At 46.6% G+C, this 71,890-nt stretch overlaps 3 protein-coding genes across 3 annotated transcripts; all 3 read left to right on the top strand.

Moving 5' to 3' along the window:
* The first annotated feature begins 48,506 nt into the window (after positions 1 to 48,506).
* LOC112670071 (olfactory receptor 6B2-like) lies at positions 48,507 to 49,445 on the top strand. Its single transcript, XM_025463811.3, has one exon. The coding sequence runs from the start codon at positions 48,507 to 48,509 to the stop codon at positions 49,443 to 49,445; it is 939 nt and encodes a 312-aa protein (XP_025319596.3).
* Positions 49,446 to 55,399: 5,954 nt separating this feature from the next.
* On the top strand, positions 55,400 to 56,338 carry LOC125753634 (olfactory receptor 6B2-like). The gene has a single exon (XM_049101287.1). It carries the CDS (start codon positions 55,400 to 55,402, stop codon positions 56,336 to 56,338), a length of 939 nt encoding a protein of 312 aa, XP_048957244.1.
* A 5,828-nt stretch (positions 56,339 to 62,166) lies between these two features.
* On the top strand, positions 62,167 to 63,105 carry LOC112670158 (olfactory receptor 6B2-like). The gene has a single exon (XM_025463825.1). It carries the CDS (start codon positions 62,167 to 62,169, stop codon positions 63,103 to 63,105), a length of 939 nt encoding a protein of 312 aa, XP_025319610.1.
* Positions 63,106 to 71,890: the final 8,785 nt, after the last annotated feature.

The following is a 71,890-nucleotide window of genomic DNA, read 5'->3' as shown; positions in this document are numbered from 1 at the left end:
TGAGATTAATGAAAATCAGAACACAAACACACCAAGACTTAGGAGATACAATGAAAGAAGGACTCAGAAATTTGCATCTTGAACACCAACATTAAAAAAAGATTTCAAATCAATAATTTAACTTTCCAGCTTAGGAAAGAAAGCAGAAAAAGAATACAAAACTAAGCTCAAAGGAAAGAGAACTAATGAAACAATAAAGTTTAGAGAAGAGATAAATGAATTGGAGGAGAGTAAAATAAGGCAGAAAATCAATGACACTAAAAGTTCTCTGAAAAGTTTAATCAACTTGAGAAACTTTCAACTAGATTGACAGAAAATGCCAGAAGACTTAAATATCTAAAATCAGAAATCAGGACGCCTGGGTGGCTCAGCAGTTGGGTGCCTGCCTTTGGCTCAGGTCGTGATCCCGGGATCCGGGACCAAGTCCTGCATCAGGCTCCCTGTGAGGAGCCTGCTTCTCCCTCTGCCTATGGCTCTGCCTCTCACTTTCTTAGTCTGTGTCTCTCATGAATAAATAAATAAATCTTAAAAATAAAATAAAATAAAATCAGAAATGAAAGAGACACATGACTTCAGACCTTACAGAAATAAAAAGTATCAGAAGAATATATTGGAACACTCATATGCTAACACATTAGCTAACCTAGATGAACTGAACCAATTCCTGGAAACACATAAACTAACATAAAGACGCAAGGAGAAATAGAAAATCTGAGAAGACCTATAACAAACGATTAAGTTAGTAGTCAAAAACCATTTCTAACAAATAAAGATTCAGGATCAGATGGTTTCAGCGGTGACTTTTACCAGTGAATACAAGAATTAACACTAGTACACACAAAGTCTAAAAATGTAGAGAGGAGAAAACATTTCCTAATTCATTCCATAAGGTCTGTATTGTTTCAACATTAAACTAAGAGAGAGATATTGCAAGTAAACTAAGCTACAGATCAATATCTCTCATGAATATGGATACAATTTACTTAACAAAATACTAGCAAACTAAATCTAGGAGAGAGAGAGTCAGAGACACAGGCAGAGGGAGAAGCAGGCTCCATCCTGGGAGCCTGAGGTGGGACTCGATCCCGGGTCTCCAGGATCATGCTCCAGGCCAAAGGCAGGCGCTAAACCACTGAGCCACCCAGGCTGCCCTAGAAGAACTTTAACGGGATTATGTAGCATAACCAAGTGAGAGCTATCCCAGTAATACAAGAGTGGATCAATATGCAAAAATCACTCAATATAATACAATATAATACACCATTCTCATAGAATTCAGGGAAAATAACCACATAATCATCTCAGTAGATATAGAAAAACTACAAAACATCACTCAACGAAATGAAAGAAGACCTACTAAAGAAATGTAAAGATATCCCATGTTCATGGACTGGAAGATTTGCTACTGACAAGATGTAGTACTTCCCATATTTATGTACATATTTAATTTAATACTATCAAAATTCTATTGCTTTTTTTTTTTTTTTTGCAGAAATCAACCCTGAATATCCAAAACAATATTTAAAAAGAAGAAAGTGGCACTGAGGGGGGCACTTGACGGGATGAGCACTGGGTGTTATACTATATGTTGGCAAATCGAGCTGTATTAAAAAAAAAAAAAAGAAAGGACAAAGTGGGACCCCTGGGTGGCTCAGTGATTGAGCCTCTGCCTTCAGCTCAGGTTGTCATCCCGGGATCCCAGGATCAAGTCCTACATCAGACTCATGACAGAGAACCTATTTATCCCTCTACCTATGTCTCTGAATCCCTCTGTGTGTCTCTCATGAATAAATAAATAAATAAATAAATAAATAAATAAATAAATAAATAATCTTTAAAAAGGCACTGAGGGGGGCACTTGACAGGATGAGCACTGTGTGTTATACGTTGTTTTTTAATTGGAGTTCAATATATGTTGGCAAATCGAACTCCAATAAAAAATATACAATACAATAAAATAAATAAAAATTTAAAGAAAGTAGGAGGACTAACACTTCCTGCTTTCAAATCTGACTTTGAAACAAAACTTGTGCTTGCATGAGGACAGACATGGGTCAAAGGAATGGAATCAAGAATACAGAAATAAACTCACACATCTGTGATTTTCACAAGGGCCCCAAGGGCACCCATCCAACAGTGAAAAAAGAGTCTTTTCCACAGATGGTGATGGGAAAACTGAATATTCACATGCAAAAGAAGGAATTAAAAACTTTACCACCACCACATACAAAAATTAACTCAGAATGGACAAAGATCCAAATGCAAGTGCCAAAACTATAAAACTACTAGAGGCGAAACAGACATCAGTATCAATTATTGTGACTTGGGATTAGTCAGCAGTTTCTTACATATAACATCAAAGTAGAAATATAAAAATAGGAATATTAAAACTAAAATAAGATATAATAGACAAGTTTAACTTCATCAGAATTAAAATCTTGTGCATCAAAGGACACTATCAAGAAGATGAAGAAAAAAACCTATATTATGGGAGAAAACTTCAACAAATTATATATCAAAATGGATCAGTATTCATGGAATATACAGAACATTTCCAACTAACCTCATGGAACACAGCATCCAACAGCTGGATGTACATTCTCTTCTCTCCTTTTTTTTAAAAGTTTTTGTTTAAAGTCAAGTGTAGTTAACAGAGTATAATATTAGTTTTATGCATACAATATAGTGATTCAGCACTTCATTCAACACGTGGTGCTCATCACAACAGGGGCGCTCCTTCAGCCTCATCACCTCATTCCTCTGCCCCCCCCCCACCTCCCTTCTCTTACCCTCAGTGTGTTCTCTGTAGTTCAGAGTCTGTTTTCTGGTTTGCTTCCCCTTTGTTCATTTGTTTTGTTTCTTAAATCCCACACATGAGTGAGATCATGTAATAACTGTCTTTCTCTGACTTCCTTCACTTAGTATAATACACTCTATATCCATCCATTCTATTTAAATCATAGGATTTCATTGCTTTTTTGGCTGAGTAATATTCCATTATATGTATATACCCCCTCTTCCAAATCCATTCATCAGAGGATTATGTTATTTTCAAGTTTACAATGAACATATTCACACATAGACTATATTCTAACCACTGAGCAGCTTTCAACACATTTCAAAGGATTGAAGGTGTATAAAGTATATATGTGTGCAATTTAAATTAATCCAAAGTTAAATCACAGAACATTTTAAAATCTTCACGTATTTTTTAACTAACAATGTAGTTCTAAGGAAGCCACGGGTGTAAACAATAATTTTCAAATTTAAAAGTTGCATAAGAGGAGTCACAAAAATAGTGCCTGGGGTGCATTTCAGTCTGCGTTTAAAGGGAAATTTATAGGCTTAAATCCATATGGTAGAAAAGAAGAAAAAACCGGAAATGAGCATTCATCTGAAAATATTATTAAAAGTTTAGTGAATGAAATTCCAAGGAAATAGAGTGGAAAAAGTAAAGAACAAAATTTATTAAATAGTAAATAGGCACACATTATAGAGATGTTATACCAAAAGGTGATTATTTGGGAAGACTGATCAAATGATAAGACTTCAAAGGGATGAAGGAGAAAAGGCAGCAATTACCGATGTCTGGAGCAAAAGGAGGATATCACTGAGATCCTAGAATTGGAGTGGATCGTGACAGAGTGTTTTCACAAACTTGAAAAGTTGATGACATTGGCAAAGTACTAGAAAGATATCACCCCCCACAACTGACCACAACTGACTACCCCCAATGAAGTAGAATATATGCGAGTTCCAGAGTTACTGAGAACTGTAATATGTACTTTAAAATCTTTCCATGCAAAAGATTCCAAGACCAGATGGCTTTATTGTGAAAGTAAATACTTCCACAAAAGATGACCAAATCTACTGAAATACTAATCTTATAAAAGATCTTCAAAACATTAGAAGAGGGACAACTTTCCATGTTTTCTTATGAGGCCCATGTAATCTTAATGCCTAAATCGAACAAGGATATTGTAAGAAATTTTTTTAAATTACTCTAACTCAATCACAGGCATATAGGCAAATTTACCAAAAAAAAATCTAATTAAGTAACATATAAAAATTATACTATGTCCAACACCAAGTTGTCTGTAATCCAGGAATGCATAAAACTGTTGAGAGAAACCAAAGTAGATTAAGTAACGTAGTGGGATTCTAGGTTCCCAAACCCGCACGCTCAATATTGCACAGATGCCAGTTCTCCCCACACTGAACTGAGTCAGTGTGATCACAGTGATTTTTATTTGCAGAATGTGAAAATCTGATCCTAAATGTGGAGTGAAATGTGCAAAAAAACAAGTATGTCCAAGACACACACATATATATATATATATATGTTTGACTTGCCAACATATAGTGTAACAGCCAGTGCTCATCCCATCAAGTGCTCCTCTCAGTGCCCATCACCCAGTCACCCCATCCCTCCCGCCTCCTCTTCCACTACCACTTGTTTGTTTCCCAGCTATAGGAGTCTCTCATGCTTTTGAGAAGGGAAACTGTGTAGGGATTTGCATATCAGACATGGACTCATGGAAGGTATAATGAAACAACGATGTTGGCAGAGGTTCGACCATCTGAGGATGGAACACAACAGAGAGCCTGGACGTCAACACCGTGGTTGTCTAGACACCCTGTTTACCCAACAGGTGGGTAGTCTATGGAAAAGTCAGAATACCTGGGACAGTTGATAGTCATAGTCTAAACACTGAGATTTGGCTCTTTCCTCATACTACACACAAAACTGTCCAGGCTGAATACAGATCTAGATTTAAAAGCAAAATAGTGAAGACAATAGAGAAGACCCTCATGACCCCAGCATGGGAAAGCGGGAAAGCACTTCCCAAATGTCCTGTGCAGGGAGCAAAAAGGAATAAAGCATAAAGGAAACACCTTGTAGATGGAACTACATGAAAATTGAGACAGTCTGCAGAGTGCGTAAAGGCAGAGCACAGCTTGGGAAGGCACACTGGAATACATGATGGGAAACCGACTTGTCTGCACAATACATAAATAATCCTTGACCCGCAAGAATAAGACAACCCCATAGAAATACAGGTGAGAGACTCCTAGAAGTGACAAGCAGAGGGGAGGAGCCAAATGTGCTGACACATTTGAAAATGTGCACAATCCTGCTAATCATCAGGATAAAGCAAGTTCCCACGTTAGAGATGTCCTCCTGCACACCCACCCAAACGTCTCAAACTAAGCAGAGGGGCAGTAACCAACGGTGTCAAGGATGGGAGCCACTGGAAGGGAGTGTAAATCAGGACATGTTTGTCATTTTCTACTGATGTGGAGGATCCCCGTTTCACCTGTGTCTTCACTTTCCCACTGGAAGTGTGCACAGGTGCACAGGGAGACCTCGGGGAGGCTGTTCTTGGCAGCGTTAGTACCATAGCTGGACTAGTGAGTTGTGGTGTGTTGCCTGGCGGAGAACTAGACAACAGTAAACAGGAAGCAGCATGATGCTGACCATGGACCACAGCCTGGTCACACCCCCTCTCACTGCCTGTGTCCCATCATATTGCACATGTTTGTTGTCATGTCTGCCTTCCTGCAGAGCCATGAGCTCCCAGGGCTGGACTTGGTCTACACTATTTCTGCATCCCCCACCCTGTGGCCATGTCCCTTAGAAGTGTGTGCTCAGTACTCTGGTGAGCTACAGATTTGAACCTGAGAAATGCACTTCAGGTCACAAGGGAGCCTGGTGCTGTCCTCTGATTACAATGAAAACCTTTCCTTTTAGTTGAAATGACCCTGAAGCCCAAGCCAGTGCTGTCCAGGGCAGGAGTGGGGTCACCACTTCAGCTGCTGAGGCAAGCCCTGAGTGCCTACTGTCTACCATAGCTCTGATGCCTCCCTTACACACACGGTGTCCTTCATACCCTGGACCCCTGAGGGATGGCTGTCTTGACCCTTACCTTTTTCAGGTGAGTCATGACTGCTCAATATCACAGAACCAACACCTGCTCTCCCAGGGTCCCGAAGCTCCTGGTCCACATCTGTGCAGATGATGATGTTAGGTGAGCATGGAGCACTCTCGCCCCTCCTCCTTCAGCTCTGGCTTCCCAAATAATGAAGAGAGAGTGGGGAGGGGGTAGGGTAGGGCCTCAGGGTCCCAGGGAGAGTCTGGCTGGGTGCTCCATGTTCGGGCTTCAGGAAGCTCCTAGATCTTGGTGGAAGCAGGGGACAGAGGGGTCTTGACTCACCTCAGCTTCCAGGTATTGTTGCTTCATCCAGGCAGCAGAGCAAGGACCTGTGCCTTGGGGTCACTGTGCTGGTAAGGTCTCTCTTCCTGCAGGACTGGGACTTGGAGACTTGATGGCCAATTAGGTGAGCTTGTTTGTGTCCTGGCCTCTGGAGTGCAGTGGGTCTCCTGGTTCTCCTGGGTACCACTGTCACTAAGCTTTGTCCTACCCACCCTCCTGACACAGCCAGACACCAAAGCCCAGAAACCTCTCTGGGCCCCAGAGTGTGAGCAGAAGAGGAAAATAGTGAAGGGTAGACCCTGTGGTCCAGAGTGGATTGTCCTCGCAGGCGTAGCAGGTGTGAACTCCTGAGCCCAAGTCATTTCATCAGTCCTTCCTCTCATTGCCTTAGTTATACCCATTCTTCTGTGAGCCCAAATGGTCTGTCAGGAAGCACTCCTCTTTGGGTCCATTTCTACTTGCCATTGGTTCGGAGCAGCAGAGCCTGATCCACAAGTGGGAGAAGACCACACTGAATACATTACCTTTCCTGGAGGAGCATCAGGTGGATGTTTCTTTTCAAAATCATAAAACCAAAATGTGTTTGAAAAATTCAAGTGACCAGAAAGTGTTTGCATGTAGTGAGGATGCCCCTCTGTATATCTTGATCATGCCCCAGCTCTGTGGGAGGTCTGGGGCATCCACCTTCACACCTGTTGGGAGAGAAGGTGGCCTGGGGGCGCTTGTGTCTTTTACTTAATTTGTTTATTTTTTCTTCTACAGAAATAGGATCACACCCCACACCAGGTCTGCATTTTTAATCTTTTTTACCAAATACTGTGCAATCGTCACCTCTTATGGCAGTGACATTCTCTTTCTGAGTCTTCAGTGTTCTGATGTGTGGGGGACAATGACTTCCTCATTTAACTATGTGAACGGATATTTAGGATGTGCATTTTTAAAATTTAAATTAGCCAACATTTATTATATCTTCTTTCAGATGTAGCGTTCAGTAATTCATCAGTTGCGTATAACCATCCGTTCTCATCACATCATGTGCCTCCTTAAAGCCCAGTGCCAGTTATCCCATCCCCTACACCCCTCCTGTCCAGCAACCCTCAGTTTTTTTTCTATAGTGAACAGTGTTTCTTGAAAATTTTATTCTGAAAAGAGCACTTAAGCTACTATCTACCGCTTAACAAATTTTAAGGGCACAATATATTATTGATTGTAGGTACAGCGTACAGCACATCTCTATGGCTTATTCCTCTTGTTTGAATGGAATTTATGCTTTGTTAATTAATAATTCCACCACCTTACTTTTGGCTACTGACATTCACTATTTGATTATATCGATTTGACTCTTTCAGATAACTCATCCACATGGAATCATACAATTTTGTCCTTCTGTGGCTGCTTATTTCACTTAGCATAATGTCCTCAAGGCTCATCCATGTTTTCAAAAGTTGCTAAATTTCCTTTTTCTTAAAGGCCGTGTAGTAAGTATTCCACTGTGGTTATAAACCATTCATGCATCCACAGCCAGTTGTGTTGCTTCCACCTCTTTGCCATCCTGAGTCGTGCTGCACTGAGTCTGGAAGAGCAGACACTTCTTCCAGATTCTGATTTCAGTTCTTTCCATACATTCCCAGAAATGGGATTCTTAGTCCCTATGTAGTTCTATTTTTAATATGTTGAGAAGCTTCTATACTTTTTTCATGGCAGCTGCACTATTCTGCATTCCAACCAACCATGTACATGTTCCAATTTCTACACATCTTCGCCTGAGTGTGTTGTATTTAAAAAAAATATTTTATTTATTTGTTTGGGATAGGGGGAGAGAGCCAGAGCAAGAGAGAGTGAGCACACAAGCAGGGGAGAGGCAGAGGGAGAGAGAGAAGCAGACTCCCTGCTGAGTAGGGAGTCCCACGTGGGGCTGGATTCCAGGAACTGGGATCATGACCTGAGCCAAAGTCAGACACTTAACCAACTGAGCCACCCAGTGACCCTGTTGTTTCCTTTTTTTAAAATAAAAAAACATCTTTGTGTATGGTGAAAGAGAGTGGTCTAGTTTCATTCTTCTTCATGTGGATGTCCAATGTTCCCAGCACCATTTATTGAAGAGACTGTCCTTTTTCCAGTGGATAATCTTTCCTCCTTTATCAAATATTAGTTGACCATAAAGTTGAGGGTCCACTTCTGGATTCTCTATTCTGTTCCATTGATCTATTGTCTGTTTTTGTGCCAGTACCACACTGTCTTGATGACCACAGCTTTGTAGTACAGCCTGAAATCTCGCATTGTGATGCCCCCAGCTATGGACATCCACATGCAGAAGAATGAAACTAGACCACTCTCTTGCACCAGACACAAAGATAAACTCAAAATGGATGAAAGATCTAAATGTGAGACAAGAGTCCATCAAAATCCTGGAGGAGAACACAGGCAACACCCTTTTTGAACTTGGCCACAGCAACTTCTTACAAGATACATCCATGAAGGCAAAAGAAACAAAAGCAAAAATGAACTATTGGGACTTCATCAAGATAAGAAGCTTTTGCACAGCAAAGGATACAGTCAACAAAACTAAAAGACAACCTACAGAATGGGAGAAGATATTTGCAAATGACGTATCAGATCAAGGGCTAGTATCCATCTATAAAGAACTTATTAAACTCAACAGCAAAGAAAAAGACAATCCAATCATGAAATGGGCAAAAGACACGAAGAGAAATCTCACAGAGGAAGACATAGACATGGCCAACACGCACATGAGAAAATGCTCTGTCACTTGCCATCAGGGAAATACAAATCAAAACCTCAATGAGATACCACCTCACCCCAGTGAGAATGGGGAAAATTAACAAGGCAGAAAACCACAAATGTTGGAGAGGATGCGGAGAAAAGGGAACCCTCTTACACTGTTGGTGGGAATGTGACCTGGTGCAGCCACTCTGGAAAACTGTGTGGAGGTTCCTCAAAGAGTTAAAAATAGACCTGCCCTACGACCCAGCAATTGCACTGTTGGGGATTTACCCCAAAGATACAGATGCGATGAAACTCTGGGACACCTGCACCCCGATGTTTCTAGCAGCAATGTCCACAATAGCCAAACTGTGGAAGGAGCCTCGGTGTCCATCGAAAGATGAATGGATAAAGAAGATGTGGTCTCTGTATACAATGGAATATTCCTCAGCCATTAGAAACGACAAATACCCACCATTTGCTTCAACGTGGATGGAACTGGAGGGTATTATGCTGCGTGAAGTAAGTCAATCGGAGAAGGACAAACATTATATGGTCTCATTCATTTGGGGAATATAAAAAATAGTGAAAGGGAATAAAGGGGAAAGGAGAAAAAATGAGTGGGAAATATCAGAAAGGGAGACAGAACATAAAGACTCCTAACTCTGGGAAACGAACTAGGGGTGGTGGAAGGGGAGGAGGGTGGGGGGTGGGGGTGAATGGGTGACGGGCACTGAGGGGGACACTTGACGGGATGAGCACTGGGTGTTATTCTGTATGTTGGCAAATTGAACACCAATAAAAAATAAATTTATTATTTAAAAAAATAAAATAAAATAATAAAAAAACATCCTGGCAGGTGTGAAGTGGCACCTCATTGTAGTTTCCATTCACATTTCCCTGATACTGAGAGACACAGAGCATTTTTTTGATATGCCTTCTGGCCATTTGTACATCTTCTTTAGGGACATGTCTATTCAAGTCCTTAACCCGTTTTTTACTTGGGTCCTTATGTATTTTTCTTTAAATTTTGAGTTGTAGGAGTTGCTTACATGAGGAGATTAATCCCTTATCAGATAGATGGTTTGCAAATATTTTCTCCTATTCCTTAGGTTGTTTTTGCATGCTATTGAATGTTTCCTTTGCTAGGCAGAAGCTTTTTAGTTTGATAGAGTCCCGTTTGTTTATTCTTTATTTTGTTGCATGTGCCAAGACTATTCCCATGGAGTTTTCCTTGTGTTTTCTCTTAGGAGTTTTACAGATAGGGGTCCTACATTTAAGAGTTTAATCCATTTTGAGTTTATGTTTGTGTATGGTATAAAATAAGGACCTAATGCATTCTTTTGCATTTTAGATACCTAACTTTCCCAGTTCCGTTTGTTGGAGAGCCTGTCCTTGCCTTATTGTGTACTCTTGTACAAAATGTCAAAGATCAATTGAACATACATAAATGGATTTATATCCAGGCTCTCTATTCTATCCTTTGATCTATGTATCTGTCTGTTTGATGGTATCATACTGTTTTGATTGTTGTAGCTTTATGGTACATTTTAAAACAAGAAACTGTGATACTTCCAGCTGTGTTTTTCTTTCTTTGTTTTTCTTTTCTCTTAAGATTGATTTGGCATTTAATGGTCCTTTGTAGTTCCATATGAGTTTTAAAACTGTCTTTTTTTATTTTTTTATTTTTTATTTTTTAAAGATTTTATTTATTTATTCATGAGAGAGAGAGAGACAGAGAGAGAGAGAGAGAGAGAGAAGCAGGCTCCATGCAGGGAGCCCGACGTGGGACTCGATCCCGGGTCTCCATATTCACGCCCTGGGCCAAAGGCAGGCGCCAAACCGCCGAGCCACCCTGGGATCCCCGTCTTTTTTTTATTTTTGTAAAATGCCATTGAGATTTTTTTGAAATATAATGAACATACAAGTGTTATGTAATTTTCAGGTGTATGATATAATGATTCAACAATTGTATGCATCACTCAGTGCTCATCACAATAAGTGTACTCTTAATCTCCATCCCCTATTTGAGCCATTGCCGTCTTCTTCTCCTCTCTGATAACCCTCAGTTTGTTCTCTATAGTTAAGAGTCTGTTTTTTCTTTTTCTATTTTTCTTTGTTTTGTTTCTTAAATTCCACATATGAGTGAAATCATATGGTATTTGTCTTTCTCTGACTTATTTCACTTGGCATTATATCTTCTGGATACATCAGTGTTGTTACAAATGGCAAGATTTTAATCTTTTTTATGTCTGAGCCTTATTCCACTATCTTTATCCATTTATCTATGAATGGACACGGGCTACTTTCATATCTTGTGGGTTGCAAATAATGCTGTGATGAATACAGGGATGCATATGTTTTTGAATTTGTATTTTCATTTTTGCAGGGTAAATACCCAGTAGTGGAATTGCTGGATCATATGTCAATTCTGTTTTTAACTTTTTGAGGAACTTCCATATTGTTTCCCACAGTGGCTGCATCAATGCAACAACTATGGATGGACCTACAAAGTATAATTCTAAGTGAAATAAGTCAGAGAAAGGTACCATATGACTCACTCATGTGTGGAATTAAAAACACAAAACAAATGATCAGCTTTGTAATATATTTTGAAATCTGAGATTATGATACTCCAGTTTTGTTCTTCTTTTTCAAGTTTGCTTCGCCTATTTGAGGTCTTTTGTGGTTCCATAGAAATTTTAGGATTATTTGTTTTAGCTCTGTGAAAAATACTGTTGGTATTTTGAAAGGGATTGCATTAAATCTGTAGATTTCTTTGGGTAATATGATCATTTAAACAATATTTGTTCTCCCAATACATCTTTTCATTTCTTCTTTTTTTATATTTTTTATTGGAGTTCAATTTGCCAACATATAGCATAACACCCAGTGCTTATCCCATCAAGTGCCCTCCTCAGTGCCCATTACCCAGTCATCCCATCCCCCTGCCCACCTCCCTTTCCATCACCCCTTGTTCGTTTCCCAGAGTTGGGAGTCTCTCAGGTTCTGTCATCCTCACTGATATTTTCACTCATTTTCTCTCCTTTCCCCTTTATTCTCTTTCACTATTTTTTACATTCCCCAAATGAATGAGACCATATAATGTTTGTCCTTCTCCTATTGACTTACTTCATTCCCTCCAGTTCCATCCATGTTGAAGCAAATGGTAGGTATTTGTCATTTCTAATGCCTGAGTACTATTCTAGTCCACAATAGCCAAATTGTGGAAGGAGCCTCGGTGTCCATGGAAAGATGAATGGATAAAGAAGATGTGGTTTATGTATACAATGGAATATTATTCAGCCATTAGATATGGGGTTAATATCCAAAATATATGAAGAACTTACGCAGCTCAAAACGAGAAAGAGAAAGAGAGAGAGAGAGAATTAATCCAATTTAAAAATGAGCAGAGGACATGAATAGACATTTCTCCAAAGAAGACATACAAATGGCCAACAGACACATGGAAAGATGTTGAACATCACTCATCATCAGGGAAATGCAAGTTAAAACAACAATGAGATATCGCCTCACATCTGTCAGAAGATGTAGAAAACAGGAACTTTCATGTACTGCAGGTGGGAACGCAGCCACTATGGAAAACAGTATGGAGGCTCCTCAAAATTTAACTATAGAACTACTAGATAATCCAGGAATTCTACTACTGAGTATTTAACCCCCACCCAAATGAAGACATTAATTTGGAATAGATATATACACCCCGATATTTATTGCAGTATTATTTTCAATAGACAAGATCTGGAAACAACCCAAGTGTCTACCATAGATGAATGGATAAGGAACACATGGAATAGGTATACAATAGAATATTACACAGCCTTAAAAAAGAGTGATATCTTGCCACTGAGATTTTGATAGATATTGCATTGAATCTGTAGATTGCTTTAGGTAATGCGGACATTTTTTTAAATAATAAATTTATTTTTTATTGGTGTTCAATTTGCCAACATACAGAATAACACCCAGTGCTCATCCCATCAAGTGCCCCCCTCAGTGCCCGTCACCCATTCACCCCCACCCCCCGCCCTCCGCCCCTTCCACCACCCCTAGTTCGTTTCCCAGAGTTAGGAGTCTTTATGTTTTGTCTCCCTTTCTGATATTTCCCACACACTTCTTCTCCCTTCCCTTCTATTCCCTTTCACTATTATTTATATTCCCCAAATGAATGAGAACATACAATGTTTGTCCTTCTCCGATTGACTTACTTAACAGTATTAAATCTTTAGTAAAAACCATATTAATATCTCACTTAGGTTTTTCACTATAGGATGTGAGTAGATGTATTTTGTCAAGTGAGAAAGTTTATAGAAAGTTTCATATAAATAATAGTTTAACTGTATCATCTAAATTTTGCTATTCAGAGTTTTCAGTACCATTTAGTTTTACTTGCTTAGGCTTTCAGTATTCTTTCTACTTTGACCCATGACTTATGAGGATGTGTCTTAAATTTCCAGATATTTAGGGGATTTTTAAATTTTTATTTTTATCCTATTATCTATCTATCTATCTATCTATCTATCTATCTATCTATCTATCTATCAATCATCAATCAATCATCTATCTTTACCTATCTATCTACACTTAGTATTTTGTTTTAAAAGGTTTTTTGTTTGTGAAAACTTTCCATCTATATTTATTAGTGAGTAGGGCCTGTGATTCTATAATGTCCTCATCAGATTTAGAAATCAAGGTTAAGCTGCCCTTACAAAATGAGTTCATTGGTATTACTTCCATTTCTATTTTCTGAAAAGGAATGACTATGCTTCTATCTTATATAGAAAATCACTGACAGAACTCTTTGCATCTATAATTTTTCCATGTGGAAAGCTTGGACTTTCAGAGTCAATGTCTTTATATAAAATTATTATTCAGTTTTTTGTTTTGTTTTTTTTATTTTTTATTTTTATTTTTTAATAATAAATTTATTTTTTATTGGTGTTTAATTTGCCAACATACAGAATAACACCCAGTGCTCATCCTGTCAAGTGCCCCCCTCAGTGCCCATCACCCATTCACCCCCACCCCCTGCCCTCCTCCCCTTCCACCGCCCCTAGTTCGTTTCCCAGAGTTAGGAGTCTTTATGTTCTGGCTCCCTTTCTGATATTTCCTACTCATTTCTTCTCCCTTCCCTTCTATTCCCTTTCACTATTATTTATATTCCCCAGATGAATGAGACCATATAATGTTTGTCTCTCCGATTGACTCATTTCGCTCAGCATAATACCCTCCAGTTCCATCCACATCAAAGCAAATGGTGGGTATTTGTCGTTTCTAATGCTGTGGTGTGTTTTTTTTTTTTAAATATCCCATTTGATGCTTCATCAATTTTGGAAAACTCAACTATTAGATATTCAAATATTGGTCCCAGCTCGTTCCTTCATTCCTTTATTTGAGGATTTCAATATATGTGAAGGCTTATTACCAAATCCTCTCTATCTCTTATTACTTTTCCAGTATTTTTGTCCTTTCATTTTTTCATGCTTTTAAGTATGAATATTTTCTTTTGATTGATATGGCAGTTTACTAAGTCTCTCTCCAGCTATGTTTAATCTTTGTTAATCCAATTCATTGCATTCTTGTTTGCAATTATTTTATTTTTTAATTTATACCTTTAATTCCTTGAACATACTTATTTTCAAGTCTATGTCTGAGATCTCTTTCTAATGTCTACTTTTTATTTTTCTTTTGTCACGTTTTTCTGAATGGCTCATTACTTTTGATTACATACTAGATAATAAATATTTTTAAAGGCAAGGGTAATTTAAGGCACTGGATGATGTTAACTCTCCTCTGAGAGAATTTCCTTTTGCTTCTACTCAGAAGTCAGACAAACAAACCTGACCACATTAATTCAATTAGAATCTAAAAAGATTTGGATCTGGAAAATGGTGTGAGACCTTGTGAAAGCTGGTCTACTAGGAACTTACTGCGATTTCTAGGATGTTGCCCTTCATACTCCCCCCTATTCATTGCCGATTTTTGCTGTCTCAGCCCCATGAGTCTGGCAGTCACTTCTCAGCATCTAAGCATCAACCTTAGTAGTTGACAACTTCCTCAAGGGAATTTTAATCTCACCTGTCTTGGCTTCATCTGTATTCCAATCTTTGCCCCCAAGGTCTTTCTGCCCTAGTTGGTGTCTAGTGCTTCCCAAAATTTTAAAAATAATTTAAAATACTCTATATTTCAGAAAGAGGGTGTGTCTGAAATACTTTTTCCCCATTGCCAGAACAGAATTCCTGTTATATCATTTTCCATTCTTTTCTTTTTGAACCTTTGATGCCATTTTGTTTTAGATTGTGTCTTGTGTACGAAGCATCGAAAAAAAAGTAGCATATTTTTCTTACCATTCTAAGAGCCATTTTCTCTGAAAAGGTAATTTATTACATTTATCTTTATTGCAATTTTTGATATGTTTAGACTTATAGCTCATGTATTTTCTTATGTGTTGGCCACTTTTCTTACCCTTTTTTGAAGAATTTCTGTACAAATTATTGATATTTTTCTTTCTCTTTTACTCTCAGTATTTGGAAATTACACGTTTATTTCTATTCTTCTAGTAGATACTCTTACATTTTTACTGCACATGTTAAAGTTATATTTTGTATTAATGTCTAGACTGAATCAGAATCTCCTTCCTCAAAGCCTGGGTAGCTCAGCAGTTTAGCGCTGCCTTCAGCCCAGGGTGTGATCCTGGAGACCCGTGATCAAGTTCCATGTCAGGTTCCCTGTGTGGAGCCTGCTTCTCCCTCTGCCTGTGTCTCTGCCTCTCTCATTCTCTCTGTGTCTCTCATGAATAAATAAGTAAAATCTTTTAAAAAAACAGAATCCCCTTCCTCAAGAGGCCAAGAGCATTAGAATATTCTTTCCCATAACCTCTCTAAATTAACATCATTTAGCATTTTAGAACTAGATTTCACTTTAAAAATAAACATTGTGTACATCCCGTATTAATGGTCATGAGGCTTAAAAATACATTTTACATTTTATTTTTTTACCATAATTTCTTTTATTGCTTGTTTTTATCTTTCTTTGAACCATTATTTTGCAGGAGCACATCACATAAACTATCTTGTTGTTTACTTGATAAAAACTATATACCAAATCTTGTTTGGGGAGTCTTTGGCTGCTTATACATGGCCATTCCTCTCTGGATCCAATTCCCACAAAATAGCACTTTTAACCTAATCCAATTCCCACAAAATGCCCTGCTATGCACCTTACTAAGATTGAGGTTGGTTTAGATTGGTTCAAAAGTAGATCCCAATCAGCGGGTGAAATCATGAAATTGCTTTCTCCTACTTGCATCTAAATACACTGGATTTAACACAACCCATGCCTACCTCCATAGCAATCTTCTCCTGTGTATTTCAAGGTTTTGATTACACTGTATTGGCTGCTCTTCACATCTTTTCCTTTTTGAAGTAATTCTTTAAAGTGCCTGATCACTGATTATCTTATTTCTGATTTTTGAGATTATCGTAGAGTTATTACATTTCCTATTCAACCATCTTGGCCCAATATAGATTTTTAGTAGTAGTATTTGTTTTGTAACAGTTACACCTATTATTTAGAGCTACACACTGGGCAAAGTGGTTTGTATTTCATCTTTTTTCCCTCAAATTTTTAATTAAATTCTACTTAACATAGTGCAATATTGGTTTCAGGAGTAGAATTCAGTGATTTATCACTTACGTACCATACCCAAGTGCTCATCACAAATGCCCTTGTTAATACCATCAACCATTTAACCCATCCCCCACCCATCTCCCTTCATCAACCCTCAGTTTTTTTCTCTGACTTTAAGAGTCTCTTATGGTTTGTTTCCCTCTCTATTTTTTCTGCTCGCCCCCCATACTTATCTGTTTTGTTTATTAAATTCCACATATGAGTGAAAGAACGTGGTATTTGTTTTTCTCAGACTGATTTAGCTCCATCCACATCATTCTAAAAGGCAAGATTTCGTTATTCTTGATGGCTGAGTAATATTCCATCACATCTATGCATATATATCACATCTTCTTATACCACATCTTCTTACCCATTCATCAGTCCGTGGATGGACGTTTGGGCTTTTCCATAGTTTGGCTATTGTTGATAATGCTGCTATAAACATTTGGGTGCATGTGCCCCTTCAAATATGTATTTTGGTAGCCCTTAGGTAAATATCTAGTCATGCAACTGCTGGGTCATAGGGTAGCTCTATTTTTAACTTTCCGAGGAACCTCCACACTGTTCTCCAGAGGGGGTGCACCAATTTGCATTGCCACCAATAGTGCAAGAGGATTCCCCTTTCTCTGCATCCTCACCAACATATGTTGCATCAAGAATTGTTAATTTTAGCCATTTTGACAGGTATGAGATGGTATCTCATCATGGTTTTGATTTGTATCTCCCTGACTATGGGTAATTTTGAGCATCTTCTCATGTGTCTGTTAGCCATCTGGATGTGTTCTTTGGAAAAATGTCTATTCATATCTTTTGCCCATTTCTTAATTGGATTATTGGATTTTGGCTGTTGAGTTTGATAAGTCCTTTACAGATTTTGGATACCAACCCTTTATCAGATATATAATTTGCAAATATCTTCTCCATAGGCTGCCTTTTAGTTTTGTTGGCTGTTTCCTTTGCTGTACAGAAGCTATTTATCTTGATGAAGTGCCAATAGTTCATTTTTGCTTTTGTTTCCCTTGTCTTTGGCAACATGTGTAGTAATAAGTTGCTGCAGCTGAGGTCACAGAGGTTACTGCCTGTGTCTCCTCTAGGATTTTGATGGTTTCCCGTCTCACATTTAGGTCTTTCATTCATTTTGAATTTATTTTTGTGTGTGGTAGAAGAAAGTGGTCCTGTTTCATACTTTTGCATGTTGCTGTCCAGTTTTCCCAGCACCATTTGTCGAAAAGACTGTCTTTTTTTTTCCATTGGATATTCTTTCCTACTTTGCTAAAGATGAGTTGACCATATAGGTGTGGTTCTATTTCTGGGTTTTTTATTCTGTTCACTGAGCTATGTGTTTGTTTTGTACCAGTACCATACTGCCTTGATGACTATAGTTTTGTAATATAGCTTAAAGAATGTAATTGTATGCCTCTGGGGTGGGGCCGCTGATCTGCTCAGCTCGGGTCCACCGGGCGGCAGGAGTATTACTCAGCCATTAGAAACGACCAGTACCCACCATTGGCTTTGATGTGGATGGAACTGGAGGGTATTATGCTGAGTGAATTAAGTCAATCAGAGAAGAACAAACATTATATGGTCTCATTCATTTGGGGAATATAAAAAATAGTGAAAGGGAATAAAGGGGAAAGGAGAAAAAATGAGTGGGAAATATCAGAAAGGGAGACAGAACATGAAAGACTCCTAACTCTGGGAGGCACAAGGGGTGGTGGAAGGGGAGGTGGGCGGGAGGTGGGGGTGACAAGGTGATGGGCACTGAGGGGGGCACTTGATGGGATGAGCACTGGGGGTTATATGTATATGTTGGCAAATCGAACTCCAATAAAAAAATATACCAAAATTTTTTTAAAAAATAGACTTAAAAAAAAAAGACTGCTTTTGCTGCATCCCAGAGGTTTTGGATTGTCATGTTTTCATTTTCCATTTGCTTTCATGTACTTTTTAATTTCTTCTTTAATTTCCTGGTTAACCCATTTCATTCTTCAATAGGATGTTCTTTTACCACCATGTTATTGTGGTCTTTCCAAATCTTTTCTTGTGGTTGACTTCAAGTGTCATAACGTTGTGGTCTGAAAAATATGCATGGTATGATCTTGATCTTTTTGTACTTGTTGAGGCCTGATTTGTGAACCAAGATATTATCTATTCTGAAGAATATTACATTTATTATCAAAAAAGAATGTATTCTGCTGCTTTAGGATGAAATGTTCTGAATATATCTGTTAAGTCTATCTGGTCCAGTGTGTTATTTAAATCCATTGTTTCCTTACTGATTTTCTGCTTAGATCATCTGCCCATTGCTATAAGTAGGGTGTTAAAGTCCTCTACTATTATTATCAATGAATTTCTTTATGTGTATTATTGATTGATTTATATATTTGGGTGCTCACAAGTTGGGGGAATATATTTTCTTTAAAAAAAAAGATTTTATTTATTTGAGACAGACAGAGACAACAAGCGGGATGGAGGACCAGAGGGAGAAGGAGAAGTAGGCTCCCTGCTGAGCAGGGAGTGCAATGTGGGGCTAGATCTGAGGACTCTGAGATCACAACCTGAGCCAGAGGCAGGTGCTTAACTGAGTGAGCCACCCAGGTGTCCCGGGGGGGAATATATTTTCAACTGTTAGATCTTCTTGATGGATAGACTCCTTAATTATGTTATAATACCCTTCTTCATATCTTGTTACAGTCTTTGTTTTATTTACTTTTAATATTTTATTTATTTATTCAGGAGAGAGAGAGAGAGGCAGAGACATAGGCAGAAGCAGGCTAGGGCTCAATCCCAGGACCCCAGGATCATACCCTGAGCAGAAGGCAGATGCTCAACTGCTGAGCCACCCAGGCATCACCAGTGTTTGTTTTAAAATCTAGTTTGTCTGATATAAGTATGACTATTCTGGCTTTCTTTTTCTGTTAGCATGATAGATGGTTCTTCATCCCCTGACTTTCAATCTGCAGGTGTCTTTAGATCTAAAATGAGCCTCTTGTAGGAAGCATATAGGTAGGTCTTGCTTTTTATCCATTCTGATGCCCTATGACTTTTTTAATAATAAATTTATTTTTTATTGGTGTTTAATTTGCCAACATACAGAATTACACCCAGTGCTCATCCCATCAAGTGCCCCCCTCAGTGCCCGCCACCGAGTCACTCCCACCCCCTGCCCTCCTCCCCTTCCACCACCCCTAGTTCGTTTCCCAGAGTTAGGAGTCTTTGTGTTCTGTCTCCCTTTCTGATATTTCCTACCCATTTCTTCTCCCTTCCCTTCTATTCCCTTTCACTATTATTTATATTCCCCAAAATGAATGAGAACATATAATGTTTGTCCTTCTCCGATTGACTTATTTCACTCAGCATAATATACTTTTGATTGGAGCATTTAGTCTATTTACATTCAGAGCGATTATTGAAAGATATGACTCTAGCCCATTGTGTTACCCATAAGTTGGTGTTTCTGGTGATGTTTTCTGAAACTTTATAGTCTTTGTTGCTTTTGGTCTTTTCTTCCCACTCAAAGAGCCCCGTTTAATATTTCTTGCATGGCTGGTTTAGTGGTCATGAACTCTTTTAGTTTGTGTTTGTCTGGGAAATTCTTCATCTCTCCTTCTATTCTGAATGACAGTCTTGATGGATAAAGTATTCTTAGCTGCATATTTTTCCCATCCAGTACATTGAATATACCTTACATTCGCTTCTGGCCTGCCAAGTTTCTGTGGACAGATATGCTTCAAACTTGATCTATCTTCCCTTGTAGGTTAGGGACATTTTCTTTCCTTGCTGCTTTCAGGATTCTTTCCTTGTCAGTGTATTTTGTGATTTTGACTATGGTATGTCTTGGCAACGGCTGACTTTTGTTGAATTGAATGCAAATCTTCTGCTTCTTGGATTTTGATGTTTGTGTCCTTCCCCAGATTAAGGAAGTTTTCAGCTATAATTTGCTTTAATAAACTTTCTGCCCTTTTTAATCTCTCTTCATCTTCTGGGACTCGTATGATACAAATATTATTATGATTTAAGGAGTCATTGAGTCCCCTAAGTCTACATTTGTGATCCAATACCTTTCTTTTCCTCTTCTTTTCAGCTTCATTATTTTCCATAATGCTATCTTCTACATCACTAAGTTGTTCCTCTGCTTTGTCCATCCTCATTGTCATGATGTCCATTCAGTTTTGTATCTTAGTTATAGAATTTTTAATTTTGGTCTGACTAGATTTTAATTCTTTTATCTCTGCAGTAAGGAATTCTGTTGTGTCTTCTACACTTTTTTTTTCAAGCCCAGTGGTTATCCTTATGATTGTTGTTTAAATTTTAGTTCAGATACCTTACTTATCTGTATTGATTAAATCCCTACCCATTACTTCTACTTCTTGTTCTTTCTTTTGGGGTGAATACCTCCATCTTGTCATTTTGTCCAGAGTTGGGGGAGTGAGGTCGGAAGCTAGATCCTGGGTGTGTTTGGTTTGCTTGTTAAAAGAAGCTTCCACAGGGTAATCATTTTTTTTCTACTTGTGGACTTTCAGTTTTGTTCTCTCAGTCCTCAAATTTATTTCTTGGGTGTTTAGCATAACTTGATATTTATCTAGCTATGTTCAAGAGATGAGGCAAGTGTAGGATGCCCCTTCTCCTCTGCCATCTTAACTCCTCCTCCTTTTCAATCCAATAGAGCTTTAATTTGTATAACAATGTAATAAATGACACCCTATGTCAGCCAAGTATTTGTATTTTTATTATGAATTTTCATTAATTTTCAAGTTAATTAATTGTATTCAGAAAAGAAAGGGTTCAAAAAGATTCAAAGGACAGAAAAGAGATTTTTAAATTTCTGAACACATGAATACTGGCATATCATTTGAATACATAAAATTTATTTAAATATTATATATATTCAAATTATAAATTATATTATTAGTATATACATATAAATTATCTTATAAAGTATAAATTGCAAATTTTTGAATATATAAATATTTATACATTTTTATTGAATATTTATATACTTATATTTATATCAAATATATTCAATGATATATCAGTATTCATGTGTTCAGATACTATAGTCAAATAGTAAAAAAAAAAGTAATGTTAATCGACCTCTTCTTATACTATGCTATGCAGCTAAAATGCACTTGTGTGCTTATTTAAATAAGAATAATACATTCTAACAATATTGTGAGTCAAATATTAATAGTTCCTACAAATATGTAATGCCCTTCTAGGGAGCGTACTGCTAGTGACTGAACTGGACTCCAACCCAGGTCTTCTGAACACATATCCAGAATCAATTCTACACAAAAGCTTCCCTTTTCCATTTGCCCTCTATCTTAACCCTATCAGAAGTGACTTAGCCATTACCTTGGACTGTATACTAATAATATTAGAATTTATTTTTCTCTTACCGTGAAGTTACATACTCCCCTGGGCTCTGCCTTTGAACGAACTCAGCTGATTCATTAAAGAGTATCTAATGAGCTAATTAAACAGGAATAGAGTTTGACCAAGGAAAAGGCCCACAGAGAATGTAGATTCTGAGGCTGGGAGAATAGGGATTTAACCCCCTGGAGAGGTCAGCCTGATGACTCAGGATCCTAATGAGCCTGGTATGGTTCCCAACAAGCTCCCAAGGAGCATATCTGATCAAACTGTGTATCATAATGATTGTGGGCTTTTGACCCTAGCCTCTAGTGACCCAGCTTGGCAAGCCACATCTTCTAAGGTAGTCACTTTGCCAAACCACCAACACCTACAAAGTTAAGTTTCATAATCCACTTGTTCTGCTGAGCAACTCATCTTCACAAAAAGTCTCCTCACCTGTTGAAACTATCAAAACACTAAATAATTCAATACCTCATGGGACTAGAGTGGAAGAACATAGAACTATCCAAAAGCTAATTTGGCCAAATCCCATCTATATCCTTTATCTAGGAGATGAGGCCTAGATAAACTGGGATTTTACTTGCTAATATAAATTCAGAAAGCAAGCATAAGTAGGTACAAAAATAACAAAGAATACTTTGAAAAAGAACAATGAATAGGCATTTTTTCCAGCCATATGTTAAAGTTTATTATAAAAGTAATGGTCTCAAAAAAAAGTAATGGTCTCTTGTGCTTTTTGCTTAGATGAATGACCATTTTCTCTGTTATCAGCCTGAGACTATAAGTACCAGATACTAGCTTTCCTAGCAACTGGCCCAGTAGTGACCAACAGCACATAATGGGGAAACATCTGGAAAACACTTTATTCATGAACAAAAGAGGGAGGCCAAAGTATTTTCTGTGAAATAGATTGATAATGCCTTTCAACATTCAGTTCCCTTTATTACATTATAATAGAATCCTTATTATTAACTGTTCACATGATTACTCAAAATAAAGACAGTAATTTCATCTTCTCTTGCAATGGGTGTGATCACATAACCAAGTACTGATAAACGTAATATAGCAACAATTTTATTAAATAAAAATGACTAGAATTTGGTTAAGGACAGCAAAGCCTATGTCATTTTGACCTGGGCTTCTCCCATCTCTCCCTTGGTACCTCCATGGATTGGTAGCCTTGAAAAGCATCCTTGCAGACACTAGAAGGGGAAGACTGATGTTACAGTTCCTCAATCCCTACAGCACAGTCTCTGCTTCTCCTGATCTGTAGTCTCTTGGAAAAGCCACATTCATGCAGTAGCTGTTTGGTCTGACCCAGAGCCCCAGTCTACCCCTAGAGAATTATCTAAGAGTCACTCAGCAGGTGATTAACATTGAAGTTGCCCAATGCTGCAATATCAGCATTATTGGGATAAAGAGGAGCTCAATCAACATTTTAAAGGAAGATCTGGAGAATTAGAGGTCCAAAAAGGGGTTTGAAAAGCTTATACCTATCACTGGAGATCTATAAATTTGCATTCATCATATGGCTGTGTGCATGCCCAGGAACTATCAAAGGGGCCTAGTCACTCACCTGTCAGTGATCTTGAGGCTCTGCCCAAGCAGGAGGTGAAGGCTAAGACAGATGTGTAAATTGTCTGAACTTTGAAGTAGAACCTCAACACACACAGATCTTAGCAAAGGGTGGTAGATTTACCACTGAAGTCATTTAAGAAAATCTGAGAAATCATTGACTGACTATTAATGTAAGTCTGAGCAAGTAACTCTTAGGATCACAGGCTTAAAAATAAAAACATAATTTAAAAAATACCAAAGACTTTGGTATCCACACAATGTAAGGACTACAGACTACATAATTAAACCAGAAAAGACATTAAACAAACAAACAGCAACAAAAGCAACTACAATGAACCCTGGGGTTTATCTTTTTCCAGAGTTGCATTGTTATATTTTCCAAAATATCAATTTATCAATTAAAAATTATGAAATATCCAGAGAAAGAAGAAAATATGGCCACATTCAGAAATAAGGCAGTCAATTGGAACTGTCCTTAAGGGGGCCTAGATGGTGGCCATGTTTACTAGGCAAACATGAAATCAGTTTTTATAAAAATGTTCAAAGAACAGAAGGAAATCATGTTTAAAGAATTTGGGGAAAGTAGGACAACTGTGTCTTCTCAAATAGAAAATATCAATAAAGAAATAGAAAAGAAGTTGTTGGTGTGTGTATGTGTGTATCCATATCTATATCTGTATCTATACCTCCATATAAAAATTATGAGATGAAAAGTACAAGAATTATCATGAAACTTCACTAGAGGAGCCCAACTGTAGAAGATTCAACCAGCAGAAAAAAAATCAGTGAACTTGAAGACAGGTCAATAGACTTTATTCATTCTGGGGAACAGAAAAAGAATCGCCAAAAATGACAGAGCTTCAGATATCTGTGAGACATTATCAAGCATATCATCATATGCATAGTAGAATCCCAGAAGGAGAAAAGGGAGAGAATAGAGCTAAAAAAAGTTATGAAGAAATAGTGGTGGAAAATTTCCCCAAATGATTAAAAAAAAACCATTAATCTGTATATTTTGGAAGCTCAATGAATTCCAAAACAGAAATCCAAAGATATCTACACCTAAACGCATCATAACCAAACTGTCAAAAGTCAGACCAAAAGAGAAAGCAGCAGGATTAAAAATAATCCATCACATAAAATGAATCCTCAATCAAATTAATGACTGACATTGACATTAGAAAACAGGGAAGTCAGAAATTAGTGTGATGATATCATCAATCTGCTGGAATAAAATTGGCTGTTGACCAAGAAAAAAATCAATATATAGCAAACTATAAGGATATTTTGAATATCCTTCAAAAATGAAGAATAAATTAAGACATCTTCAGATTTTTTTTTAATTTTTCACTAGATCCTACAAGAAATACTAGAAAGTGTCTGACCGGAAAGAAAGGGTACTAGATGGTAATTCAAATCATGAAGAAATAAAGAGCACTGGTAAAGGTAATTACACAAGTAAATATAAAAGACAATATAAATGTATATTTGGTAACTTTTTTAAATCCTAATTTAAAATATAACTGCATGAAACAGTAATTATAAAACTCTATTAATTGGCTTATAACACAGAAAAATGTAATTTGTATGACAATAATAGTACAGAGGAGAGGAGGGAAGGAATTATATTGGAATAAAGGTTCTATATATTATTGAAATTAAATCAGTACTTAACCAAACTAGGTTATTTTAACTTGAAATGTTAATCTAAATCACCAGGGGAACCACCAGGAAAATTACTCCAAAAATAGTAAAGAGAAGGAACTAAAAGGGGACATTAGGAAAAAAAATATAAACATAAAAGAAAGAAATAATGCAGAAATAAAGGAGCAAAAAGGGCAAAAGACTTATAGAAAGCCAGCAGCCCAATGGCATGCATAAATTCTACAATATTGATAATTACATTAAATGTAAATAGATTAAACACTCCAAAAAGCAAAATGAACAGAATGGATTTTTTTAAAAATCAGAATCTAATGAATGTACTATCTACACAAGGCATACTTTACATTCAAAGACATAAATGGATTTTTTAAAAGTGGAAAAAGAAGAAATATACAAACAGAAATCACAAGAGAATTGTATTGGCTACACTAATAGCAAACAAACAAAAAAGACAAACAAAAAAGACTTTAAAATGAGAGTTTTACTGCAGATAAGAAGATTTTATACTAATAGATGGGTTAATTTAATAGGAAGGAAGATACAGCAGCTATAAATATATATGTACCTAAGAACTGAGCCTCAAACAAATGAAAAAAGAATGATAGAATTGTAGGAGATGTAAACAGCTCAACAACAATAGTGGGAGACCCTCAATAATTGATTTTAAAAAACTAGACAAGAGAAGATGTGATATACAATGGAATATTACTCAGCCATTAGAAATGAATACTCACCATTTGCTTCGACGTGGATGGAACTGGAGGGTATTATGCTGAATGAAGTAAGTCAATCAGAGAAGGACAATCATTATATAGTTTCACTCATATGAGGAATATAAGAAATAGTGAAAGGGATTATAGGGGAAAGGAGGGGAACTGAGTGGGAAAAATTAGAGAGGGAGACAAAACATGAGAGACTCCTAACTCTGGGAAATGAACAAGGGGTAGTAGAAGGGGAAGCGGGCAGGGGGATTGGGTGACTGGGTGACAGACACTGAGGGAGGCACTCGATAGGATGCGATAGGATGAGCACTGGGTATTATACTATATGTTGGCAAATCGAACTTAAATAAAAATATATATATTAAAAATGTACTTATTTTAAGTTGCAAATTTTAATAATAATATATGTCATCTCACAAAAGTGAATGTTCTGTGCTGCCCACAATGCTTGGCACATTAGATGTAATCAGTAAAGTAAATATTTGTTGAGTGAAAAAAAAAAACTAGACAAAAAATTAGCAAAGATAGAAAAGACTTGAACAACATTATCAACCAACTTGATCTAACAAACATCTATAAAATACTCCACCCAACAACAGAGTACATATTCTGTTCAAGCTTACATGGAACATTCTTCAGGATAGACCATTTTTTAAGCCATAAAACAAGTCTCAGTAAATGTAGAAGAATTGAAATCATACAAAATACATTCTCTGAAAACAATGGAAGCAAATTAAAAATAAATAATAGAATAAAAATTGGGGGATCCCTGGGTGGCGCAGCGGTTTGGCACCTGCCTTTGGCCCAGGGCGTGATCCTGGAGACCCGGGATGGAATCCCACGTCGGGCTCCCGGTGCATGGAGCCTGCTTCTCCCTCTGCCTGTTGTGTCTCTGCCTCTCTCTCTCTAAAAAAAAAAAAAAAAAAAGAATAAAAATTGGGAAATTCACAAATATTTGGAAGTGAACAGCATAGTTTTAAATAGCCCATGTTTCAAAACAGAATTTATTGCAAGATAGGGGAACATGGGTGAGTCAGTTAGGCATCTGCCTCTTGATCTCAGCTCAGGTCTTGGTCTCAGGGCTGCAAATTCAAGTCCTGCATTGGCCTCTACACTTGGAGTGGAAATTACTTTAAAAAATTATTGCAAGATAAATGAGAAAGTATTTTTGAATTCAATGAAAATTAAAACACATTGTATCAAAATTTATTACATGCAGCTAAAGCAGTGCTTATAGGTAAATTTATAGCTTTAAAGACCTATATTAGAAAAGAAGAAAGATCTCAAACAAAATGCCCTAAATTTCTACCTTAAAAATCTGGGGGAGAAAAAAGAAAGCAAATTTAACCAAAGACCAAGAGAAGGAAGGAAATAATAAAGATTAGAGTGGAAATTGATGCATTATACAAGAGAACAATGACAGAGAAAATCAATTATTTTTTAAAAATTTTTATTCATGAGAGACACAGAGAGAGAGGGGCATAGCCACAGGCAGAGGGAGATGCCTGATGTGGGACTCAGTCCCAGGTCTCTAGGATCAGGCCCCGGCCCAAAGGTGGTGCTAAACCACTGAGCCACCTGGGCTGCCCCAATTCTTTTTTTCTAAAGATTTATTTATTTACTCTTGAGAGACTTAGAGAAAAAGAGAGAGAGGCAGAGACATAGGCAGAAGGAGAAGCAGGCTTCTTGCAGGGAGCCGGATGTGGGACTCGATCCCAGGACTCAGGGATCATGCCCTGGGCCAAAAGCAGGCACTCAACCATTGAGCCACCCAAGCATCCCCAGAGAAAATCAATTCAATCAAAAGTTGGCTCTTTGAAAAGATTGACAAAATTGTAAGACCTTTAGCTAGACTAAGAAACAGGATGGAAGGGATACATAGTTCATAAAAAGTAAAAGTGAAATAGGATTGATTAGTATGCACCCTTCAGAAATCAACATTATTATAAGAAAATACTGTAAACAACTTGATTCTAACAAATTTGAAGACTTCAATAGAATGGACAATTTCCCAGAAAGTCACAAATTACCAACTGGACTCAAGAAAAAATAAATGTAGACTATGAAGTAATTAAATTAGTAACTTTAAATTTTGCCACAAAGAAAAGCCCAGGCTTAAATACTTTTACTGATCATTTTTATCAAACATTTAAAGGGAAAATAATGCCAATACTCCAAAACCCCAGAAATATACCCATGCTAACATGACCGGCTGATTATTGACACAGGTATGAAAGCAATTCAATGGCATGAAGATAGCCTTTCAACAATTGGTACCATGGCCATTGGACATCCAGAGCCAAAACCAAACAAATCAGCAAAAACAGCTCAACCTAAATTTCCCACCTTGTATAAAAATGAACACAAATGGATCGTGAGCCTAAGTGGAAAACTTAGAACTATAAAGCTTTCTGTATGACTTCTTATTTCTTACAGCTGCATGCAAACCGACAGTTATCTCAAGGTAAAAAGGTAATTGAAAACACTCCTCGGTGAGCTTGAGGACAAAACAAAACCTAACTGAACAAAGCCTTAGAAAGTGCCAAGGATTTCATAGGATAAAAAAATTCCACACACACAAAAAATCCATAGCTGTTTCCATCTTTGACAAAACTCTGTAAGGAAAAGGAATCCATTGTGCGGGCAGGGGAAAGGGGAGGAAAACACAGGCCGGCTTTCCATGAACTTTTAGTCATGTCATCTTTCTGGTATTGGGAGATGGAACCTAGAGGAGTCCTAGCCATGAGTGGCATTGCAGCCACCAGGAAACCTGTAGTCATGGGTCTTCACCTTCTGCAGGGGATAGGACACCAGGGGGTGGGGGTGGGCAGAGAACGAGTTGAGAGATGTCAGTCCTGCAAAGGGATGTACACGTGTGAGGCGGTGCGGGGTGGCTAAAGAAACCCATCAGAGGCGCCCACGGCTCTCAGCTACAGAAGCGTGGTGTGTGCAGCTACACTGAGAACTGCAGACTCTTTTGTGTTCCATCTCGGAGAGGCTGACGATGGAGCAGGGAAACTGAGAGAAACCCCTCCAAGTCATTGCTGACATTCCCAGAATGGGCCCGCTGGGTATTCACAGCACTCTGCCATCCCCCCCCAACACCTCAGCATATTAAATATCCTACACTGAGGGCCACCTGGGTGACTCAATTGGTTACATGTCTGCCTTGGACTTGGGTCATGATCCCAGGGTCCTGAGATGGAGGCGTGTCAGTGTTGGGCTCTCTGCTCAGCCTGGAGTCTGCTTCTCCCCCCTGCTCATTCTATCTCTCTTTATCTCAAATAAATAAATAAAATCATAATAAATAAAATCCTAAAATAAATATCCTAAGCTGAAGGAATTTTTTTTTTTAATGGCAGAAACAGGAAGGTCGCTCTGACATCCCCTCCTCATCCCTCTTCCCTGAAAGGGGGCCATCAGACATCCCTGTTAGGAGGGCACTTGGTGTAATGAGCACTGGGTGTTACATGCAACTGATGAATTACTAATTTCTACCCCTGAAACTAATAATACACCATATGTTAACTAACTTGAATCTAAATAAAATCTAATATATATATATAATGTATTAGATATATATGTATATCTCTTGGTAGAAAGAAAATGATAAGAGATAGAGCCCTGCATCTTCAGGGAAGGAGTAAAGGATGCCAAGAGAGTACGGCTGAGCATATGAGAAATAAAAAAAACAAGTTTTGGAAAAAATAACAAGAGCCAGAAGTTCAGGAGGGGAGTCAGATGGAATCGGACAGATGGAACACTCCTACTGCTTATGTAATAGCGTAATATTAATTGGAGGTAGATATGCTATATTAAAGATGCATGTTTCAATTTCTAGAATAATCCCTGAAACTAACCGTATTACTTTCCTGTTGCTGCTGTAACAAATGAACACATCCTTAGTGGCTTGAAGCAACACAGAACTATTATCTTATAATTCTAGAAGCCAGACATCCAAAATGGGTCTGATGGAGATAAAATCAGCTGCACAAATGCTGTGCTCCCTCCGGAGGCTCCAGGAAAGGATCAAGGCTCTGCCTTTTCCTGCTTCTGGAGGCCACTGGCGTTCATGGCTCATGGCTCGTGGCTCCTGGGGGTGACACTGTAATCAGCACTCTTCCTCCCCTTCCATCCTTGTGATTACATTGTACAGATAATCCAGGACAATCTCCCTATCTAAAGAGGTCCTTATCGGGATGCCTGGGGGGCTCAGTCTGCCTTTGGCTCAGGTCGCGATCCCAGGGTCCTGGGATCCAGTCCCATGTGGGGCTCCCTGTAGGGAGCCTGCTTCTCCCTCTGCCTGTGTCTCTGCCTCTGTGTGTGTGTGTGTCTCATGAATACATAAATAAAATCTTTTAAAAAGAGAGAGATCCTTATCTTAATCAGATCTGCAAAGTCCCTTTGCAATGTAAAATAATATTTACATAGCTTAGGAGTTAGGATACGGGCACAGTGGGGGGACATCATGTGGACATCGCCACTGCTATTCTGACTACCACACTAACCAAAGAAGTAGAGCTAAAGTATCCATATGGACTACAAAATGAAACACTAAAAAATACACAATTTACCCAAAAGAAGAGAAGAAGAGAGAAACAGAAGCGAAGAACCAAAACCGTAGATAGAAAACATGGTACTAATGTGGGACATTTAGAACAGAACGTGCCTTTAATTATATTAAGTGTAAATGGAGTAAATATTCAAAACAAAGGACAGAAAGTTGCCTTTGTTTTTAAAACATATGTTCTAATTTCTGAATCAATAACCTTGCTTTGAAAAGACAGAATGTTTTGAAAGTACTGTTCACTCGGTTTCTCTGTGCTTGTCCAAGAATTGCAAAATGCCTGTCTCCTTTGCTTAGTGGTTTCCTGAGCTCGGGCATATGGGGCCAGTATCTTTCTCCTCCAATAAATATCCACTGCAAAGGCTGACGAGCATTTAATTGGCATTTTCCCCTTTGCAGAAAGAAAGGGGAATGTAGGCCAAGTAAAGTAGAAGCTTTCTCCAAGCATCCTTGACTGAAAGGATGTGAAATTCTCAGCCCGACACAGGTTGAACTGCCAAAACAATTTTCATCCTACCACTAGCTTCCAAACTCAAAGACATTAGCCAAACCTAATGTAACCTACACGGTTAGTATTAGTACCACGTTGCTTAGAAAGGGAACTGTTAAAAAAAAAAAAAAGAAAAGAAAAGAAAAAGAAAGGGAACTGTTCCACTAGGATTCTCTCTTCTTCTAAGTCCCAGGAACCTAACATTTAGAGTAAGCAGAAAATATTTTCCAAGGAAACTACTCTGGGTACTTTGTGACACCCATATTCCTCCGCTCAGCATGCCTACCCCATATTCCCATGAATATGTGCTTTGAATGAATGCTGCCACTTTCTTACATATTCAGAATCTTGGTCACTCTTGTTTTGTTGGAAGAAGGCACCAAATAGAGGATGGGGCAATTAGAGGTCTCCCCCCCAGGATTTTTAAAACAGCTTTAGAAGGACCAGAAGAGCAACTCACAACTGCCCAAAGGGGTGAAATAGGAAATGTGGAGCATGGAAACTGGTGGCAGCTGTTCTCTGCTGTGTAGACAAAGACTCTCTAGCCAGAGAAGGTCATAGACAGAGGAAATCAGGGTCTGGAAAGAGTGAGAGCGACCCTGAGCCCAGGAACCCCTGAGACCAGCTGGTCAACTGCTGTACCCGTTCTTCCACAAATCCATTCTTCAATGTCTTAGCTACCATTTCAAAATATAATCCAGCCTTTTCAAGATATAATCTCTTTCTCTCTCTCTCTATTTCTTTTCCTCATGGGACAGTCTTCTTCAAGCCAACACCAAGTTCTCTCCACCTAGGATATTCTCCTCCAAGGACCTCGCAGTTATTCCAATTACAGATGAAGGCCTCAAGCTATAATTTGCCTTTCTAATGTAATATGAACTTTCTAGCCTCTGAGCCTATAATCACCAATGATATTGCTTGTTTGCAGCAGGACTTCTAGATGTGCTAAAAATTGTTATTTTTTTATTAAGGCAATTTTAAAAAGTATAAGAAATATATATCTTTCTCTATATATAAATATGTTTTTCTATCCATCTGTTTTGCTGTGTGACAGCTATTCTTGAAGATTTGGTAATTGTAAGAATATTATGCCAACAAATTTGACAATGGTGATGAAAAGTCTACATACTTTAAAGATTCATCTTATCAAATCTGACACAAGGCACAATAGAAAATCTCAATAGCCATATTTCAATTAAATAAATAGAATTTGTAAACAAAATCTTCCTACAAAGAAAATTCTAGGTCCATATGGTTTCAGAGAAATTGCTATCAAAACATAAAGAAGACATCAAAAGATAAAAAGATTGCAGACTAATCCTGCATTAACATACTCACAGAAGTTTCTAAAAATATTAGCCAAAATATGCATATATACAAAAAGAGAATCAAATTACGATCAAGTGAGGTTTATTCCATGAATTCAAGATTGGGAGAACATTTAAAAGTTTCATCATTGTAATTCACTATATTAACAGAAAAAAGAGAAAAAAAATATGATCTTCTCAATAAATGCCGAAAAAATATATCTTTGACAAAAAAAAAATCAACACCCATTCAAAGTTATTATCTCAGAAGTAGGAATATTCACTTGAGTTGAGAAGGGCATCTTCAAACTTATAGCTAATATCATACATGATGGCAAAAAACAAAATGTTTTTTCTGACATCAGAAATGAGGTAAGGGTATCTGCTCTCACCACTTTCATTTAACACTGTGCTGGAGGTTTGAGCAAGGTCAGGAAGACAATAAAAAGAAATAAAAGACACAGAGAATGAACAAAAAATCATTAAAATGTTTATTCACAAATAACATGAGTTTCTATGTATAAAATAATCAGGAATCTACAATCCAAAACTATTCAATCTAATGAATAAACTTAGGTAGGCCATAGGATATAACTTATACAAAATTAAATGTTTTCCTATATACCAGCAACAAATAGCAGGAAAATGAAAAACTTAAAAGTCATTTGTGGGGATCCCTGGGTGGCCCAGGGGTTTAGCGCCTGCCTTCAGCCCAGGGCCTGATCCTGCAACGAGTCCCGTGTCGAGCTCCCTGCATGGAGCCTGCTTCTCCTTCTGCCTGTGTCTCTGCCTCTATCTCTCTCTGTGTGTCTCTCGTGAATAAATGAATAAAATCTTTAAAAATAAATAAATAAATAAATAAATAAATAAATAAATAAATAAATGACTAAGATAATTATGTTGGCTAAATAAAAACCCTATAAGCTCCTTACAAGTGACCTTCCATAAATATAAGGATGCAGAAAAGACGAAAGCAGGAGTGAGGGGGAAATGTACATTACATAAAGTTAAACAAAAGAAATCTTGTGTAGTTAAACTAGTATCAGGTGAATGTACTTTAAAGTAAGAAGAGACTCAATAAATAAAAAGAGAAATTTTATAATGATAAAGGCAGGTTTGCATGCTGTTCGGCCTAGGCAAGTGTACCCCCCCAACCCCTTATGAAAGACTGGGGTCTTAGTAGTTTCTTGGTTGAGGTGTTAACTCATTCTGTATGCAACCTGGGCCACTCAACATCGTCCCTGTGGTACTGGGGAGTGGACAAGGGGAAATTGATGCAAGTAGGAAAATCATTCTGCTGACTATGTCAAGAGTAACGAAATCCTATGTCTCTGATCTAGGAGCCTCATGTCTTCAGCCTCTATGAAGCCACGGCAGACCTAACCATGAACTTACAAGCTTATAAAATCTCAGGTCCTTCAGTTCTTGACACATATGGGTTGCCAATAAGCACACGAAAAGATATTCAACATTATCAGTATCAGAGGAATTAGGATTCAGAGCAACAAAACCCTCTAACATTGCTCTGCATTCCTCACCCAGATGGAGTAATGCCATTTTTTAAAATATTACTCATCCTAGTGACTGTGAGATATTTTATTGGTTTTAACTTCTCTAGTTACTGATGATGTTGAACATCTTTTCATGTGCTCATTGGCAACCCATATGTTGTTACAATCCATTGTAACACTGAGAATGTAAAATAGTACAGCCAGTATGAAGATTATTTGTCCGTGTCTTATACAGCTCAAAATACATTTTCTATATAACCCAGTAATTGCACTCCTTAAGTATTTATCCAGGAGAAATAAAAACCTCTGTATACACAGAGACACATACACAAATTTATTTATTTTTTTATACACAAATTTATAACTGCATTGTTCATAATGGTCAAAACAGAAACAACTGAAATGCCAATTAACAGGCAAATCAATAAAAAAGTATGGTGTATCCATAAGATGAGATACTCTTCAGCAATGAAAAGGAACAAATTACTTATATATACAACAATATGGATGAATCTCAAAAATGTTACGGTAATCAACAGAAGCCATCCTGCCTGGTTCCGGTCACATCACATTCTAGAAAAGGCAAATCTAATCTATGGTGGCCAAAAACTGATCAATAGTTTCCGAAGACAGTGGGTGAGGTCATTTGCTGCAAATGGACTTAAAGGAATTCTATGGAACGATGGGATGTTTGATCTTGATTGTGGTAATGTTACACAACTATATACATTCAACAAAGTTCATAAAACTGTACATTTAAAATGGGTGTATTTTAATAAATTAAAGCTCAATAAGATTGCCCTAAAATATTGTAATAAGAAAAATCTACAGAAGACATTATATTTCATAAGATATTAAAAGCTTCCTCCCCCCCCCCCCAGTACACATATATTCACCTTAAGAGACTTCCTTCTTATTTCCATTGTTTCAGGATCATTTGTTGAAAACTACTTTCCCTACCTTGGTACTTTTCTCAAAGATCAACTTATCATTTTATACATGGTCAATTTTTAGGTTATAGTATATTTTGTTCCATTGGACTATTAGTCTATCTTTATGCCAATCTCACATTGATTTGACTACTGTAACTTTATAGCAGATCTTAAAATCAGGTAGTAGACATTTTCCAATGTTGTTTTCTTTTTCAAAAATGGTTTTGCATTATATGGTCTCATTCATCTGGGGAATATAAAAAATAGTGAAAGGGAATAAAGGGGAAAGGAGAAAAATGAGTGGGAAATATCAGAAAGGGAGACAGAACATGAGAGACTCCTAACTCTGAGAAACGAGCTAGGGGTGGTGGAAGGGGAGGAGGGCGGGGGGTGGGGGTGACTGGGTGACGGGCACTGAGGGGGGCACTTGACGGGATGAGCACTGGGTGTTATTCTGTATGTTGGCAAATTGAACACCAATAAAAAATAAATTTATAAAAAATGTTTTTGGCTTTTGTAGGACTTTTCCTTTTCTGTAAAAATTTTAGAGTAAAATTTTCAATTTTGAAATCCTAATGGCATTTTTAGTTTGAGTGCATTATTGAATATATAAAACAATTCTGGGGAGAATTAACATCTCAATAATATTGGAAAATTTAATCTATGAACTTGGCATATCTCTCCATTAACTTTAGGTCTTTGTTATTTCCTTTCAGAAATGTGTTGCAGGGGATCCCTGGGTGGCACAGCGGTTAGCACCTTGCCTTTGGCCCAGGGTGTGATCCTGGAGACCCGGGATCGAATCCCACGTTGGGCTCCCGGTGCATGGAGCCTGCTTCTCCCTCTGCCTATGTCTCTGCCTCTCTCTCTCTCTCTCACTGTGTGCCTATCATGAATAAATAAAAGAAAAAAAATTTGAAAAAAAAAAAAGAAATGTGTTGCAGTATTTAGTCTTATGGATATTTTTCAGTCTTTAGTATGAGGGATGACAAAGGGTCAGGGTCTTCTGGCTCAGCCATTGGTTGGAGATCCAGCTATACACACTTGTGGGTGAAATGGCCAGAGGGTAGAGAAAAAATTGGGGGGGACTCTGAGACCGGGGAGCTTAATGCACAAGCCATCCAGGCTTGAATAAAGGGGTACCACCAGTGGCACCAGCAGTTCCTATTGTGACTTCAACGGTGTGAAAAATGCTGCAAGCTGAAAGAGATGTGTACTCTGGGGTATGTCTGGCAAATGCTTTTTTCTCGATCTCAGTCTCAGGAAGGAGTCGGCCATAGGCTGCCTTCATGTGAAAGGATCCCAATTTGCAAACAGCCAGAGTTCTCCGAATCCGCCAACTTACTGTCATAATTTGGTAGAAAGGATGCGGACTTGGTGCAGGTCTGAGTGTAAAAAAAAACACTGAGTTGATACCATGAGGATGGATGTCAGAAACTCGAAGAGCCAGCTGGGACTGCCTAGGGACAGGGCTGGTACCTGTCAACAAATCCAGCACAGACCGCAGGGCCCACGCAAATGGCCAGATTCTTAGGAATAACACGGTCGGAAGCCACCCGTGATGTCCCATGGGTGACTGAGGATAAGCTGCAGCCACAGCCTGACCCTGGGACGAAGGAACAAGCTCATGCATGACTGAACTGGACTTGGGAAGCAGCACATCCCACACCCGGGAGCGTTGCTGACTTCTATCCCCACCCAAAGGAGACCATGTCTGGAGGGGGGTCTGGACAACAGCAGGCTGCTGCGTCTGAACTGCAAAAAGCAGGAGCTCTATGGTTGCTCTTGGCCCTGGTGATTCACTCACACACAATTCTGGAAGGATCTGCGGTTTTCACAGGCTCCCAACCTGGAGCTCACAGCTAAAGCCCACGAGTGCCGCCTAGCGGCACACACTGGAATTCTGGATGCTTCTGGGGCCACCGAGCGGTGCATGCCCTCTGTCAGACAGTTGCCGGGTTGTTAGGTTGTTAGTGGCATTAATGCAAGCAAAGGCAGAGACCTAAAGTGTCTTGAAACTCGAAATATCCAGAATGTCTTGGGTGGTGTCAGAGAAGCAGTGATCAGGAGAGCTGTGCCTGGAAGAGCTCCGTGGTTAAACAGGAATGGTGCATTCCTGGAGCAGGAGGCCTGGGGAGCATGAGGAGGGACTCGCATTCAGGACCGGAGCGGCCGACAGCCAGCTGATGACTCCCAGATCCTACTGTCGCTCGCCGGTGTCCTGTGAGCGGCTCTTTATTGACCAGCCGTAAGCCACTTAGGTGTAGTTCAGGGTGGCCAGACTGCCACCGGTTGCAAAGCTCAGCCACCCTTTGACCAACTGGTGGAAAAGCCCTGGTTGAGGAAGGTGAGAACCAAGCAGCTCAGAAGTCAGGGTCGTATGCTGTGTTCTGGGCAGTGATGGAAGGATCGGACGACAAAGCCCCCAAGTTGGGGCGTTCACTCGCTCACTGTGCGGCCGGGAGATGGGTAATGGGGGGATTGGCTAATAAAGGGCTGGCCGTGGGGGGCGCAGCCCTACAGAAAGCTCTGAGGAGGCCTGGGGCCCATTAAAGTAGGACATGTCAGTGGCCCTCTCGAGAACCATTCAGGGCCGCAGGGTGATCGGAGGCACCCAACAGGTATCCTGGTGCGCTCACTGGAGGGGCTCGGCAGGGGGAGGAGACCATCGAGGGAGTGGCCATGGGGCCGCAGCAGCACAGGGGTGGGCTGAGCATCCACACATTCCTGTCGCACCCTCGGAGGCAGAACTGACTGCAGGTGGTCGTGGGGCGAGCCGCTCACACCCGCCCATGCCTCCGGGTGCCTACGGACGGTCCCGAGAGGAGAAGACGCCCGGCATACCCGAAGGTAGAGGAAAATGCTCGGGGTGGTATGAAAGGACTGGGAAGACGATGCTGTACCCATTTGGGCCACACAGTGACATTTCTTCACACCAGGGACACGTCGCAGCGGCCAGCCCGTGGTGTCCAACGGCGGCCAAAGAGCGGGCTCATCAAACGGGCGTGCATTTTGTACTCCGAGTGGTGGCTTGATGGGGGGCTGGAAGAGGCAGTGGGGAGCGCACAGGGCTTGAGGGCTGGCTTGCACACTTCCATGGGTGTGCACTCACACCCAGCATGAGGGAGGCCCAGGGAGGGTCTCCACCGGGGAGACCCCCCCCCTTTGCTGAGGGATCATGAGCGGAGGTGCTGGGGAAGATGCGGTTCTCCCCCGACTTTTCCTGTCCTGACTGGTGGTCCTGGGAGCGGGGCTGAGACCAGAGGTTCGGCAAGAAACTGTAACGACGCTGGAAGCCTTTGTGCCCGACTTTCTGCGGGTTGACGGGGCGGACGGGGCCCAGGTCCTACGAGGACACCCGGAGCTGGCGGGGAATGCAGCCGTGCCGCCTGGTGGTTGAGAAGGTCCCCGGCTCCGCACTAGGCTGGCCTTGGCCACCAGCAATCAGACCCGCTCAGAGGCCCGACCTCGCGTCCCTTCCCGAGATGGAAAAGCTCATGCTAAAATCAGCGACAGGTGGAGAGAAGCAGCGATAAGCCTGAGGAGAGGGGAATGCATGTTTTGCAACAAGGGGATCCAGACGGGCTTGGAAACAAGACGCGGCAGGCGTCTTTATGACTTCAGAGAAAGCAGACATCTCTTAAACGGGATGTTAAAAATTAGTGCCCCCCCCCCAAAGGAGCAAATGAGCCAAGGAGACTGTCGATGGAGGGGAAGGAAAGCGTCTTCCCGACGGTGTGACGGGCCAGCGGAGGTCCCGCGTCCACCCGAAGCCGTGAACTGCTTCCCAGGCGGTACCGCGAGCTGGTTTTCTGAATCTGGGTTCCTGTGCGTCCATCAGGGCCAATGGATGAGATTAACCGCATGCGGTTTAGAGGCTTGGCCTAATTAATACTTGTCCCAGGAGGGAGGAAGGGGTCCCCTTGGCCTGCGTCCCGCGAGCTGGGCTGGGGAGGGACGGACACCCAGACCGGCGGGGGCCCAGGGAGCTGTTGCTCCTGTGCAGCACGAGAAATGAGTGAGCGGATGAAGAGGGAAGACACAGTGAGAGAGCGGACTCGCGCTACGTGTAAAGGACAAAATATGTCTAAAGACACGAGGCCGAAAATTCCTACAGACGATGAGAGAAATCCAGGGAACCTGAACAAATAAGTGTGGGAGGCACTTGCTCCCCAAGGAGGGTCGCTGGGCGGCCAGAAAGGGCCTGAGTGCACGCCTGGCGCCCGGTTGTACGAGTGTGAGGGAGATGAGCCGCGAAGACGTCACACGTGTGCCCCAGCGTGGCCCCGACCCCACTGCGCCCCCCGACCTCCGTGGCCCTCCAACGTGGCCCTGACCCCACTGCGTCCCCGACCTCAGTGCCCCTCCAACGTGGCCCCGACCCCACTGCATCCCCCCAACCTCCGTGGCCCTCCAGCGTGGCCCCCGCCCCCCAACAAGTGAGGCCTCGAGGCTGCTCCATGTCCTCCGCCAGCTTGAGAGACGGTTCCCAGAGGGACCTTTGTTAGAGTTTAGGTTGATGATATTTGTGGGAAAAGTTCTTATCTTATACCAGAAACTCGGATTTCCGTGTCCCCGCGTGAATAACCACGTTCACGAGCTCTGGGGTAGCGCGGCACCCTGAGTGCACCCCCGGACCAGGCCATGGTGGCCGCGCCTGAAAAGTCCCGCGTCCCCGGCAGGGGTCATGCCCCCAGCCCTGCAGGGAGGCATAGGGGGTCCGAGGGGTCCACACCATGTGGATGGGGCTGAGTGGACGGGGGGGGGGGGTGGACCATGGGCAGGCGCGGGGCTGGTCATGGAGAGGCTGCCAGTGGCGGCGCCCAGGGGCCCGCGGGCCTGAGGTTCTGTGCTAATTGGTGGCGTGGGGCAGTCACAGCTCCGTGGCAGGTAATTGGGCCCTGGGGCCCCCACACGTGGGCCTGACGGGGACGGGAGCCAGCAGCCCTTCTCCCTGGCGCCTCCTTTAAGCCGGCAGTTGCTCCGGGGTGGCCCCTCAGGGTGTCGGAGAGAAGGGAGGCCAGTGGGCCTGCAGCCGTCCCAGGTAGGGCTGCTGGCATCCTTCCTGTTGCCGAGGGGGCGTCTAGGAAGCCTGGACCCGCTCCTTCAGGGAGGCGGCAGGCGTGAGGCCCAGACGGAGCCGCCCGGCCCTGGCCCTGGCCCCAAGTGGGCGTGGGGGGACTTCCTCCCCCACGCTTCCCCCACCCTCCCCGGATCTCCAGCGGCCCCCTCTCCCCCTGAGCTCCGAAGCCTCCAGTGAGGGGCACAGCCCCGCCTCCCGCTGCCCACCCCAGTGCACCCCCGTGAGATGCTGTGGCCTCCCCGCCGCAGGGCCCCAGGGTCCGGAGACCACCCAGCGCCGCCTGGACCCCGCTCTCTGCCTCTCTGCCCCGCTGCCCTGCCAGCCTGGCCCCCTTGCCCTTGTCCTCCCAAGGACCCTGCGGTCTGCTGAACCTGGGCATGGAGGAAGGTTTCGGAAGGGGCCACTTTTTCCGGCTGGCGTCGACCCAGCCAGCTCCCAGTCTGCTGCCATCCAGAGCGGGGGCTCCCGGCTGGTGGGAGAGCAGGGCCGCAGTGGGTGCTCCCTGCAGAGTGCCACCTCGCCGCTGCCCTTGCCCCCATCAGGGTGCCGACGGGCCAGCCTGGGGAGGACGTCCCTGCCCTGCCCACCTCCCCGACTGCCCCTCGCCCCCCCATCACTCTCCCCTTCTCTGCCTCCACCTCCTTCAAACCTCTTACCTTGTCTTTGATGAGGCCAGAAATGACCACACATTTGCCTTAACACCGGGAAGTTTGGGGAGCTGCAAGAAGTGCAAAGGGATTCAAAGAAAACACGGAGATTGCGTCCCTCACACGCTCTGCGGGGCCCGGTGGACGAAGGGCGAGGGGCGGTGTCCACCCTTTAGTGGGCCGGTTTCCCGGTCAGGGTGGGACTGGCGCCCCTGGGCAGGTGCATCGGGCCGCTCCAGCCCTAACCCATAACGAAGCCCGGACTCCAGTGCCAGGCTGGACTCCTGGGCAGAACCCACGCTCCACCCCAACCTCGCAGCTGGGCGGAGCCCCCACCCCTGCACGTTGGGCCGGGTGGGACGTGGTGGGTCTGAGAATTCGGGGAGGAGCGTGGAAAGGGACAGGGGCATGTTCTCGGTTCCGTCTGCTTTCCCTGCCCTGCGGCTCCTCCCTCGACTGCAGCTCGTACCTTGGGGCCTGAGCGGGTTTCCCAGACGCTGTCTCTGACCGGCCCCCAAGTCACCTCCCGGAGGACTCTTGTTTAGATGCTGACGCTTAGATTCTTGCTCCGTGCACTTCCCACGCTGCCCTCCATGGGGTCCAGACGCGGCCCCTGGGCCCAGGCAGCCTCCTGGGGGCTAACACCACCTCCTTCAAGACTCTGCCCCAGGCTCGCCTTCCCCTGATTGCCCAGCCCCCAGCGCCCCAGCCGCCCGGCCCGGCCCGACAGCTCCTTGCCCCCCCTCCTCCCTGCATGCTAACAGTTACCTCTCTGGGGTGGCTAGTCTCTGTGGCCGGTCTTCTCCGCCTCCACTAGAACTTGCTCTTCACCAGGGCGGAAGGTGTAGACAGCTTTCTCTCCCGACTTATCCCAGTCGCCTTGACGCAAGGACTGCGCATAGCAGGCCCTCGTGACCACACGGTGAGCCCCAGGTGACACCCTGCCCTGCGTCTCCGTGAGCTCGGACACCCTGGGCTTGGGCGGGAGGCCCCCGGCCGGTCCACAGGCACCTCCACTCCAGTGCATCTGAAACTGTCAGGTTTAATCCGATCGGTAGTAAAATGGAATGGAGAGGCCAGGCAAACGGTCGAAACAGGCTTTTATTTTATTTTATTTTTTTTTTTAAATTTATTTTTTATTGGTGTTCAATTTACTAACATACAGAATAATGGGTCACACTCTTGGGTGAGGTTCCGTGGCCCGCAGGGGAGGGAGAGAGCAGGGAAACTGGCTGGGGAAGTCGCGCCGGGGTAGCCGGCAGGGGGGTCTGAACAGTTCTTGGCGGGGAAGATGGGGGCAGGGCGGCATTCCAGTTAGGGCAAGGGTTATAGGTCTTTGTGCGCTAAGGGTAGGGCGGCAAGGCGGCCTTATTGGGAGGTTGCTGGCCTGGGGTCGGCCGTCTTGAGGTCCCCAGCCTCGCCAGCCCAACAGAAACCACCTCCTCATCTCCGTCTCTTTCCGAAAGAGTGCTTTGCCCTCTCCACCCGAACGCAAATGAAGGCAGGTGCCTGGAAGACACCCCGGGAGTCTCCGTTTCTGGGGGGGCATCTAGTGGCAGTGCTGGGGGCTCGCGGGAAACCTTCAGGAGGAGGCTGTGTCCGGGCCCATCCTGCCCGTGGACGGGACAGCCTGGGGCCCGTAATGAGCTGGAGGCCGCAGCTCATGAGGGGTGGGAACAAGAGGCCTGGGGTTCACGCCACGGGCGCTTGATGGACGGGGCTGGGACGGGGTTTCACACGCCTTTCTCTGCGGGCGGACGCGGGACCAGGTGAGGGCAGGAAAGACTGGATGGAGGCCAGCTGAGGCAGTGGCCGTGACCCAGGGTCGGGGTGATGGAGCCTGGACGGGGGGCAGTGCTGGAAGCCCACAGTGTGGACCCAGGAGACCTGCTTCTGGGGACATTTAGGATGTGCATGGGAAGGACTCTGTACTCATGTAGCGGGTGGGCAGGGGGAGAGAGACGAGTGGAGCGGATGCTGGGTTCCTGTCCTGGACGGGGGGGTGGACCATGCGCCATTTCCCGAGAGGAACAGGGGTGTGAACCCCATGGCCGTGGAGGTCTAGTCGTTGGCGGGGAGCCTGAGTGGGGTCCGCAGATGGACAGGGAGGACCAGGGGTGGTCAGACGGGCACGACGGTGGAAGATGTGAGGCGGGTGTCCGCGCTCAGGCGGACGGCGAGAACAGGAGGCGGGGCCCCCGCTGCCAAGTGCAGAAGAGGCGGGAGTGAAAACGTGTGCCCAGAAACCAGCGACAGGTGGGTCCCTGGCACCTGCAGGACAGCCAGACCCGGATGCGTGGGGACGGAAGTCAGGGGGCGGTGGGGGGGAGGCAGGGGCAGACCACGGCTGGAGGTGGAACAGGAGAGGACGGGAGGCTCCTTACAGAGCCGGGCAGCGGCCACAGGGAGGACAGGAAGGAGGGAGGCGGGAGGGGAGCCGCGGCAGCCGGCTCAGGGGCGGGGGCGCTGGCAGGTGCCGCAGGGTGCCCTGCCCGACGGGGGCTCGCAGCGGCATCCAGCCAGCTTGCCCCAGATCTTCCAGTTTTCCAAGAGAAGCCAGAAATCGGGGTTTCTACGTGAATGCTCTGGTTTCCCACCGTGATGGCCGCAGGGAAAGTCGTCAAGAATTCTCCTTAAGGAAAGCAAAGGGTAGAGTGGAGCCGTCGTAGCGGTGTCCGGGGCGGGCAGATGTGGTTCAGATTCTCACCGCGCCCGCAGGGACACCCCCTCCCCACCCCCGCCCCGTGGGGGAAATGTCAGCCGCAATCTTGGACGGAGGCGTCGCTCGCGGGCCACGGTGAGCGGATCTGCCTGCAGCATCCCTCGAGTCCGCGGGAAGGGAGCCAGGGGCTGCAGGACCCGCAGGCAGGCCCCCGACGCCACGTCCCTCGGAAACTCAGTGCCTGGGGTCACAGGAAGAAGAGGCCTCACTGCTTCCTTAGCAGACGTGCAACCCAGGGGCTGGGCATCATCCACTGAGCAGCCCACCCTCACCTGGCCGATGACATCCCGGTGCCCTCAGGTGTGCCTCGGCGCTTTCTGTATCGTTTCTGCGCCGCCCCATCGACGACCAAGGCGGTGCTCCCTGTTCTTCGTATTTCTTCCTATCTTCATTTTTACGGTCAATCCAAACTAGCAAGTCCTCTTCATTGGTCTCCTTTTCTTTTTCTTTTTCTTTTTTTTTTTTTTTTTTTTTAATTTTCATGGCTATTCCCATCGGTTCATATTTTCAGGTGATTCTAAGAATTATTTCTTCCCGTTTTAAGAAAAGCAAGACTTGGTGAGATTTCGAAGACAATTCAGTGAATTTTTGACATCAATTTGGAGATATTGGGATCCTTGCGTTAGGATGTTTCTTCAGCATGGAGCATTCTTATTAGTAATTGCTGGGATATGGGATGACTACTTTTTTAATATTCGCTTTGAAATCCCTTGATCGATTGTAATCATCTCCCGGGCTTTCTAGGTTAAAAGCCACGTGATGTGGAAACAAGGATAGTTTTGTCGATGCCTTTACCCCTTGTGTAGTGGGTACCAGTGCGTTTTCAGGAGGCTCCATCTCCATCCTGACCTCAGCGGGATGGGACCGACCCTCGTGTTCGGCTGCAGGGCTGCTGTAGGCTGTTGGCTGAGACGGGGATTATTTATCACGTTAAACCAAATCACCTCTCTGGGGGGACAAATGTATAAAACACTGGCGCAGTTTTCAGTCGAAGCTTTTCAGCATCGGCCGGGCTGTCACCGCAAGTCGTCCTAATAGATTTGCTAGCGGCGAGCTCCCCTCCCAGCCCTGGAACAGAGGAGGACGGTGCGCGGCACGTGCGCTTGTGCGCGTGTCGCCCAGCTCTGCTTGCCAGCACGCTGCTGGAATTTCGTGACTATAGTAAAAACAGGTTAGGCCGGCGGCAGGTGGCTTCCCTTTGTGCGACGCTTGCCAGGGCCCTGTGGTATCAGGGAAGCACCGGGCCTGCCGTGCACCGGCTTACAGAGCTCGGGAAAGCCCAGCCCCTTGCAGAGTTGCAGGCGCAGGCGGGGGAAGGAGCATCGGGGCCTGTCGGTGTCCCTGCAACGGCTCCAGCCATCCCCAGATCGCTTCCGTGACCATGTTGGGCTTTCTGTTTCCACTGGCCGGTCTCTCGGACGGTCGTCCCTCTGCCGCAGACTCTGACCTTTGCTGTCCCGCAGCAGCTCTCAGGAGCCGGGAAGGCTCGGGGGCACCGGAAGCCACAGGAAGGCCGCTGCAGGGATGCGCACAGTAGGTGCTTTATGGTGCTGCCCATCCTTCCCCTGCCACCTGCTGACTCTCTCTCTGTAGTCGGTACCTTCTCTCATCCCTCCAGTGGTGGCCGTGGGTTCCCTATTTTCCCATTTATTGGATGTGCTCCCTACTCTGTGGCTGCCCCCAGCCAGCTCTTGCCTCCGTTGATCAATCCTGTTCTTTTTCTTAATTAAAATAGATTCTTCCCTTCTCTTTCTTTCTTTCTTTTTTAAAAGATTTTATTTATTCATTCATGAGAGACACAGAGAGAGAGAGAGGCAGAGACACAGGCAGAGGGAGAAGCAGGCTCCATGCAGGGAGCCCGACGTGGGACTTGATCCCAGGACTCCAGGATCCTGCCCCAGGCCAAAGGCAGGTGCTAAACCACTGAGCCACCCAGGGATCTCCCCTTTTCTTTCTTTCCTTTTTTTTTTTTTAAGATTTTATTTATTCATGAGAGACACAGAGAGTTCCCTTTTCTTTCCTCTGCTTGTCCTCCAGTGGGCTTAATATATTTCCTGACTTTTTGAGTTTAATACTTACCTATTTTTTTCCCCTCCTTTTCGGCTAAAAGGGAAAAAAGCATTTAGAAGCACCCGTGAACACGTCTGGCCGAGTCCCGCGTGTGCGTGAGGCGTTGCTGGCCTCACCCCCACCCACCCCCCACCCCCACCCCAGGTCTGTAACCGCGGCTCTGGTTTGCTCGCCGACGTGGGAGCTCGTTAGCAGAGCGCTTTCCTCTCTTCCACACGGTCAGGAGTCCCGTTTAGCTGATGTGAACCGATTTCGATGCTTTGGTCCCATTGCTTTTAGGAAATTGGGGAATCGATGATGTCCGGTTTGGAGATACCGTGGACTGTCTTACGCTATTACAGATCATTTTTTTCCAAACTTTCTGTGGGCCCTTCCCTTTCTTCCAAGGTCCTGAATATAACAGCCCTTCAAGTCGGCCGTAAACCATGTTATTCTGACGCTCCGCATCCTCACCCGCTCCCGCCGGGGGGCCAGGGTGGGGGGTAGGTGAGCGGCAGGTGCTTGTCTGCGGCCTCCTTCCTTCTGCTGCTGTCTCTGCACCGGAGCCACCGCGGACTGCGGAGGTCGTGCTGGGGACCAGCAGGTTCAGAGAGAAGACCGGCCAGCAGGTCGGCAACATTACCTGATCTGAGGCTAATTCTGAAATCAGGCTTTCTGGTTGTTTGTCTGATGCACCCGAGCTAAGCCTGGCCTCAGCCCTCCCGAGCGTCTGCTTCTGCAGGGTACCGCGTAGTCTGGAATAGACTCCCTCACACGCGGAGAGTCTCCTCCTTGTGCCAGATGTTATTCTGCTCACGATGCTCGTGGCGACCGGTGCACTTCCTTGCCTGTGACCGTCCCCCTTTATTTACCTTCTCAGTGTTTTCTTCACTTTTACACTCTAGTGTGTCCTTTCAGGACCTACAGGGGCCACATCCTTTTGGGTGCTATTGTTTACTTCAAGGAATTTTAAGAACTCACGTTACTCTATTATAAAGTCTGAGAACAAGAAATACCTGTGGTTTTTCTTTTAAAGATTTTATTTATTTATTCATGAGGACACACAGAGAGAGGCAGAGACCCAGGCAGAGGGAGAAGCAGGATCCATGCAGGGAGCCCGACGCGGGACGCGGGACGCGGGACTCGATCCCGGGACCCCGGGGTCATGCCCTGGGCTGAAGGTAGATGCTCAACTGCTGAGCCACCCAGGGGGTCCCCGTTTTGTCATTATTCTATGCGATACCTCATTCGAGGCCACAGGATAGCTTCACTCCCAGTGACCCAGTCTGTCTGTAGGTTTTCCATTGGGATGTGAACTGTGGGGAAATGTTTACCTACTGACTGTTTAATCCAGCACATAACATTATTTTTTTAAAAGGAGCATTTGAGAATTTAAAAATAAGTAATGGATCACCATTTTGAATAACTAACACGAAACAAAATGGAGAAAGTAGCAAACTATCTCGTGGAGCCCTCTCTGTCCACCACTGTGTTCTAGGCACCTGCTTCCCACCCGGACAACGGGCATTGCCGGGTCCCTGCGTGAGGGTCCCACGTGGTCTGCTCACCTATGTGCCCTTACTTACATGCTAAGAATATCTAGAAGATTCAACTCTATGTCTCCGAAATCACTCCATACCTGCAGAGAGCCATGTTGCTTCTCAGTGACTGCTCGGTCGTCCAAGTACAGACGTGACAAATTTACTTAGGCAGCACTTTGTCCTTAGAGGGTACTGTCTGCCTTTCCTGCTCAAACACTTTTTATTTTGTGACCTTTCGTTCATAGAGCCTATTAGAGTCGGGTCAGAAGGCAGCCCGCAGCTCCACGTATCCATCTCAACAATTCTAGATTTCTGGCTGGAACCAGATGGGTTTGTTTTCTGTCTTGTGGATACCTCTGGTGGGGGGAGTTGCAGCCGTGGGGTCAGAGGGCCTGGGTTTGTGTCATGGTCTTGGATAAACCCATGAACATTTTGATTTGAGTCTCACTTGTCTGAGCATGAAGATGTCAGCTTTGCTTTCCCGGGGCCCTGGTGATGATGGCAGGATGTGTTTCATGTTAAAATACTTGGTTGGTGATGGTGATGAGGGTGACATGGTCCTTTGTCCCATTGAGGCCAGATCCGGGGACCCACACGTAGGATGGGGAGAGCCACATGGGGGCAGCCACTGGACTGTTCTGGAAACAGAATGCATGTAGGAGCCCTGTGTTCACCCACCTTCCCCCCATCACACCAGTCAGGTGCTGGGAAGATAGAGGCCCTGGAGAACATTCTAGACTTTTCTACTCTTGCTGCCCTAGCCACCTTTCTGTCATATCTTTTCTTTCCTCCTGAATTGGATCAGAATCCTTCCCTTGCTGATATGCCCTCCTGGTCTCTTTTTGATGTTATGGGTCTTTATATTTTTCTTTTTAAGATTTTATTTATGAGAGAGAGAGAGAGAGAGAACATGAGCAGGAGGAGAGGCAGAGGGAGAAGCAGCCTCCCCCCCACACCAGGCTTCATCCCAAGAGGACCTCAGGATCATGACCTGAGCCAAAGGCCGGTGCTTCACCAACTAAGACACCCAGGTGCCCCTGGGTTTTTATCTTTTTCCTCTTTTGTCGTATTTTCAGCGGTACTGAGATGACACAAAGATTGACATGTGAGCGCTCTCCTCTCTTGACCTGGGAGACTCCTGCCACTCCTCAAGGCTCCCAGCCCTGTGGGTGTGCCAGGGTCTGGGGTCTGGCTGCCCTGGGACACTATACCCCAGCATCCTATAAGCCTGCTGCTGTCCCTTCCTCTTATAAAATTGACTCTGAAACCAGGTGGAAGGTTTAGTATCTATTGATTTAGAAAGAATGTGCCAGATGACCAACAACAGGCCCAGGCAACCCAGGGTGCAGACAACTTGGATTTCCTATTGTCTTTAGAATCTTTGGAGAACTCGGGGCTGTGGGGAAACAAGACCACCAACAAGACTTGGGGGAGGATGTGGGTGGGTATTCCAGAGCCCTGTCCTCCTCAGCATGACCAGCCTCAGGGACACCAGGAAGCTCCTGATGGGAGAGGCTTCAGCTGGAGATGGTTCCTCCTCCCCTTGCTGCTGATAGAGCCAGACATCTGATCGTTGGGCCCACACCCAGCTGGGGGTGAGCTCCATTTCCCCCCCGCCCCGAGCCCCCGCAGCCCCTCACTCCGGGACGACGGTGTTTTGCAGGCCTGGGCGTCCGGCTCACAGGATGCGGGGACGGAACGCCACCAAGCTCAGCGTCTTTGTCCTGCTGGGCTTCCCCACGGCCCCTCAGCTGCAGTACGTGCTCTTCCTCGTCTTCCTGCTCACCTACCTCTTCGTCCTGGTGGAGAACCTCGTCATCATTGTCACCGTCCACCGCAGCGCCCCCCTCCACAGGCCCATGTACTACTTCCTGAGCACCCTGTCTGTCCTGGAGGTCTGGTACGTGTCTGACATCATCCCCAAGATGCTGGGGGGGTTCCTCCTGCAGCAGAAACTCATCTCCTTTGCTGGCTGCATGACCCAGCTCTACTTCTTCAGCTCCCTGGTGTGCACCGAATGCGTGCTCCTGGCCTCCATGGCCTACGACCGCTACGTGGCCATCTGCCACCCCCTGCGCTACCAAGTCATCATGACCACGGGGCTCTGCGTCCGGCTGGTGGCCTTCTCCTTCGTCAGCGGCTTCTCCATCTCTGTGATCAAGGTGTACTTTATCTCCAGGGCCACGTTCTGTGGCTCCAACGTCCTGAACCACTTCTTCTGTGACATTTCCCCCATCCTCAAGCTGGCCTGCACCGACTTCTCGACCGCGGAGCTGGTGGACTTCATCCTGGCCTTCATCATCCTGGTGTCGCCCCTGGTGGCCACCGTGCTGTCTTACGGGCACATCACCCTGGCCGTCCTGCGCATCCCCTCGGCCACGGGCCGCTGGAGGGCCTTCTCCACCTGCGCCTCCCACCTCACCGTGGTCACCATCTTCTACACGGCCTTACTTTTCATGTATGTCCGGCCCCAGGCCATCGATTCCCGGAGCTCCAACAAGCTCATCTCTGTTCTCTACACTGTCCTCACCCCGATAATCAACCCCTTGATCTACTGCCTGAGGAACAAAGAATTTAAGGCTGCCTTGAAAAAGGCTCTGGGCTTTGGTCAAGTTCCCACGTAGAGGGCATGCCCTGGCATTCTACTATTCTGGAACATAATCTGAAAAAATATATTTTCTCTGATGGGGCAATTTAGTTTGGAATAATGGGAATTCCCTCCATCATGACAAAGATTGCTCCCGCTTCCTATGTCTCCTTCAGCTCATGGAAGGAGCTCAGTACCAGAGGAGCTGGTGTACTTACACGACTAGTTTCTTCATTTTATATCCGAGCAAAGTGGAATTCGTGTTTTTTTTCATCCTTACCATTGCCCTGCGCGTTTCAGGAAAGAATCAAACATACCAGGTCATCTGAGGTGTTAAAGTCCTAATAATTGCAATGTTTTATAGAGTTAACTCTTGGGCAGCCCGGGTGGCTCAGCGGGTAGCACCGCCTGCAGCCCATGGCATGATCCTAGACACCCTGGATCGGGTCCCGTGTCGTGCTCTCTGTATGATGCCTGCTTCTCCCTCTGCCTGTGCCTCTGCGCCTCTCTCTGTGTGTCTCTATGAATAAATAAATAAAATCTTTTTAAAAAGTAAAGAGTTAACTCTTAGAGATGCCTCGGTGGCTCTGCAGTTCAGCATCTGCTTTGGGCTCAGGTCATGAACCCGGGTTCCTGGGATCGAGTCCTGCTCAGGGAGGAGCCTGCTTCTCCCTCTGCTGCTCCCCCTGCTTGTGCTATCTCTCAAATAAATAAATAAAATCTTAAAAAAAAAAAAGTCACAGTTTCAGGGGCACCTGAGTGGCTCAGTGGTTGAGTATGTATCTGCCTTCGGCTCAGAGCATGATCCTGGGGTAGAGATCGAGTCCCCCATCGTGCTCTCCTCAGGGAGCCTGCTTCTCCCTCTGCCTGTGTCTCTGCCCCTCTCTCTGTGTCTCTCATGAATAAATAAATTCTTTAAAAAAAAAAAGTTGACCCTTGGACTATGTGGTGAGATGAGCCTCAAGCGTCCCCACAGCAAACTCCGTCCAGGATCGTAAGAACCTATAGACTTGTGTTTAAACACACAATATTTCTTCTGCAAAGTCCTGAGCTAGCCACCAATCTCTCCTTTTTCTGGGCGTCAGCCCCTCACCCATCAGCTGCTGAAAGAATAAGACGCGATCTTGGTTGAGCTGTAATACAGGCAGGCGGGGACCATGTCTGGGGACCCTCGCAGTTCTACATGGTGCCTGGTGGGCAGTTGACAAACATTTGTTGAATTAGTTCCCCGAGGTACAAAAAGGACATTCTCAGTGTGGTCGTCAGGGAACAACCTGGAGCCTCTGGAGACCCCAGCCTCATCCCCCAGGGAGCCCTGCCCCAGGGCCACGAACAGGACCTGGCACCCTCGGAGTGAGTGTCCTGTGGGGCCGGGCACGCCGAGCCCCAGGTCAGATCCTCAGGATGTGCCCAGCGTGTGCCCAGACCCTTCAGACATTCCAGGTGACTCTGATCGTCTCCAGGCTTCCAAAGCCCCAGTCTGTTGGACGACTGGGACCAAGTAAGAGAACACGTGGGCAGGCACCCACACCATCAGGGCAGGACTGGGGACATGAGGAGGATGGAGGGGTCCGTGGAGACCAGCAGACAACCCCAGGGCGCAGACGGGACAGCCCCGCGGCCTCCTTGCCCTCCGCCCCCAGGGTCTGCAGCCACCAGCCCTCCTGGAGCCCTGGAGTGTAAAGATGCGCATAGGCCCTTTGTCCTCACTGGTCCTTATCAGGAATCCTGTAAAAAGTCCCAGAGTGATGGGCGCTGAGGAGGGCACTGGACGGGATGAGCACTGGGTGTTATTCTATTGGTTGGCAAACTGAACACCAATAAAAAATAAATTTATATAAAAAAAAATCTGGAGTTCAGGGGAGCGGGGACTGAGACCGAGTCCTGGAGCGTCTCTCACAGGCGGCGGGACGGGCTTCTGCACTCGGAGCAGCCCCGCCGCGCTGCCTGGGACTCTTGCCCCCGTCTTCGCTCACTTCTTTGCTGGTCTGTCCCGGTTTGGTGTCCTTGCTGGCCGGCCTCCTGCGTCAGGCCCGAGGTCCGTGCTGGAGGGACAGAGGATGGACACTCGCCCCCGGAGCCCAGCGAGGCGGGCATGGCCACCCGGGGCGACGGCCGCTCGGCAGCCAGAGGGGAGAGGGCGAGCCCATGGGGGGCTGCAGAGGCCCCCCCGGGGCCTGTTCAAGGTGAAGGGTGGTCAGGGGCCCAGGCGTGCTGGGCAGCGTCCGTGTCACCAAGGCCAGAGGCAGGGGCAGCTCGAGCGTGGGGAGCTCAGAGAGGCCGGTGCTGGCGCCCTGCGCTCACAGAGGGACACCTGAGGGGCAGGTGGGGGCAGCGCTGAGAGTGGCCCAGGCTGTGGCAGGCGGCAGATGGGGGATGGGGGGTTAGGATGGAGAGGATGACCAGGCCAGCGAGGGGAGGCCGTGGCGGAGGCTGCAGCTCTGGGAGGGGGGAGCACCGCCTGCCCCGCTGGGAAGCTCCTCGCAGAACCTTCTGTGGGTAGCAATCGGCCCGGGGCTGAGGGGGCTCCAGGGCACTTCCAGATTCCAGGGGAGGGGCCGGATGGAAAACAGCTTCTCAAGGAGACGGAGGACGGGGAGCTCGTCTGAAGGGCAGCAGGTGTTTCCTGGGCCCTGGGATTTGGAGACCATCTGGAAGCCCGAGGTTCCGGGAAATGCCATGAGATGGGCAAGATTAGGGCCCAGGGCCGAGGAATTGCACTCAGGCCAGGGGAGCGGTGGGGCTTCCCTGAGGCTCAGGACGGTAGTGGCAGTTGGGGTTTGGGGTGTTTGGTTTAAGGGTTCACGTATTTCATGTTCACATCAGGAGGAATCTGGCAAGCAGGGGCAGGGGCAGGTGGCAGGTGCAGGGGGCAGGGGGCAGATGCAGGGAGCAGGGGCAGGGGCTGGGGCAGGGCCTGGGGCTGGGCAGGCCTGTGGGAGGAGCGGGGCAGGGTGGGATTCCAGGGGAAGGGACGGGAGGGGCAGTGGTGAGGCACAGGGGAGGCCCCGCGGAGGTCCTGAGCAGGGGCGTCGGGACCCGCCTCGTGTCCTCCTGGGCCCTCTGGCTGCGGGCGGCCACCTGGGGGACGGGGACAGCTTGGGCGGGGTTGGCTCTGGCTCTGACCGGCAGCCGCTGTCCGCACCGACCCGCCCTCCCGCGAGCCAAAGCTCAGCGCAGCTGTGACCTGCCCGTCGCTGGGTGCAGGACCCGGGCTGGCCTGGGGGCGCGGCTCCAAGGTCAGGGACCCCGCCACCAACGTGTGTGCCCATCCAGCCAAACGGGGGCCACGGGGCCTGGGCTCCACAGACCTGCCCAGGGGCCCTCAGCCGGGGTGGGGGACCAGACTGGCCCCAGAGGCACAAGGACCCGCTAATTGGCATTGAGTCGCGTCGTCAGCTTGGCGGGGGTAATTGGGCCCTGGAGTCCCCGAGCTCCCGCAGAAAAGGCCACAGGCGGTCCCCCGGCAGCCTGCTTCTGCGGAGCGTGTGGGTCGCGCCGCGGGCAGCCTGGGCGTCGCTGGGCACGCGGAGAAGCCGGTCCTACCCCGCGGGCCGCCTCCGTCGCTCCGTGAGGCTTCCGGGGCCGCAGGTAGGAGGCAACAGTGTCCAAGCCCACGCCTGGCCCATTTCGCTGTGACGTTAGAGTAGGACGCTTACCCTGCGATGCGGCGGCGTGTGCGTGTGTGCTCGCGTGTGTGCACGCGCTGTGCCTCCCCGACCACAGATCTGCCCACACCCGCCCTGGGGCAGGGGCTCGGAGCGGGTCCCCTCTGCAGGACACCTCGTGGGGGAGGTGGCCTCACGGCAGCCGAGGGAAGGCCTGGGGACCCGCGGAACTGTCTCCGCCGTTGTCTATTCATGTCGAGTTACCCCGAAATGAGTTTATTTATTTATTTATTTATTTATTTATATTTAAATATTATTTATTTATGATAGTCACAGAGACAGAGAGAGAGAGAGAGGCAGAGACACAGGCAGAGGGAGAAGCAGGCTCCATGCACCGGGAGCCCGATGTGGGATTTGATCCCGGGTTTCCAGGATCACGCCCTGGGCCAAAGGCAGGAGCCAAACCGCTGCGCCACCCAGGGATCCCCTGAAAGTTTATTTAAAAAGAAAATACATCCGTTGTCCAAGAGCAGGGGAGGGGGAGCGCGCTTTCAAGGGGCCTGGATGTGTAAGTAAACTCGGGCTTCCACGGAGCTGATGGGTCTGGCACAAACGCGCCGGCTCCCTGGTGCTTCCCAGCGGGCTCACGGCGGCTGCGGCGCCCGGACACACAGGCTCCTGCCAACGTCGCTGTCCTGTGCACGTCGGAGCGTCCCCCAGGCTCCCCGAGTTCTGCTCCGCTCCCCCCCCCCCCCCCCCCCCGCCTCGGCTCCCGCTGGCTCCTCCACAGCTCTGGCTAGCCTCCTCTGCTGCCTTGAGGAGCCCCCGTGGCCTCCCGGGGGGTCCGCCCGGTGCCCTCCTCCCATCCAGCCACCTGAGCACCCCATCCCCGCCGGAGCACATAGCGCCCTTCACTCACCAGGTGGCCTCGATGACCCCAGGCCCGCTGGGGCCGGGCACCACAGCCCCTCCCTTCCCGGGAGCTTTCCCGACACGTGTCCCCTACCCAGGCTGGCTGGGACTTGCTCTGGTTGTCTGGTGGCCCCGACTTCTTGCTGAATTCCGTCTGCTCCTGCTCAGTGTCCTCTGCATGGACTTGAAGGGACCTTCCTGGTCTGTGGCAGATGCTGAGGCCTCTGGGGGTCACCCAGGGGCCCTGCTCTGCATGTGCCCACCGGAGGGTCCCTAAGTGAATATCACCCAGGGTCAGAGCTCTGAGTCCTGGTCCTGCCCCCACCCCCTCCCCGGGCGTCCTGCCCCTCTGTCTGCACGGCTGCTGCCTGGGCACCCGTCCTCGTGTTCCCGGTGTGGTTCCTCCCACGGGCCGGCCGCCCCAGGAGCATGTGCGTATGCATGTAGTGGTGGGTGTATGTCCACAAACGTATAGGGGTGTGTGTGTGCACCTGTGCATGTAGTGGTGTGTACATGCTCGCAGCATGTGTACGGTGGTGAGTGTATGGTGGCATGCATGTGCATGTGCACGGTTGTGTGCTGTGCTGTGTGCATGCATGTACGTGTATGGTGGCATGTGTGCAATGCTGTGTGTGTATATAGTGGTGCGTGCATTGCATACAGGTGTGTGTGCACACATGTGGGCAGTGGTGTGTGTAGAGTGGTGCGTGCTCATGTGTGTACAGTGCATGCATGCGCATAGTTGTGTATTGTGGTGTGTGCATGCCTGTGCGTACAGCGTGTACACGTGTGCCTGTGTACAGTGTGTGCATGTGTGTGCAAGTGTGTATGGTCCGTGCATGGAGTTTTGTGTGTGGTGTGTGGGTGTGCGTGTGAGTGTGCAGCACGGGTTGAGGTCAGGGCACGTCGGCCAGAGAATCGGGGCCCCTCCCTCACTGGCAGCAGCTCGCTTCTCCAGAGAGAGGTGGGCACGACCCCACTTTGCTGTACCAGGTTGTCCTCCCGTGGCGACCGTTCCATGCCCTGGTGCGACATAGCAGGGTTGGATCACCAGCCTTGACCATCTCTAAAATTTAGGGGGAAAATTAAACAAGGCTTCGTCATGACCGTCCTGACTGAGGTGGTGGCAGCAGTGGATGTCAGCGATGGCCAGGGCCCCAAGGCGGGTGTGTGCTTGTCAACAGGACCCCACGCCCTGCGGGACCAAGGGAGCAGGCCCGGCCGTCGCCACCCGTCCAGGCAGACGGCTCCGTTCCTCAGGCCCCGCGCACTCCTCCCCCGCCCCTCGTCTCTCCCGGCTCCGGCCCCATAACTCAAGCACCAGGGCCTCCTGCTCAGGAACGTGGACCCAAGTGTGTCACCACTAGGTCCACACCCAGCTGGGGTGAGCTCCGCTCCCCCCCCCCGAGCCCCCGCAGCCCCTCACTCCAGGATGACGGTGTTTTGCAGGCCCGGGCGCCCGGCTCACAGGATGCGGGGACGGAACGCCACCAAGGTCAGCGTCTTCGTCCTGCTGGGCTTCCCCACGGCCCCTCAGCTGCAGTACGTGCTCTTCCTCGTCTTCCTGCTCACCTACCTCTTCATCCTGGTGGAGAACCTCGTCATCATCGTCACCGTCCGCCGCAGCGCCCCCCTCCACAGGCCCATGTACTACTTCCTGGGCGCCCTGTCTGTCCTGGAGGTCTGGTACGTGTCCGTCATCATCCCCAAGATGCTGGGGGGGCTCCTCCTGCAGCAGAAACTCATCTCCTTTGCCGGCTGCATGACCCAGCTCTACTTCTTCAGCTCCCTGGTGTGCACCGAATGCGTGCTCCTGGCCTCCATGGCCTACGACCGCTACGTGGCCATCTGCCACCCCCTGCGCTACCAAGTCATCATGACCACGGGGCTCTGCGTCCGGCTGGTGGCCTTCTCCTTCGTCAGCGGCTTCTCCATCTCTATGATCAAGGTGTTCTTTGTCTCCAGGGCCACGTTCTGTGGCTCCAACGTCCTGAACCACTTCTTCTGTGACATTTCCCCCATCCTCAAGCTGGCCTGCACCGACTTCTCGACCGCGGAGCTGGTGGACTTCATCCTGGCCTTCATCATCCTGGTGTCGCCCCTGGTGGCCACCGTGCTGTCTTACGGGCACATCACCCTGGCCGTCCTGCGCATCCCCTCGGCCACGGGCCGCTGGAGGGCCTTCTCCACCTGCGCCTCCCACCTCACCGTGGTCACCATCTTCTACACGGCCATGATCTTCATGTACGTCCGGCCCCAGGCCATCGATTCCCGGAGCTCCAACAAGCTCATCTCTGCGGTGTACACTGTCCTCACCCCGATAATCAACCCCTTGATCTACTGCCTGAGGAACAAAGAATTTAAGGCTGCCTTGAAAAAGGCTCTGGGCTTTGGTCAAGTTCCCACGTAGAGGGCATGCCCTGGCATTCTACTCTTCTGGAACATAATCTGAAAAAATATATTTTCTCTGATGGGGCCATTTAGTTTGGAATAATGGGAATTCCCTCCATCATGACAAAGATTGCTCCCGCTTCCTTATGTCTCCTTCAGCTCATGGAAGGAGCTCAGTACCAGAGGAGCTGGTGTACTTACACAACTAGTTTCTTCATTTTTATCCGAGCAAAATGGAATTCGTGATTTTTTTCATCCTTACCATTGCCCTGCGCGTTTCAGGAAAGAATCAAACATACCAGGTCATCTGAGGTGTTAAAGTCCTAATAATTGCAATGTTTTATAGAGTTAACTCTTGGGCAGCCCGGGTGGCTCAGTGGGTAGCACCGCCTGCAGCCCATGGCATGATCCTAGACACCCTGGATCGGGTCCCGTGACGTGCTCTCTGTATGATGCCTGCTTCTCCCTCTGCCTGTGCCTCTGCGCCTCTCTCTGTGTGTCTCTATGAATAAATAAATAAAATCTTTTAAAAAAGTAAAGAGTCAACTCTTAGAGATGCCTGGGTGGCTCTGCAGTTCAGCATCTGCTTTGGGCTCAGGTCATGAACCCGGGGTCCTGGGATCGAGTCCTGCTCAGGGAGGAGCCTGCTTCTCCCTCTGCTGCTCCCCCTGCTTGTGCTATCTCTCAAATAAATAAATAAAATCTTTAAAAAAAAGTCACAGTTTCAGGGTCACCTGAGTGGCTCAGTGGTTGAGTATGTATCTGCCTTCGGCTCAGAGCATGATCCTGGGGTCGAGTTCGAGTCCCCCATCGTGCTCTCCTCAGGGAGCCTGCTTCTCCCTCTGCCTGTGTCTCTGCCCCTCTCTCTGTGTCTCTCATGAATAAATAAATTCTTTAAAAAAAAAAAGTTGACTCTTGGACTATGTGGTGACATGAGCCTCAAGCGTCCCCACAGCAAACTCCGTCCAGGATCGTAAGAACCTATAGACTTGTGTTTAAACACACAATATTTCTTCTGCAAAGTCCTGAGCTAGCCACCAATCTCTCCTTTTTCTGGGCGTCAGCCCCTCACCCATCAGCTGCTGAAAGAATAAGACGCGATCTTGGTTGAGCTGTAATACAGGCAGGCGGGGACCATGTCTGGGGACCCTCGCAGTTCTACATGGTGCCTGGTGGGCAGTTGACAAACCTTTGTTGAATTAGTTCCCCGAGGTACAAAAAGGACATTCTCAGTGTGGTCGTCAGGGAACAACCTGGAGCCTCTGGAGACCCCAGCCTCATCCCCCAGGGAGCCCTGCCCCAGGGCCACGAACAGGACCTGGCACCCTCGGAGTGAGTGTCCTGTGGGGCCGGGCACGCCGAGCCCCAGGTCAGATCCTTAGGATGTGCCCAGCGTGTGCCCAGACCCTTCAGACATTCCAGGTGACTCTGATCGTATCCAGGCTTCCAAAGCCCCAGTCTGTTGGACGACTGGGACCAAGTAAGAGAACACGTGGGCAGGCACCCACACCATCAGGGCAGGACTGGGGACATGAGGAGGATGGAGGGGTCCGTGGAGACCAGCAGACAACCCCAGGGCGCAGACGGGACAGCCCCGCGGCCTCCTTGCCCTCCGCCCCCAGGGTCTGCAGCCACCAGTCCTCCTGGAGCCCTGGAGTGTAAAGATGCGCATAGGCCCTTTGTCCTCACTGGTCCTTATCAGGAATCCTGTAAAAAGTCCCGGAGTGATGGGCGCTGACGGAGGGCTACTGGACGGGATGAGCACTGGGTGTTATTCTATAGGTTGGCAAACTGAACACCAATAAAAAATAAATTTATATAAAAAAAAAATCTGGAGTTCAAGGGAGCGGGGGCTGAGACCGAGTCCTGGAGCGTCTCTCACAGGCGGCGGGACGGGCTTCTGCACTCGGAGCAGCCCCGCCGCGCTGCCTGGGACTCTTGCCCCCGTCTGCGCTCACTTCTTTGCTGGTCTGTCCCGGTTTGGTGTCCTTGCTGGCCGGCCTCCTGTGTCAGGCCCGAGGCCCGTGCTGGAGGGACAGAGGATGGACACTCGCCCCCGGAGCCCAGCGAGGCAGGGCATGGCCACCCGGGGCGACGGCCGCTCGGCAGCCAGAGGGGAGAGGGCGAGCCCATGGGGGGCTGCAGAGGCCCCCCCCGGGGCCTGTTCAAGGTGAAGGGTAGTCAGGGGCCCAGGCGTGCTGGGCAGCGTCCGTGTCACCAAGACCAGAGGCAGGGGCAGCTCGGAGCGTGGGGAGCTCAGAGAGGCCGGTGCTGGCGCCCTGCGCTCACAGAGGGACACCTGAGGGGCAGGTGGGGGCAGCGCTGAGAGTGGCCCAGGCTGTGGCAGGCGGCAGATGGGAGATGGGGGGTTAGGATGGAGAGGATGACTCCAGGGGAGGGGCCGGATGGAAAACAGCTTCTCAAGGAGACGGAGGACGGGGAGCTTGTCTGAAGGGCAGCAGGTGTTTCCTGGGCCCTGGGATTTGGAGACCATCTGGAAGCCCGAGGTTCCGGGAAATGCCATGAGATGGGCAAGATTAGGGCCCAGGGCCGAGGAATTGCACTCAGGCCAGGGGAGCGGTGGGGCTTCCCTGAGGCTCACGACGGTAGGGCAGTTGGGGTTTGGGGTGTTTGGTTTAAGGGTTCACGTATTTCATGTTCACATCAGGAGGAATCTGGCAAGCAGGGGCAGGGGCAGTTGGCAGGTGCAGGGGGCAGGGGGCAGATGCAGGGAGCAGGGGCAGAGGCTGGGGCAGGGCCTGGGGCTGGGCAGGCCTGTGGGAGGAGCGGGGCAGGGTGGGATTCCAGGGGAAGGGACGGGAGGGGCAGTGGTGAGGCACAGGGGAGGCCCCGCGGAGGTCCTGAGCGGGGGCGTCGGGACCCGCCTCGTGTCCTCCTGGGCCCTCTGGCTGTGGGCGGCCACCTGGGGGACGGGGACAGCTCAGGCGGGGTAGGCTCTGGCTCTGACCGGCAGCGCTGTCCGCACCGACCCGCCCTCCCGGGAGCCAAAGCTCAGCGCAGCCGTGACCTGCCCGTCACTGGGTGCAGGACCCGGGCTGGCCTGGGGGCGCGGCTCCAAGGTCAGGGACCCCGCCACCAACGTGTGTGCCCATCCAGCCAAACGGGGGCCACGGGGCCTGGGTTCCACAGACCTGCCCGGGGGCCCTCAGCCGGGGTGGGGGACCAGACTGGCCCCAGAGGCACAAGGACCCGCTAATTGGCAGTGAGTCGCGTCGTCAGCTTGGCGGGGGTAATTGGGCCCTGGAGTCCCCGAGCTCCCGCAGAAAAGGCCACAGGCAGTCCCCCGGCAGCCTGCTTCTGCGGAGCGTGTGGGTCGTGCCGCGGGCAGCCTGGGCGTCGCTGGGCACGCGAGAAGCCGGTCCTACCCCGCCGGCCGCCTCCGTTGCTCCGTGAGGCTTCCGGGGCCGCAGGTAGGAGGCAACAGTGTCCAAGCCCACGCCTGGCCCATTTCGCTGTGACGTTAGAGTAGGACGCTTACCCTGCGATGCGGCGGCGTGTGCGTGTGTGCTCGCGTGTGTGCACGCGCCTGTGCCTCCCCGACCACAGATCTGCCCACACCCGCCCTGGGGCAGGGGCTCAGAGCGGGTCCCCTCTGCACGACGCCTCCTGGGGGAGGTGGCCTCACGGCAGCCGAGGGAAGGCCTGGGGACCCGCGGAACTGTCTCCGCCGTTGTCTATTCATGTCGAGTTACCCCGAAATGAGTTTATTTATTTATTTATTTATTTATTTATTTATTTTTAAATTTTTATTTATTTATGATAGTCACAGAGACAGAGAGAGAGAGAGAGGCAGAGACACAGGCAGAGGGAGAAGCAGGCTCCATGCACCAGGAGCCCGACGTGGGATTTGATCCCGGGTCTCCAGGATCGCGCCCTGGGCCAAAGGCAGGCGCCAAACCGCTGCGCCACCCAGGGATCCCCTGAAAGTTTATTTAAAAAGAAAATACAGCCGTTGTCCAAGAGCAGGGGAGGGGGAGCGCGCTTTCAAGGGGCCTGGATGTGTAAGTAAACTCGGGCTTCCACGGAGCTGATGGGTCTGGCACAAACGCGCCGGCTCCCTGGCGCTTCCCAGCGGGCTCACGGCGGCTGCGGCGCCCGGACACACAGGCTCCTGCCAACGTCGCTGTGCTGTGCACGTCGGAGCGTCCCCCAGGCTCCCCGAGTTCTGCTCCGCTCCCCCCCCCCCCCCCCCCCCCCCCCCCGGCCTCGGCTCCCGCTGGCTCCTCCACAGCTCTGGCTAGCCTCCTCTGCTGCCTTGAGGAGCCCCCGTGGCCTCGCGGGGGGTCCGCCCGGTGCCCTCCTCCCATCCAGCCACCTGAGCACCCCGTCCCCGCCGGAGCACATAGCGCCCTTCACTCACCACGTGGCCTCGATGACCCCAGGCCCGCTGGGGCCGGGCACCACAGCCCCTCCCTTCCCGGGAGCTTTCCCGACACGTGTCCCCTACCCAGGCTGGCTGGGACTTGCTCTGGTTGTCTGGTGGCCCCGACTTCTTGCCGAATTCCGTCTGCTCCTGCTCAGTGTCCACTGCATGGACTTGAAGGGACCTTCCTGGTCTGTGGCAGATGCTGAGGCCTCTGGGGGTCACCCAGGGGCCCTGCTCTGCATGTGCCCACCGGAGGGTCCCTAAGTGAATATCACCCAGGGTCAGAGCTCTGAGTCCTGGTCCTGCGCCCTCCCCCTCCCCGGGCGTCCTGCCCCTCTGTCTGCACGGCTGCTGCCTGGGCACCCGTCCTCGTGTTCCCGGTGTGGTTCCTCCCACGGGCCGGCCGCCCCAGGAGCATGTGCGTATGCATGTAGTGGTGGGTGTATGTCCACAAACGTATAGGGGTGTGTGTGTGCACCTGTGCATGTAGTGGTGTGTACATGCTCGCAGCATGTGTACGGTGGTGAGTGTATGGTGGCATGCATGTGCACGTGCACGGTTGTGTGCTGTGCTGTGTGCATGCATGTACGTGTATGGTGGCATGTGTGCAATGCTGTGTGTGTATATAGTGGTGCGTGCATTGCATACAGGTGTGTGTGCACACATGTGGGCAGTGGTGTGTGTAGAGTGGTGCGTGCTCATGTGTGTACAGTGCATGCATGCGCATAGTTGTGTATTGTGGTGTGTGCATGCCTGTGCGTACAGCGTGTACATGTGTGCCTGTGTACAGTGTGTGCATGTGTGTGCAAGTGTGTATGGTCCATGCATGGAGTTTTGTGTGTGGTGTGTGGGTGTGCGTGTGAGTGTGCAGCACGGGTTGAGGTCAGGGCACGTCGGCCAGAGAATCGGGGCCCCTCCGTCACTGGCAGCAGCTCGCTTCTCCAGAGAGAGGTGGGCACGACCCCACTTTGCTGTACCAGGTTGTCTTCCCGTGGCGACCGTTCCATGCCCTGGTGCGACATAGCAGGGTTGGATCACCAGCCTTGACCATCTCTAAAATTTAGGGGGAAAATTAAACAAGGCTTCGTCATGACCGTCCTGACTGAGGTGGTGGCAGCAGTGGATGTCAGCGATGGCCAGGGCCCCAAGGCGGGTGTGTGCTTGTCCACAGGACCCCACGCCCAGCGGGACCAAGGGAGCAGGCCCGGCCGTCGCCACCCGTCCAGGAGACGGCTCCGTTCCTCAGGCCCCGCGCACTCCTCCCCCGCCCCTCGTCTCTCCCAGCTCCGGCCCCGTAACTCAAGCACCAGGGCCTCCTGCTCAGGAACGTGGACCCAATTGTGTCACCACTAGGTCCACACCCAGTTGGGGTGAGCTCCGTTTCCCCCCTCCCCCGACCCCCCGCAGCCCCTCACTCCCGGACGACGGTGTTTTGCAGTCCCAGGCGCCCGGCTCACAGGATGCGGGGACGGAACGCCACCAAGGTCAGCGTCTTCGTCCTGCTGGGCTTCCCCACGGCCCCTCAGCTGCAGTACGTGCTCTTCCTCGTCTTCCTGCTCACCTACCTCTTCATCCTGGTGGAGAACCTGGTCATCATCGTCACCGTCCGCCGCAGCGCCCCCCTCCACAGGCCCATGTACTACTTCCTGGGCGCCCTGTCTGTCCTGGAGGTCTGGTACGTGTCTGACATCGTCCCCAAGATGCTGGGGGGACTCCTCCTGCAGCAGAAACTCATCTCCTTTGCCGGCTGCATGACCCAGCTCTACTTCTTCAGCTCCCTGGTGTGCACCGAATGCGTGCTCCTGGCCTCCATGGCCTACGACCGCTACGTGGCCATCTGCCACCCCTTGCGCTACCAAGTCATCATGACCACGGGGCTCTGCGTCCGGCTGGTGGCCTTCTCCTTCGTCAGCGGCTTCTCCATCTCTGTGATCAAGGTGTGCTTTATCTCCAGGGCCACGTTTTGTGGCTCCAACGTCCTGAACCACTTCTTCTGTGACATTTCCCCCATCCTCAAGCTGGCCTGCACCGATTTCTCGACCGCGGAGCTGGTGGACTTCATCCTGGCCTTCATCATCCTGGTGTCGCCCCTGGTGGCCACCGTGCTGTCTTACGGGCACATCACCCTGGCCGTCCTGCGCATCCCCTCGGCCACGGGCCGCTGGAGGGCCTTCTCCACCTGCGCCTCCCACCTCACCGTGGTCACCATCTTCTACACGGCCATGATCTTCATGTACGTCCGGCCCCAGGCCATCGATTCCCGGAGCTCCAACAAGCTCATCTCTGCGGTGTACACTGTCCTCACCCCGATAATCAACCCCTTGATCTACTGCCTGAGGAACAAAGAATTTAAGGCTGCCTTGAAAAAGGCTCTGGGCTTTGGTCCATCTTCACGGTAGGACAACCGAACGTCCTGAAACCTAATTTGTAGCGATGATGAACCGCTATCTTAGGTGGCATTTCATGCTTTTTAACGTAAGTCTTCAATGAAATTTAGCAAGCTGTAATACCACGCACAGATAAGAAACCCTCAACAGCTTTCATTTCCATAAAGGGTAGCAGTCCGTTTGGGTGGTTTTTTAAAGTTTTTTATTTATTTATGATAGTCACAGAGACAGAGAGAGGCAGAGACACAGGCAGAGGGAGAAGCAGGCTCCATGCACCGGGAGCCCAACATGGGATTCGATCCCGGGTCTCCAGGATCGTGCCCTGGGCCAAAGGCAGGCGCTAAACTGCTGCGCCACCCAGGGATCCCCGTTTGGGTGTTTTTGAGGGTCTTGTGCATGCAGTGGTGCGGATGCTTTTATGTTCCTTTCATTCAGCGTGATGCTTGAGTGAATCCTGGATGTTAACTGCATGTAGCAATGATGCGTGCACATCCTGTAGAGCATTGCACTGTGTGAACGTATCACATGCACCTACACGTTGGTTGTGTGGACAGTGTTACACACAAAGCCCATTATTACTATGGCCGGTACTGCTGTAAGCATTTGAACTAATTTTTTTTTTTTTTTCTGACATGCATTCAGTTTGCCTAGGCTAGATAGAGATACGCACAGGTGACACAATACCTGCTGCAACACAAAGTATGCGTTTGGGCGGTTTTAGTAGAAACTGCCAAACTTGTTCTCCCGGGGCGGATACACCAACTTTCGCTCCCATGAGCAGTGTGGAGGGTCTGAGCAGCCTGGAGCACACCCTCCCCATCCCCGACCCTTGGTGCTCTATTTCTCAGTGCAGCCGTTCTGCTGGCGTCATAGTGGGATCTGGCCGCACTTTAAACTCTAGTTCCCTGATGACAAATGCGGAGTGCCCCTGTGATGCTCGCGGTCTGCTGTCCTTCTCGGGTGCCCGTCACCATGGCGTCACCTAGTCTTATATCTAGTTGCCGTTTCTGTTTAACGCAAGGACATTCTTACGTAGTCTGGACACATGCCTCAATTGTCGCATTTACTGTGAAAATGTCCAAGCTTCTGGGCTTGCCTTCTCATTCCCATAAGGGCATTTTTAATTTATTTATTTTTTAAAGATTTTATTTATTCATGAGAGGGACGCAGAGAGAGAGAGGCAGAGACACAGGCAGAGGGAGGAGCAGGCTCCCTGCAGGGAGCCAGATGTGGGACTCGATCCCGGGACTCAGGGATCACGTCCTGGGCCGAAGGCAGACACTCAACCGCCGAGCCACCCAGGTGTCCCCCATAAGGGTGTTTCTTTAATGAGGAACACTGCTCTATTATGACATCTAGCTTGTCCATTCTCTCCCTTTATACTTGGCTTATTTTCCATTTAAGAAGTGCTTGCCTATTCTAAGCCATAAAGATAATTTAATTCCTATTAATTCTAGATCCTCTTTAATTCTAGAAGCTTTGCTGTTTTACCTTTCATGTCTAGATTTACAACCCATCTGAAATCGGTTTTTATTGATGGTATGTGATACACGTTAAAATTCATTGTTTTCTATAAGGATATCGATTGACCCAGCGCCCGCCCTGTATTGAGAAGATCCTGCCTTCTCCTCTGCGCTGTCACCCTTTCCATAAACCAAAGGTCTAGCTGTCTGCCCACCCATCTGTCCATCCATCCTCTTCTTTTCAGACTCCTTGTTCTATTCCATTTGTCTATGTGTCTGTTGCTGCACCAAGGCCAGGCTGTTGTAGTTACTATAGTTTTTTTTATATCCTGATATCTGGTATTAAATGCTCCATCCTTGTTCTTGTTTTTCAAGACCACCTTGGTTGTTCTTAGCCCTTCCCAAATGGGTGGGTGGGTGGGGATATAAAACTGAGAAATGGCCTGAAATCGGGGATCCCTGGGTGGCTCAGTGGTTTAGCACCTGCCTTCGGCCCAGGGTGTGATCCTGGAGTCCTGGGATTGAGTCCCACGTCGGGCTCCCTGCATGGAGCCTGATTCTCCCTCTGTCTGTGTCTCTGCCTCTGTGTGTGTGTCTCGTGAATAAATAAATAAAATCTTTAAAAAAAAAAACCTGAGAATTGGTCTGAAATTTGTTGGATTCTTATTGGGCTTGTAATGAATCTATAGATCAACCTGGAGAGAACGGTCACCTTTACGATTTTGGGGCTCCTAATCTAAGAGCAAGGCACAGTCCTGTATTCACATACGACTTCCTCAACTTCTCAGTACTATTTTGTGATTTTTCAGCGTATCTATCATCTGCATATTTCTGCATATATTTGAGTTTGAGTTTTTTTTTAAACTAACACAAATGGTAGCTTTTATTTTTAATTTTTTAAATTAAAAAATTATCTCTGTTCCTTCATTCCTGGTACATATAACATGATCTTTAAACTTTCTTTTTGAAACAGTTATAGATTTTCAAGAAGTTGCAGACAAATACAGAGGGAGGTTCTCTGTGTCCTTTGCCTAGCCTTCACTGCTGGCACCATCCTGCATGACCAGTTCAGCATCAATACCAGGACATTTACTTCGATGGAACCCACAGAACATATTCACATCCCACTATGGGAAATGGGAAATTCACCCATTTCCCTGGTGATGGGTGACGCTGAGTGTCTTTCCGTGTGTCTGGTGGCCATCTGGATGTCTTGTCAGAGACAAAGTCCATTCATGTCTTCTGCTCATCTGCAGTTGGATCATATACGTGTGCTCATCTGTGGGTGCCTGTGTGCATGTAGCTCCATAGTTTTATCACCCGTGTGGCTTTGTGGACTACCACCTTCACAGGATGTGGAATGTTTCCATCACCACAAGACACATCCTTGATGTCCTAGCCTCTGGCTACCGCTAATCTGCTCTCTGTCTCTATGTTGTTATTTCAAGGATGTTTCATGAACGCAATCATAATCTATTTGAGGTTGGTTCTCTCTATTCAACAAAATACCGCTGTTTCCACCAGCAGTAAGCAAGTGAGCGGTTTTTGCAAGTTCCCCAGCATCGGGATCATCACCATGTCTTGCTTAGCGTTTCTGGGAGGTGCGTAGTGACATCTCATTGCGGGTTTATTTTACATTTTTCTAACTGCTAATGATGTTGAGCATCCTTTCCTGTGCTTATTGGCCATCTGTGTGTCCTATTCAATGAAGTCTGTTCAAATCTCTTTCCTAACCTCTCTTTCTCTCTCTTATTTTTCAAGATTTGAGAGTGAGAGAGAGAGAGAGAGAGAGAGAGGAGAGCAGGGGGAGGGGCACAAGGAGAGAGAGAATCTCAAGCAGACTCCATGCTGAGTGGGAAGCCCCACATAGGGCTTGATCCCAGGATCCTGAAATCATGACATGAGCTGAAGCCAAGAGTTGGATGCTTAACTGACTGAGCCACCTGGGCACACCTCCCGTTTCCTAAGTGGATTGTTTCTGAATGTTCAGTTTTGAGAGCTGTTTACATATTCTGGACCCAAGTCCTTTGTCAGATCGCACACCTTTTCTCCATCTGACACCTGCCTTTCCATTTGTGTAGGGTCACTGATGGAAGCATTTCAATTTTGCTTAGTTCCAATGTACCACATTTTCCTTTTGTGTATCATGCTCTTGAAGCCAAGTCCAAGATTTCTTCCCCTGACCCTTGGTCCTGAAGGTTTTGTTCTATGACTGTTTTCTAAAAGCTGTATAGTTTTACATTTACATTTAGGTCTGTAATCTATTTTAATTTTTGCATGTGGTGTGAAGATCATATCAAGGTTCATTTGTGTGTGTGTGTCCATGTTCGTCCAGTTTCTGCAACACCACTGTGCAAGAAGCGATCCTTCCTTTACTGAATCGCATTTGAATCTTCGTAAAACATCAGTTGAGAATATTTGTGTTGGTTTATTTCTGGTCCTGCATTCTGTTCCGTTGATCTGTGCGTCTGTCCCTCCACCAACATGCATGGGCTTGAGAAATGTTGCTATTTACTAAATTCTTAACATAGCAAGAATGATTGCTTCCCTTCATTCTTTCTTCTTTTTCAAAATGAATGTGGCTATTCTAGGGTCTATATGTTTCCTTATAAATTTTATAATAAGCTTGTTTATGTGTACAAAGAATCTTGATGGAGTTTTAGTAAGAATTGCATTGAACCTACAGATCATTTTGGGGAGAATTGGTGTTGTTGCCTGCTGAGTCTTCCAACCCAGGGACATAGCAAATCTCTCCGATGATTGATGTTTTCTCTGACTTCTTACTCTGGTGGATTGTGGTTTCCAGAACACATATCCTATATATGCCTTGTTAGATTATACCCATGTAGTACGCTTTTTTTTTTTTCCTGGAGCAATTACAAACAGTACTGCATTTTTAAATTTCAGCCTCCAATTACTTGCTGTTAGTATACAGAAAGGCAGATTTTTGTGTGTTGACCTTGTAACCTGCAGCCTCACAGACCTCATGTATTAGTTCTTGGGGACTTGGGCGTACATTGCTTTGGATTTTCTACATAGCCAACCATGTTATCTGTGAATAAAGGCAGTCTAATTTCTTCCCTTTTCTTCTTCCTTTCCTATCCTTTCTACTCCTGCCTTATTGTACGGTCTAGGATGCCAGGGCTGTTGAATGAGAGCAGGGATGGTGGGTATCTTTGCTGTTTCCTCTCTTACAAGGATTAGAAGGAAGGCATCAGCCCATCACCATCGAGTGTGATGTCAGCCATGGGATTTGCAGACATTCTTTACCAAGTTGAATGAAGCAGCTCTCCCTTTATTCCCTGCTTGCTAGGTTTGGTTTAAAAAAAAAATCAATGAATGAGCGTTGTTATCTTGTCAAATGCTTCTTCTACTGCAGGGGTTCTGATCACTGATTCTTCTTCACCTGTTAAGGTGGATTGTAGTGACTGACTTTTGAATAGAAAGTCGGCCTTGCATCCTTTAAACAAATCCCATTTGGTGGTGGTGTAGTCTTCATTTTATTCATTGCTGGATTCAATTTGCTAAGGTTTTGCTGAGGATTTTGGGGTCTAAGTTCAAGAGAAATATTGGTCTATAATGTTATTTTCATTTTTTTGTGCTATCCTTGCCCATCTGAGTATCATAAAATGGGCTGGGAGCATTCGCTCTTCTTCTGTTTTCCAGAGGAGACTCTATAAAGTTAAATCTTTAAGTGTTTGACAAAATTCTCCACTGAAATCATCTGGGCCTGGAAATTTCCCTTTTGGGGCAGGGGAGGTGGGGGAAATTATAAAATTACAAATTCAATTTGGATAACTTAGGTTATCAAATCATTGTTAGGGCTTATGTCTCTTTTCCGTTTTGTTTCTTCCCTCTGCTTCTTTTGTCTTGCCTTATGGTTGGAAACCTTTTCACTTTCTAGAGACCCATCAAGATTAGTTCCATCATAATAATAGTTCAATTTCCTTATGAGGTGGTGTTTTGGTTAGTGCCATTCTGTATCCTATGGTTTCCTTACCGGTTGCTCTGGATGTGGCCGTGCATACCTGTGACCTATCACAACCTGTCATATCACTGCTTTACCACTTTGGGTGAATAGTCAACTTCTGTTGACATCCTTGTGCCTGCCCCACTTTCTAAATGTGAATGCTCTGAGTGTTTCCTCCATGCACAGCAAACATGCTTCAACCATCTGATGTGATCTGAGCAGCTCATGATGAAAGGTCATTTAACCCTATGCCATGGTTTTCCCTTCATTCTAAAGTTCCCATTCTCCTCTTGCCACCATCTTCTTTGCACTCGCAAGCTCCCGTAGCCACGCTTTAGGGTGGGGTCTGATGGAAGCAAAGTCTCTCAGTGTTCCTTCACCTCAGAATGTCTTTGTTTCCCCCCCTTTACACCTGAAGCACAGCTATGCTGGATGCAGGAGTCCCAGTCCAGGGGCTCATTCTTCCTCTGTGTTGATGGACAGTCCCCCCAGTGTCACCAGCTGAACCCAGCAAGAGTCTGCCAACCAGTGGTTGGGGAAAGTAAAAGAGGAACACTTCCCACATAATTTCATGAATCCAGTATTATCCTGATAGAATAATCTTACAAAGACAGTCCAGATTGAAAACTACAGCCCATCTCTCTCATGAATATACATGAAAAATTCTTTTAAAATATTTGCAAATAGGGTCCGGCAATATACCAAAAGCATGAGACAATCTGACCATGTGGTGTTTAGTAGGATTCAAGACTGGTTCAATATTCAAAAGCCAATCAGTGAGATCCACTGTATTAATAGGCTGGAGCAGAAGTTACATGCCTCTATCCATAGATGCAGGAAAACGGTTTAACAGTATCTAACATCATCCACGCTAACAATTCTCAGAAAACAAAGAACCGAGGAGCTGCTCCAACTTCATAAAGAGCATTTATAAATCTCCCGGAGTTAGCATTACACTTTGCCAAAAACTGAGTGTTTTCCCCTAAGAATGCAAGGAGGTGGGGCTCTTGCCACTGCCGTCCAACACAGAACTAGAAGTTCTGTCCAGTGTAATAAAGACAGGGGAAGAAGTGAGGGGCATCCAGGCTGGAAAGAATGAAATAAAACCGTTCCTACTTATAGATGACATGACTGTCTGCACAGGAAGTCCCCAGGATTCTGTACAACATCTTCTAGAACTAACAGTGTATTCAGCAAGGCCACAGAATACACACTAAGCATACAAAAGCCAGTTGTGTTCTTATGTACCAGCAATGAACACAAGTGAAACAAAATTTAAAATACCATTTGATTTCCCCTAAGATCGGGAACAAGACAGGGATGTCCACTATCACCACTTCTATTCAACATAGTACTGGAAGTCCTAGCCTCAGCACTCAGACAACAAAAAGAAATAAATGCATTCAAATTGGCAAAGAAGAAGTCAAACTCTCCCTCTTCGCCAATGACATGATACTCTACCTAGAAAACCCAAAAGCCTCCACCCCAAGATTGCTAGAACTCATACAGCAATTTGGTAGCGTGGCAGGATACAAAATCAATGCCCAGAAATCAGTGGCATTTCTATACACTAACAATGAGACTGAAGAAAGAGAAATTAAGGAGTCAATCCCATTTACAATTGCACCCAAAAGCATAAGATACCTAGGAATAAACCTAACCAAAGAGGTAAAGGATCTATACCCTAAAAACTATAGAACACTTCCGAAAGAAATTGAGGAAGACACAGAGAGATGGAAAAATATTCCATGCCCATGGATTGGCAGAACTAATATTGTGAAAATGTCAATGTTACCCAGGGCAATTTACACGTTTAATGCAATCCCTATCAAAATACCATGGACTTTCTTCAGAGAGTTGGAACAAATTATCTTAAGATTTGTGTGGAATCAGAAAAGACCCCGAATAGCCAGGGGAATTTTAAAAAAGAAAACCATATCTGGGGGCATCACAATGCCAGATTTCAGGTTGTACTACAAAGCTGTGGTCATCAAGACAGTGTGGTACTGGCACAAAAACAGACACATAGATCAATGGAACAGAACAGAGAATCCAGAGGTGGGCCCTCAAGTTTATGGTCAACTAATATTCGATAAAGGAGGAAAGACTATCCACTGGAAGAAAGACAGTCTCTTCAATAAATGGTGCTGGGAACACTGGACATCCACATGCAGAAGAATGAAACTAGACCACTCTCTTGCACCAGACACAAAGATAAACTCAAAATGGATGAAAGATCTAAATGTGAGACAAGATTCCATCAAAATCCTAGAGGAGAACACAGGCAACACCCTTTTTGAACTCAGCCACAGTAACTTCTTGCAAGATACATCCACGAAGGCAAAAGAAACAAAAGCAAAAATGAACTCTTGGGACTTCATCAAGATAAGAAGCTTTTGCACGGCAAAGGATACAGTCAACAGAACTAAAAGACAACCTACAGAATGGGAGAAGAGATTTGCAAATGACGTATCAGATCAAGGGCTAGTTTCCAAGACCTATAAAGAACCTATTAACCTCAACAGCAAAGAAACAAGCTAACTCTGGGAAACGAACTAGGGGTGGTAGAAGGGGAGGAGGGCGGGGGGTGGGAGTGAATGGGTGACGGGCACTGGGGATTATTCTGTATGTTAGTAAATTGAACACCAATAAAAAATAAATTAAAAAAAATAAAATATAATCACCCTAAAAAAAAACAGTAAAAAAAAAAAAAACCTAAATGCAGGGTCCCTGGGGGGCTCAGCGGTTGAGCATCTGCCTTCGGGGTCCTGGGATCGAGTCCCACATCGGGGTCCCTGCAGGGAGCCTGCTTCTCCCTCTACCTGTGTCTCTGACTCTCTCCCTCTGTCTCTCTTGAATAAATAAATAAAATCTTTAAAAAAAAAACAAAAACAAAAACCTAGATGCAGAAGCCAGACAATAGAAGACCAAAATATCACCTTTAAAGGGAAATCCTGGATTAGATCCTGGACCAGAAAGATCTGTGGAAAAGCTGATGAAATTCAAATAAGATCTGTGGATTGGTGTATTGTATCGTGTTGTGAATCTCCTGCTCTCTGTCTTTGTACTGTGGTTAGCAGGCCAGTAATAGCATCAGGGGAAGCTGGACAAAGGGTATATGGGAACTCTCTATTTTGGCAACCTGCCCGTAAGTCGAAAGTCATTTCAAAATTTAAATGTCTCCTTTATTACTAATAAAGCTCTTATTAGAAAATAAAAAAAAGAAACAAACAATCCAATCATAAAACGTGCAGGAGACATGAAGAGAAATCTCACAGAGGAAGACATTGACATGGCCAATACGCACATGAGGAAATGCTCCGCATCACTTGCCATCAGGGAAATACAAATCAAAACCACCATG

Source organism: Canis lupus, chromosome 25, assembly GCF_003254725.2.
Source record: "Canis lupus dingo isolate Sandy chromosome 25, ASM325472v2, whole genome shotgun sequence".
Classification (NCBI taxonomy): domain Eukaryota; kingdom Metazoa; phylum Chordata; class Mammalia; order Carnivora; family Canidae; genus Canis; species Canis lupus.
Note: the sequence above shows the minus strand (reverse complement) of the source record. Positions and strands in the feature narration are given on the sequence as shown.

Bases quoted from the DNA above. Each gene is read 5' to 3' on its own strand.
- LOC112670071 (XM_025463811.3), top strand. From the start codon at position 48,507: ATGCGGGGACGGAACGCCACCAAGCTCAGCGTCTTTGTCCTGCTGGGC.
- LOC125753634 (XM_049101287.1), top strand. From the start codon at position 55,400: ATGCGGGGACGGAACGCCACCAAGGTCAGCGTCTTCGTCCTGCTGGGC.
- LOC112670158 (XM_025463825.1), top strand. From the start codon at position 62,167: ATGCGGGGACGGAACGCCACCAAGGTCAGCGTCTTCGTCCTGCTGGGC.